General features: G+C 47.2%; 1 protein-coding gene and 1 long non-coding RNA gene across 2 annotated transcripts; one reads left to right on the top strand and one right to left on the bottom strand.

Moving 5' to 3' along the window:
* Positions 1-32,932: 32,932 nt before the first annotated feature.
* Positions 32,933-35,725, bottom strand: LOC111775393 (uncharacterized). The gene is made up of 2 exons (XR_002811072.2): positions 35,267-35,725; positions 32,933-33,660 (listed from the first exon to the last, which is right to left on the bottom strand). It is a non-coding gene; the product is annotated as an uncharacterized lncRNA (long non-coding RNA).
* Positions 35,726-37,736: 2,011 nt separating this feature from the next.
* On the top strand, positions 37,737-57,935 carry IFNGR1 (interferon gamma receptor 1). Its single transcript, XM_023651186.2, has 7 exons — positions 37,737-38,299; positions 47,294-47,408; positions 48,091-48,251; positions 51,056-51,231; positions 52,964-53,153; positions 55,069-55,199; positions 56,836-57,935. The coding sequence occupies exons 1-7, from the start codon at positions 38,209-38,211 to the stop codon at positions 57,388-57,390; spliced, it is 1,419 nt and encodes a 472-aa protein (XP_023506954.1). The 5' UTR covers positions 37,737-38,208; the 3' UTR covers positions 57,391-57,935.
* The last annotated feature ends 13,199 nt before the right edge of the window (positions 57,936-71,134 follow it).

Raw genomic sequence — 71,134 nt, 5'->3', positions numbered from 1 at the left:
TTCCAGGAACTTGTTATATATATGTTATTTTTAGTTATTTCTTTCAAGCTTTTAATTTTTTCAGTCATGATTTCCTTTTCTTTATATATTTTCTCTGTCTCTTAAGATTTAAAAACAAAATCTCCCAGTTAACTGATTTGGGTTTCAACAGGGACCATCTTATCTTTTAATTTTTTAGTTAAAAATGTTTTAGTTCCTGGAAGTTTTGGATGGGGGGTGTGTTTTATGGCTGAATCTTCGTGTTCCTCTTATTATCATTTTAAAATAACAATTTTACTGAGACACAATTCATACAACATAAAATCCATTCTGTTGAAATGAAAACCTCTGTGGTCTTCAGTAGATTTAGAGTTACGCAACCGTCTAATTCCGGAACATCTAACTTCAGAACATTTTCATAATCACCAAAAGAAAGTCCAGGTCCGTTAGCTCTTGACACTTTCTTGACAACACTCCTGCTGGCCGACTTCTCCTTTCTCACTGTAGTAAAACCACCACTTTGCCTCCAGCTATTTGCTTATTCAAAGCCAAGTGTATTCAGGCTGGTGTTCTGATTCACCTTGTCTCTAGAGAAATCTTAAAAACACTTTCAGGGAAGTGGCCAATTATTTACATAGAATTGAAAAGGCTTTGCTTCCCGTCACTTGAAGACTTTCCTTCCTTTCAAGATTACACAGGCTGCATTGCCAGCCTAGACAGTGAGTGGCTCCATATCTGAGCATTTAAACTCCACCAAGTGTTTGGAAAAGAAACAATCTGACTTCCTGGTCTTGTGTTCTTTTTGCCTGTCTCTTCCTCTTACTGAGAATTGCATTAATAAATGATTTCCAAGAGTATTGTGAGAAAAATTACAAAAGTAATTTAAGCAAAGTGTACCGGTACTCGGTTCTGTATCCACAATGAGTAAGCCTCTTGCGCACCTTGTTTGAAAACACTACTCTGAACTCGGCTTAGATGCTTCCTGAGTTACGTCAGTGGAAGCCTTGGCAAGGACAAACAAAGCGACAAGTCCAAACCTGGAGAATGTCCCACTCTCTATTTTCAAAACCATCAGAAGAGCTTTGGACCTCTTCATCACACGAGTCTTGGAGTTAGGCAGACCTGGGTTAGAATTCGACCAAGCAGCTGTGTTGTCTTAAACCACACAGACAAATGGACTGCAGTCTGCACCTCAGCGTCCTCATCCACACTTGTGGCCTGATTTCATCCAGGCCTCATCAGCTGGACACCCACATGAAGTAACAATCATGACACGTGCTTCCTTGTCCGCTGTCCCATCCGGGTCCTGCAGGACTTCTGTTCCCTGTAGAGTTCATCTTCCCCACCTGCCTCCTGGTGTGTTTCTCATGCACTTACTTGCAAACATATCGTTCCACTTGCGCCGTTGAGGGCACCGTGATCCTCCCGTGCCCCGAGACCCAGAGCGGGCCCTGCTGCTGCCTGTCCAGCGAACTCAGGAGTGCCTGTCAGGTTGAGGATTGCCAGGTCCCCGAAATGATTCTCAGAATCTCTACCCTGAACCAAGTTACTACCGGTTCTAAGGACAGGAAGTCTATGCAAACCGTCTCTGGAGATGTGGGTTTCTAGCCTAGGGTGCACAGGAATCACCTGGAGAGTTGTTGAACATGCAGACTCCTGAGCCCCACTGGGTCTCTCAATTGCATCTCTGGTGTGGAAGGTGCACAGACCCCTGGAAACACCTCTCTGGTGTATGGCTGCTTTGGATAGTCAGCCTGTCTGAGGCGTCCTCTGCTGCCCTCCGAGTCATTTCTGCACCTTCCCTCTTGCAGCACAGTGCTGGACACAGTCCATCTCAGCCTGTGAAGGGTCCGTCTGTAACCAGCAGCCCACTTGGCCTGGGCTTGCAGTTTAGCAGCTATGACAAAAATTCAGTCAGGTAGCGAGCAGTCCAAGGTCTAAATGGACCGGGTCCTTGGTTATCATCACTTTAGTTCTCTTGACGTTTTCTCTTCCCGTGTTGCTTCTCTCTCCCATAGCAGAACCCTGGCGTGATCCTAAACTCTTTTCTCTTGTTCCCAGCGCACAGTCGCTCACTAAGCCCTGTCTGGTCTCCCTCCTGGGTCTCCCTTAACTCTGCCCCTGCTCCCCACTGCCGCTGCTGCACCGTCTCTTGTCCACACTATAAAGACCGACTCTTCAACTCTATTCCCCACCTCCAGTCCCTTCTTACCGTCAGGATCCAACCTCTAGCCAGAGCAACCTCTGAGAAATGCAAATCTGCCATCCCCTTTTGCACTGTCCACTAAGGCAGCCACTTCCCCTAAGCACTGCACAAAAACCCCGCTGTATCAACCTCAGGGAACTGGAGCTGCTCAGCTGAAGGAGACTCACGCGACGGGGGTCTGGAAAGAGGAGGAACAGAGCTCAACGCACCCCTCGCCTCCCTGGATCTCCCCACATCGACCGCCAGCCCAGACAGCAGCCTTGAGGAAGCCCCGGAGATCCACTGTCTCCGTGAACATGATTTGAAAACCACATCTCTGAAAGATAAACTCATAATCCTCTGCGTAGAACAAAGGCCCCCCGTAATCTAACCGCCACTCACCTCTCCAGCTTCGTCCCCTCAGAGATACCCCACGCTCTGTGGCTGTGCTGACGATAGGGTCGTCACTAGTAACATGCAACTATTTAAATTTAAGTTAATTAAAATTAAATAAAATTTAAAACCCAGTCCCGCTGTCAGCCGGGCACGTCTCAAGTGCTCAAGAGCCACCTGTGGCCGGCACCGCGGTGATGGACATCACAGACACAGGGCATTTCCTCCAGGGCAGACGTGTCTGTTGCACAGCGCCGATCTGGAGACAACAAGCTAAAGCAGATCCCCAGGCCCCACACCCTTTCTCATAGTCTGGAGCCTTGGTCCCCGCTGTCCTCTCTGTCTAGTGTCTTCTCCTTTCTGTTGCCTATTTGCTAAATTCCACACATTCTTCACGATTCTGCCTGGAGAGCCGCCCTTGGAGTCTTCCCCTAACTTTCCAGCTTCCTGACTCATGCTTCCTGACTCATTCAGGGGCTGCTCGAGCGCTCCTGCTCTCTCATCGCTTTGTGCCCAGAAATTCTTTTAATGCAGCACTTCTCACGTGGCTCTGCGATGTTTGCTTGGCTGTGTACATTTTATATTAGACTGTGAGCAGAGACATCTGAACTCACCTTTTAACCAAAGCAATCACTAAACATCTATTAAGTTAATGAATTCATTGATAAAGGATGGAGAATAAAAAGACTGCTGTGTGCATCTGGGTGATACAAATGGTGGCCGTGTTTGACAGCGTAACGGCCCCCCTCAAAGATAGCCACGTCCTAGTGCTCAGAACCTTACATGGCGAAAGGGACTTTGCGGCTGCTGATAAAGTGAAGGACCTTGGGACAGGGAGATTATTGTGGATTATCAATCAGTTAGCAAGTGAGCCAACGTAATCACAATGTAATCCTTAAAAGCGCAAGAGGGAGGCAGAAGATCAGAGTAATGCCATGTGAGAAGGACGTAACTCGCAGCTGCGGGCTTTGAGGAGGAGGAAGAAGTCCAGGAGCCGAGGAACGCAGTGACCTCTAGAAGCAGGAAGGGCTAGAACAGATTCACCCCTGGAGCCTCTGGAAGGAACACAGCCCTGCCCACTCCTTGTTTTTAACCCATGGAGACCCATTTCAGACTGCTGACCTCCAGAGCTGGAAGAAAATAAACTTGTGCTGTTGGCAACTACTAAGTTTGTGGTAGTTTGTTTGAGCACCAAAAGGAAACGAGTACAGTGCAGGCAAGGAAGGGGAGGGTGTTGTACAGAAAGAAAATATGTTTAACCGGGAACTTCTCAGTCTTGGGTCCCTCGGGTCCCACAGAAGGACAAGGGCCCACTGCAGCCGAGCAAGGCCGTCATCACCGACCCGAAGGCAGGGAGGCTGTGTCCTGAGCTCTGGCATCAGTCTGAGGAGCAGAGCAGGTGTGAGGAGGGTGTCCCAGGACCCTGCAGCTGGGATTTTGGTACAGGCAGGAAGACAAGTTCCCTGGACAGGCCCAACGGTGCTAACATCTAGTCTCGACTCTACCCTCTGAGAGCACAGAAAAAGACCAAATACTTTCTAAAAGCCCACCAGCGTCTAGCCCATCGCATGAATTGGACAAATATTTACAGTGTGACACAGAAGAGACACTCACAGCTTCCCAGTGCAGATTCTATCTTGTTGAGTATAAACAGAATAAATCACGTTGTAACACTGTCCTGCATCGCTTAACGACGGCACAGGTTCTGAGAAACGAGTCCTTAGGTGATGTCATCGTTGTGCGAGCATCACCGGGTGTACTCACAGAAACCTAGATGGTGTGGCCTACTACACACCGAGGCTCTATGGTACCAATCTTACGGGAGCACCGTGGTATACGCCGTCCATCATTGACCAAACTGTCACTATGCAATGTGTGACTATATATGTATCTATACAGGCAAAGGAGAACCTTCCATTCAGAGAAACTATAAATATTGACTGTCCATTTCTCAATCAGAGTTTCAATATGAATTGAACAGTTTCCAGTTATTTTATTTTATTTTACTTTTTAATTTCTTTTTTTTAAGATTGGCACCTGAGCTAGCATCTGTTGCCAATCTTTTTGTTTTCTTCTTCTTCTCCTTCTCCCCAAAGCTCTCCCAGTACATCATTGTATATTCGAGTTGCAGGTCCTTCTGGCTGTGCTATGTGGGACGCCACCTCAGCATGGCCTGATGAGTGGTGCCATGTCCATGCCCAGCATCCAAATTGGCAAAACCCTGGGCCGCTGACACGGAGCACTCAAACTTAACCACTGGGCCAGGGGTACAGCCTCTGATTTTATTTTTTTGAAAAAGCAGTTATCTAACAAATATCTTTTGTTCTGGGAATCATTCCTTTGGACGCAGAGATGAAAAACCTGGTCACAGTCCAGCGGTGAGGACAGAGCTGTAAAGCGTTAGCAGAAGGGTTGAGAGCATGATGATCACCATGGTCCTGCCGACTCCCGGGGCAAAGTTCACAAGAGGAGGTGCTAATACACCCATGTCTTGAAGGATAACTGGGCCTCTGACAGGGGAAGAGGCAGGGGAGCGGTGGCTCTGGGAAGGTAAAGGAGGAGGGTAGCACTGCGGGCAGAGAGTGGCCTGAGCCAGGAATCTGGGCGTGGCTGATTCCCGAACCTGCTGTCACTCCACTCTGCAGGGTCTGAGTGTAAACGAAGGGAGGAGGGCGGTGAGGGAGGCAAGTCCTCTGGGACTTTCAGGTGACTGGCAGCACAGTCATTCATTGAAACGTCCAGACGCCAGCATAGTTACAGCTGTCATTTGCAATCCAAAGGCAGATGGGGGCTTTGAGTGCTTAGTGAGGGCATTTCCCAACAGGGAGGTCCAGGAAATGATGCTTCGAGAGCTGGGGTCTGAAGGCAGGACGAGGACGGGGCTTCACCAAGTGAGGGGAGCAGGAAGGATAAAGGAGCAGAAGGAGCAGCACACACAGCCCTGAGCACAGCCTGGAAGGGAAGCAGGAAGGACTGACACCCTCTCCTGGAGCAGCGGTCAGGGTCTTGCTGCTCCTCGCTCCCCGCCCCACGGCCCCGCTCCTCTACACTGTCAGTATCAGGATTAGGTGGCAAGTGTCCGTACGTTAAAACAGCGTCCAAAGTTTGGATTTTTCAAAACACTTATTTAAAAATTTTCATTCACAGTGCAAGAATTTTAAGTAGCAGATTTGTATGGAGAAACAATCAGTGGCCCAAGAATCAAAAGATCTAGGTTCTATCTACTGTGTGATCTTGATTACCCACTTACCTTCTCCGGGTCTAGATTTCTTGAATTTTAAAATTAGGAGGTAGACCACAGGACGGCCATAGAAGTTCCTCCCTGCTCTACACCTTCTGTGTTACGTGGATTTAGGTATTTAAGGCTTGAAGGGGCCCTGGCACGGTATGATTAAAAAAATACAGCAAATTATGACATGGTTCACATCCCAGATGTGCTACTTTACAGCTGTGTTACCTTGGGCAAATGACTTAACCCTTCTGATCCACAGTTTCTCAATATCATAATATCCACCCAGCAGAGTTACAAGGAAAATACATATGAAGCACTGACTCGAAGAAGTTGTTATTACAACTGAAGTACACTCTTTTAATATTGCGAGGGATCAGAATTAGCCACCCAAAAATGTGTCTCTTTGCCTTGCCTTGATTACTTTTAAGAACAAAATACTCTGAAAGAAACTTTGACCTCCCCCCAACTGCCTAAATGAAATTTAAGACAAAGGTCTTTCCCAGGACAGGCCATCACCATAGCTGACTCTGGGTGTCTGTAGACTGTGAGGATCCTTGCTAAGCCCAATTTTATCAAAATTCTGTCTACCAAACACTTGCTTTTCCACTTCCATGTGAATGACCTCCGTCCCCTTTGAAGTCCCAAGCCCCCCCCCTCAACACCCTCCTTCGTCTTAGGCTGAAGACGGTATTTAAGAAAAGAGCCTCTGCCATTTTGGCGAGTTGCTCAGTTTTCCTGGGTCTGTCCCATGTACACATGTTATAAAGCTTTGTTTGATTTTCGCCTGTTATTCTGTCTCATGTGAATTTAATTCATTCTCTGGCCAGAAGGACCCAGAGGGTAGAGGAATTGTCTTCCTTCCCTACAATACCCTAATGGGTTCTATGACCTCTTTTTAAAGGAAATTGTAAAACAAGACATAATAGTCTCAGGAAAAATAACTCTGTAGAGTTTCCCCAAAGAGAATAATAGTTTATCCTCCACAGATGCAGGGTGTTATTATTTGTTAGTTTCACTAACTTAGACACAGACAGCAAGGAGGAAAATTATATTTACTAAGCATTTGCCCTTTTGCTGAAAAAACCATTGAACTTGAGAACTCGGGAGGCCTTTTTCTTATCAAGTAAGGGGTGAAAGGAGAAAATAAAATCACTATCAATACAGAATTTACATTGACAAATAGAAATGGCAAGCAATAAGATATATTGGAGCATATGAGGAAGCCATTTGGTTAAACCTAATTCGGCATGACCTTCTTTTTCCAAAAGGGCCTGACGTGGCCGTTGAGCACGCCTTGTACATCTGCTTTCAGCATTTGCTGTGTCCTGAAGATAAGAACAAATGGCCTTAAGATAAAGGTGCAACTTCCCCCACACTGCCATTTCCTTAAGGAAAAGCATCTCTCCCTAGGTTAGGAAGTGATTGCTGCGCTCACCTTTGACCACCCAGCTCATCTGTGACCACCCAGCCCAAGGCAACAGACCTGCCACCCTGCTGTGCCCACCGAGACAGCAGACCTACTACCTGCTGTGTCCATCAAGCACTGTGCTGACAGAGCAGTCTCGTGACTACTGTAAAAGGGACATTTCAATCATATGTGAAACATCCTCTTTGGGGGTACATAACCACTCTGTACACCCCACTTCTTTGGTGCCCTTCCTTCCCTGGGGAAGGAAGACCCCAGGCTAAGCTCGTCCTCAGATCCGGCTCAGAATGAACTCACCCCAATTTTTGTTTATAGATTGGCTACAGATTACTTACATTGATGACATCTACAATCTAACAATTTTTGTTTGTTTCAGCTTCCATTCTATTCTTAGAATGAGAGATTTAGGGAACAAAATGTGGGAAGTGAACCTATCGATATGACAAGATATGGGAATGGTCACCTCAGAGAATTCTGCTATTAATTCAGTGCAGTTTAGAAAAATCGTATGAGAGAAATAATTTTCCCTGACGTTTTCCCCACAGAAGCCCTGGCTCTGAAATCCCATGCAGGTATAAACCCTCTCTCTTTTCTGAATAACTGACATGAACAGGGCTAACTGCTTCTAACTAAGAGAGATAAAATTAGATTTTTGAAGACACGTTCTTCATTCCACTACAAAAAATGGTTAAAATTATTTCAAATTTTTAAACCAAAATTTTTTATTTCTTTCATTTCATTGCTTTTACTAAAGTTTTCAAAATGTCACATTATTTATTCCACTTCCATTTTTTGGCCAAATGGCTCATTGCCTATTGTAAGGGGGGGAAAGTAATTGTCCCTCTACCCTGTTAGGTTCTTGGCTGAGACCCCCTGTAATAAAAGACAGATTAACAGGAGAAAAACAAACAGAAGTTTGCTTACATGTATACCTCCTGTACACGTTGGGGAGAACCAGGAAAACTGAGTAACCCCTGAAACGGCCCAAGCTACCACATTAAATACCATCTCCAACTAAAGACGAAAGAAGATGTTATGGTGGGGAGCCAGTTATGGGCACAGTAAACAAGGGCATGGTTGTTATGCACATTTAGGTCCATGCCTTCTCCACTGATGAGGGTTTCTAGAGTTTTAGTCATCCTCCCATTCCTGGTACCGAGAGGGAGACACACTTTCAAATGGAGATTTCCTTATAAATGTAAATGTCTCTTAGAAAAGGGTAACTTCTACTTGGTTTTTCAGAGCTTCTCCTATGTCTGCTGTTTCTTAAAAATAACCAGCTAAGGAGAATCTTTATGCCAAAGAGGCATATTTTGGGGTGGTGTATTCTGCTCCCATTCACTATATAGAAAAACCCTCCCAGTGCAAAACACTTACATTAAAATATCTTTTTGAATGCATGGATGAACTTGTGGGACAGAAAGGCAAGTCCTTAGAAGACCCAAACAACAGAGCTAAGGTGGTATTTATGCTGTGTGAAAGCAGATAAAGGAAACCTTATTTAAAACAGAGCTGGGTGGACCACAGAAGCCGGAGCTGTCATGCACCATCAATAGCATTGTTTGTGGACTCCACTGGAAGAACCTTCATTACCCACCTCAGCAAAGAGGAGAGAGATTCTCTCCTCACCTAGCAACAGCCCAGCCAATGAGAAACACTGCAGCTCAGCCAATGAGAATTGAAGTTATCACTCTCCTCCAATGGACTCTCTTCGAGCCGCCCCTCCTGCTCCCTCCTCCTGCACCCTCCTCCCATGCTAAGGCAGGCCCTCTCCTGCATGCTCAACTTGCCTATGACTCCAGAGCTTGCTTGTCCCCAGCAGAAACTATTCTCTGCTGTCCCAAATAAGTCATTTTGCTAGGAAAATGACTGCCAAATGTTATGTTGTTTCTCAGTTTGACAGCTGAGAGCATATCCCAATCCTAGTGGCCCAGGGCATGTCGTCTGGGGTTCAGATCAGTCAGCTTGAAGCCCCCTGACTGAAGCAGAAAGGGAGGATAACAGGGGAAATAACTCATAACTCATTCTGCAGAGGTAGGTTCTCGGGCCGGTGGTCAATAGTAGCCTTGGAGCAAGAAGAGGAAGGAAGGAAGAGAGAGAGAGGTTAAAGATACAGATAAAGAGAGAGAATGTAGGGAGACAAGGAGAAGAAAAGGGAGAGGGGAAGGGAAGGGAAAGAGGATAGAGTGTCTTCAGAGAATTCCTACCATAAACTGATACTTACGTGATTTTGAGAATCAAAATTCACATAATCTGTTCCCAGCAACCCAAGATGAAAATTTCATTTACAGTCTCTAGGTTGGTGGTATACTAGGGTGCTTAGCAGAACTAAGTATAACTAAGCAATAAGAGACTGCAGTTTAAATCCAGACTTCAAGGAATTCCCCAAAAAACTTTCCAAAGAGCGTGGTTTGACAGTCATGACCTCAAGCCATCAAGATGCCATGAGAAGAGTCAGCAGCAATAACAAACTGCAGAGTGAGACCCAAAATGTCTCCTAATAATGGGATTATTAGATACAGGCTATCAGATAGATATGTTTACTATGTTCTAAAGAAAGAATAGAAGGAATTGAAAATAAGATGAAGAACTAAGAGGCCATCAAAAGTGACCAAGATAATTTGAAAATAACTGAACAGAAAATGTCAAATGAAAAAGGTAATATTTGAAGTTAGAAACTCAGTGAATGATTGAACAGCAGATTAGACACAACTGAAGAGAAGATTACCCCAACGCAGCCAGAGAAGGATGAGATGGAAATTAGGAAAGAGAGGTTGAGAGTTTCAGGTCACAGAATGAGAAAATGTAAAGTATATCTAATTAGTTTTCCAGAACGAGCCAATAGAACAAGAGAGAAAAGTTTTGTAGAGATTGTGGTTAAAAATTTTTTAGGATTGGCGGAGAATAACAATTCCCAGATTCAATGAGTCCACACTACCTCGAGCAGCATAAATAAAAAGAGATCTATCCTGTAGAAAGTGTGTTGAAACAAAAGAACACCAAAGAGCCCCAAAAGTAGCCCAAAAAAAAGATATTTACCTCCAAAGGATCAACAATTAGACTAACAGCTGCCTTCTCAACAGCAGGAGTGGAAGGGAAAATCCTGTGTTAGATCATCTTCAAAGGGTCGAGAGAATTGTAGACGCAGTGAAACAAGTTCTCAAGAACAAGGGTAAAATGAAGACATTTGCAGAAAAACAAAGACAGAGTTCACAGGCAAGAGACCCTCACTGAAGAATTTCTAAGTATGTTCTCCCAGAAGAAGGGAAATGATCCCAGATGAAAGTCTCAGACACAAGACGGGGTGGTGAGGGAGGAAAACGACAAACATTGGCTCAACCCGAAGACTCATTGATTACATAAAATAATAACATCAACCTGGACGACTTTTTTGCAAGTACAAAAATAAGGCAGAACCAAGATACTGGATAAAACTGGCACTGACGTTGAGAAAAGGGTAATCAAGCAATGCCTTCTAAGGGGCTGGTGTCGAAAAGGAACTTAGAGGTTGGATTGAGTTGAGACATGTTAAGTTAAATATGAACATTGAAATTTCTAGAATAGCTACTCAATATATAGAAATAGAACATATAATTTCCAAATTAGCAGAAAGAAGAAATGGAACATGGCAGAGGGAGACCTTAAATCAATGCATTTCCAAAGTCAAAAAAGGCAAAACCAAACAATATATGTTTCCACATACATTTATGGTGAAATTATAGTTTTGAACCAGCAAGGGCATGGTTAGCACAAAGTGTAGACTGGTACTTACCTCTCCAGGAGAACGGGGTCTCCCTGGGGAGCTGGTGCAGTTCTCAAAAGAAACAGATGGCTCCCGCAAACTAATCTGAGGGGAAGTCACTCAAGGGATTACTTACAAAGATGGGGGCAGCTGTAGAGAAATAAGTTAATGCGGTGCCCTATTGGTCAAAGTCAACGGAAGCCGAAGGCAAGGAGGCTGTAGGTGGAGACCACACAGGTCAGCTCCCCGGAGCACAAAGCATGCCGGGTGGAGTGGAGCAAGGGGGTCCAGGTGAACAACAAACCACAGACACACACGAGGGGGCTCGTTGCCGCCTCCTTTTCAATCAGTTCCTCTCTGTTCTTTATACCAGTCTGTATGTGCAGTATAATTTACAGCTCAAAAATGGAAAAAAACACAACAAAAATCATGTGGCTTTTTTCCCCTCATTGAAAGATTATTTTAAAGATGTTTCAAAAGTAAAAATAAGGGGCAAGGAAAGCAAGAAATATTAAAATGACTAGTAACAGGCATTATTTTTCCTTTGCTGTCGGCCAACTCCTTCACTTCTATTTTCCCTCGTTTGCAGGGAAGACAGCAAAATATTGTAAGTTGTCACAATCTCGTTTACCAGGTCATCTAGCCAAGAAATAAAGGCCATCAGCACATCCCTCCCCGGGAGGAGTGCGGGTAACTCTTGTCCTTTTACGGAAGGCAGTTGGCTAGGTCCCAAGTGGCAGACTGGGAGTGAATTAGATCCCACTTACTGTGAAATGATATACAATATAAATAAAAATTAAATGAACAGTAAAAGGTAGTTTAAACACAAAAAATTTCAGCGATCGTAGAGAAAGTGATTTCCATTTTTTTCAGGTTCAGAGTCTTGATTGTAATGAAATTATGTACAAAAGCACCACGAGGTGACAGTAGTAACCAACAACGACTGAGTGCTTACTCCCTGTCATTTACCCATCACTGAAAACCCACACAGTAGGCTTATTAGTACCGTTCACAGATGCGGACGCCGAGGCACATAGCGAATCACTGCCGTGGAGTTGGGCTCACGTTCTCTACCTCTGTCCCAGGAGACTCTCTGGCTGAGGGATGGGGATGCTGGCCAGACTTCCATCCCTTCCCTCTTCTCCCCCGGCAGTGGGGCACCCTGAGAGGGCCTGTGGACCCTGAACACAGGTTGAAACCTACCGACTTAGAGAGTGGGAAGCACACAAGGATATTTGGGGGAATATTAGAATTGAGTATTTCTTTTGATACTAGGTTTCCTTAAATCAAGAAAACTGGGACATAACAGGGAGTTCTTAACCTGTGGTTCACGTGTCACCTACATGTCCAGACATCCTCGCCTGTGGAAGCAACTGTCAGGAGCAGTCCAAGTCCCAGCACGCCTCGTTGACCAAAGTTCCGTCTTGTTCTAGCTTCCTGGCAAAAGGAATCGGGGACTCCCAGGAGGGCTTACGTGGGCTGCAGGTCCTCTGGTTGGGGCTTGCCACATCAACCAGACTTCTGGCTCCCGGGTGTAGCTCTTCCCTTCTGCAGGTCGCCTCTGACATTTTATAAGAATGATTGATCACTGGAAACTGGGTCCTAGGCAGATTTGATATCATAATAACATTGCAAAACATTGGTTAAGGAAACACGCCTGGGTTTGAAGCTTGTGTCAAGCACTTACTAGCTGCAGATGAGTTGTTTGAATTGGCCTCCGGTTGCTCATGCATAAAGGGAGGATCGTAATATCCACTGAGCAGGGTTCTAGTGAGAGCCAAATTCAGTAAAGCACGTGCCTGGAATGTACAGTGTGCTCTCTGAAGGGTAGCTCTTGCTAGGTTATTAATCTTTGCAACAGAGGCTTCTAAAAAGGTGCAGAAATCTCAGTTCCACGGGACTATTTCTTACAGCAACATTCAAGCATGCCAAAGACGGCAATATTACGTTACAATAATATCTTTACATTATTAAAATTTTGCCTTTATGTTAGCAAAGGCAATTTTACAAAGAGTTTCACAGATTCAGACCAGATAGTTCAATTTATGGTGATCTAATTTGATAAAAGGCTAGAACTGAAATCTTGCAAAGGATGAATGGCTGGTATTTTACTTAAACTGTGGTCAAACATCAGTTACCTCAATGGCACTTTTTGCTTGAGTTATTTCGGTCAACTCAAAACTGAGCTTTTTGGTGAGTTCATAGGATACAAATATTCTGTGCTCTTCACTAAGACTGGATCCACAGATTTAAGGCACTAAACACGTGCACGGCAAACTTCACTCCTTATTTGGAAATTAGGAAGTATGTTTTGCTCACCACATAATTGGGGGACTTGTTCCATTCCTGCAAGGAGGTGGAAGACAGGGGTGGAGAAAATTCGCTCCCAGAGAGCACTTCTCCTTTTTGGTCCAAGATCACCCAGAAGAGCATGTAAATTTTCTTTAACACCAGATGAGTTTTTGTCTCACCATCAAAACTTCTGCATTCAATTTTGCAAAGCTCGCTCACAAACAATTGATGGTATTTTGGTCAAAATTGAGAAGTTAAACTATTTTTGAAATGACAAATCCCAAACTGCAACTAAATGTGCTAAAGGATTTGGTCAAAACTGAACTGAGCTGAACTAAATGATCTTTTCTTCTCTCTGAACGAGGCACCGCAGCCGTGGTGGTAGGAAATGGAGCTGTGACAGTGGCACACAGCCTGCTCTGATGGCTCATCCACATTAGGGTTTGTTTAGTCATTTACTAGGTGGTATTACTACGTGCTGAGGCCTACTGACTTAAGTGCAGAGTATTATATCTTGGTTTTATATTTTTCAAACATAGTTGTTCCTTATGATGAACTTGGGAGGTAGCTGACATAGTTCAGGTCAATGTTGCTACAGCCGTGCCTTCAGCATCTACTCTCTGTAAGGAAGTGGGTTCCAGCTCCTCACATGATGGTGAACTGGTGTTGAACGCCAGCACTCCACCCCAAACCAGCCCAAAGAGGCCACAGTGAAAAGAAAGTGGGCAGATCAGGACAGAAAGGCTCTGGGACACCCCAGGTGAGACACAAGGGGCTGGATGCTGGCATTGGAGCCAAAGAGACCAAGTTCCACAGAGACCAAGTTCCACAGAGCAGGGACCAGCGCTGAGAGCTTTCCTGTGGTGCTGTTCTCTGACCCTCGTTCCTGGGATGGCCGTTGCCAGTCAGAGTCCATAGCGCTCGTCAGGGGCTGTGGTGTCACATCAGGACAGCTGAGGAACCAGTGGTGTGGGGACCATGGCAGCAGGCACAGGAGGACCCGCTGCCTCCTGATCCATGTCCCTCAGCCCAGCCAGGCCACCCCTGGGGGACAGGGGAGCACAGCCCAGGGGGCAGCTTTTGTGAAAGGGCAGGGCTGGGCTGAGGTTCAAGGAGGTCCCCTGAGAGATGGGGTGATAGGAGCTGGGGACCTCATATCAGAACTCCCCATGCTGAGGGGGCCCCCTCCACTCACGCCTCGAATGCGCTGGGAAGGGCAAGAGCTAGGCTGAGCTCTGTCCCCTCCACGTGCACACAGCCAGCCAAGGGCAAACAAACTGGACGGCTGGTGAGCCCGAGCACTTCTCCAGAATTGGCCTTTGTTCTCTTACCTGTCTTGATGCAAATGGATCGAGGCATGTAGCTGCTCTGTCTGCTTGCTCAAACATTCCTTTTCCCTCGTGTAATGGCCGTTAGGATCTTCTCTGCCTTAAATTCTGCCTTAACCTAAAATTGCTGCCCAGCGTCCTTTGGGCCCACCTTTGCCTGGAATGTTCTTTCCATTTCTGCCTGTCAATTTTTCCAACTGTCCTTTTCTTCCACAAAATCTGTGGGTTTTGATCAGTAAGTTTGAGCCTTTTTAGTGTATTGTAATCACTGTTGTATTGACTTGTTCTCTGTTGTAATTCATATTTTCTAGTAGCTACACTTTCTGTTTCTTTTTTTTCTTTTTTACTTTTCACGCTTAATGCAAACAGATTAGACCCTCTTATCAAAAGATAGACTATCTCAAATTCAAGAAGCCGGGGAAGACAAGTGAGTTCAAATGAATAAATGGAAGAAAAAAGAATAAAGGAAACAATAAAGACACATATAGAAATTAATGAAATAGAGCAAAAAAAAAGAAATATTAAAATTAAAAAGTGATGTTTTTGAATAAATGCATCCCATAGACAACATCTTAGAAAGACTTTGGGAAACCTCCCACCCAGGGGTCCAGGGGCCTGCGCAGCATGTGCCGTGCAGCCCTGCTCGTGGTGTCAGGGGCTGAGGCAGCACACGCGCCACGGCTGGTGGAACGGATGGATAAGACGTCCTGGGGATGTGTGTGACGGAAGGCTATGCAGCAGAGGCAAATGGGTGAAACTTAAACATTCAACATCTATTTATTATTTTTATTATTTTTTAAAACTCAGAAAACTAAGCATATAGAGAATTTCCTTAAGTGAAAAAAGATCATCTAGCAAAAACCTTTAACAAATATCCTACTTAATGGAGAAAATTTGGATGCTTTCCTTTTAGGATCAGGAGCAAAACCCCCTATCATAACTTCTGTTTGACTCAGGACTGAAGGCCTTGGCCAACATACAAAGGTGAGGGACAAAGGTCTAAGGATTGGAAGCAAGGAGGCAAGACTGTCATTATTTACCAGTGATATCATCTAATAAAAGCAGAAACTCACAGAATCAACAGATGAACTCAAGGAAATAACAAGAGGATTTAGTAAGGTTGCCAGAAATAAGGTCGACTTACATTCCTCTATTTCAGTAAGACCAAAGAGAAAGATAATTGAAAATAACAGAGCAATAAAAATAGCAAAGGAAGTTCTATTTGGAGAATTTTTTTTTTTAAACTGGTACCTGACCTACCATCTATTGCCAATCTTCTTTTCTTTTTCTTCTTCTTTTTCTCCCCAAAGCCCCCCAGTACATGGTTGAATATTATAGTTGTGGGTCCTGAATAAAAAAAGAAGATTGGCAACAGATGTTCGCTCAGGTGCCAATCTTTAAAAAAAAAATTGATAGATTAATTTACATTAAAACTAAGAATTTCTGCCCAGCAAAGAATACCACAGACAAGATAAACTCATTGGTGACAGGTTGGAGAAAGTACTTGTGATACCTAAAGTCTAAAAGGGATTTATGATTAGAATAGAGAAGGAATAGGTATAAACCAATCAAAGACTGGAAACACAACAGAAAAACCGACGAAGGAGATGATGTGATTTATAAAAGACTAACGAGTGCGCAAATAGTTGCTCAGCTGTACTATGAATTGGAGAAAACCAAACTAAACAAGATTCAACTTTAGGTAAATTTAGATAGATCAATTAAATGTCAGACACAAATTAGGTAATCAGAAAATGTTTTTAGTAAAAACAGAGAGAATGATTACACACTGCAGGTGGGAATGCGGTGTTTCAGCAATTCAAGAGAGCAAATGAGTAGGGCTCCGTTGGTTGCATAACGGGCAATCCTGCTCCAGACTCCACGGAGGTCAACTGACACGGGACCTGCACACACGCACATCTTTACGGAGCAGGAGGCGAAAGGCACTACAGTGTCCAATGCTGGAGGAGCAGAGGAGTGATGTCTGGTACGGGAATGTTATGCTGTAGTCCCACAACAATCTTAACAACAGAGTATTGAGTTTTAAATGTAAGGAAAAAAGATCACCAACAAAATGCTATTTAAATAAATTTAAAACATGTTTATACACAATCAGAAAGGTGTCTCTTGCAGGATATATGTATCTATGTATCTATATTTATGTGTTTAAAAACACTTTGGGACTTGTGAACAAGAACCTAACTTGAGCCACTACAATGAAGAGTCCTGACCTCTCCTCCGGCTCGCAGATCTGAGCCGGCTGTAGACACAGGCCCTTGAGTGAAGAGGTGACACAGTGCCCTTGGGGAAGGGCCTTTTGTCACCACCATAATTATGTGCTATAAATCTTCTTCCAAATCTTCAACAAGGAAACATGGTCTTTTAAGAGGGTCACTAAGCTCGAGGGAAAAGGAAGCCCCCAGACTTCGGGGATTTTTTAAAACTTTATTTAACGGCTTGCTAGATTCACCCTGAGCTGACATCTGTGCCAGTCCTCCTCTATTTTGTATGTGGGTCACCACCACAACATGGCCACCAATGAGTGGTGTAGGTCTGTGTCCAGGAACCGAACCCTAGTCACCCCTAGGGGTGGCTGTGAAGAGTATTCAATATGCATTAGGAGAACAATGAAGCTGGGGCTGAGGCGGAGAGAAGAGCAAGCCTTTCCTGATTGGGAAACAAGATCTCTAGGCTTTCCTCCGGGCAGCTGCAGGGCCAATGATGGGCAGACATAATCTCTCTTTTACTTCCCCATGGAAGGAAGAAAAAAAGAAATTTCAGTGAAAGGGAATGAGAACCCCTGAGAATTACCTTAAAATCAAGCCCTAAGAGAGGGCTGGAAAAATAGGCAAGAATTTTAATACTCCACTGTCAGAAAGTTGCGGGAAAATGTTAGGGGGTTTTGCCCCCTGAATTGGGAAGAATTCTTAAAGCCTGAAACTGAGCATAAAATGGGAGAGTCTGGGGCACTCTAGTGAGATCTGGAGAGAAATTAGAGGAGCATTTTTTCAGTGAAGAAATGAAGAAGCAGTATTTCTGAAACAGCAAAGAGAATGTTAATTATACTTAAGAGTTTATACTTCCTTGGTTCTTGTTCTAATTATATTTTTCAATCATAGTGACCAATAGTCATGCTCATGCTTAAAGCGTTATGATTTCCTTAGAAATGCGTCAGAGGAAACAGGCTGAGTTCTTCCCTGAATCTTCGCTCTAATTTGGTGACTCCTTTGGACCACGGGCCAGGGCGCAGCTGTTTCTGGCAAATCCTCGTTACAGCGTACACATAGACGCAGCACTGAGCTGGTAAATTCCAGCAAACGTAGAGTGACAGCAATGGTCACAGCCAGTCAGGACAACCCATCGGCAAAAAGAACTTAGAGGAAACCAGCACGGCTCTGTGGCCTGTTTCCTCAGTGTTGGCCTAGGGCCCACTCGACGCTGTAAGAGCAGCGCAGTCCCACACTGTCATCTCCAGCTGGATTCGCAGCTCCTGCATGGCCAGCCGGCTTCACCGCCAGCGGCTGCAGTTGGTGTCCCACATCCTGAGCAGCCACTTCTAATAGGAGCCAACTTCCACAGGTTCCTGAGAGAAAGGTGGAGTTACTGAACACCTTTTTTTTGCTTTTCAAAATTATGACCAGAAAAACAGCGCACATCCTAGGGGTGAGTCAAGAAGAAAGACTTCTTTAGCGGCTGACAGAACATTTGCTTGGGACATTTTCCCAAAATCTAAACCTCGTATTTTTTGGAATGAAAAAGTTAACGGAGTTTGGATAGGAGCATTTATAGCTTCTCTCTCGATAACTGTGGCTGATTTGAAAAAAAAAAAAAAAAGTTCTCCCTAAAGAGGTCTCTCTCTCAAATAATAGATAATAAAACCATCCTCCAGTTTTTGTAGAGGAAGGTCCAGTGTGAGGATGAGAGGCCTCACCTTCGAGACAGAGTACGGGACACAAACACTGCCACTTCTGGGCCCCGTGATCAGAAGATGCCAACGATCCAAAGCATTTCCCCTTTTATTCTGAACCGAAAGAACAGCTGAACGACAATTCAGAAACATGCTAGCTCTTCTCGAGGACCAGAAATCCCCGTTTTTAAACCACGCTTTAGGTTATTCAGAAGTGTTTGACTCCTTGTAACAGAGACATTTCTCCAGCACTCAGCACACACAAAACACGTTGTGCAACTTCCCCTCAGCAGACCACAAACAATCACACCATAAACAGTCACATCCTCAACAGAGAGCGGCTGAGCACCAGAGTCAGAGTGGGGACTGGCAGCAGGGGCAATGTTTTTGAAATGTAGCTTTATGTACTTCTGAGATAGAATACCTCATTCTGCAAGTTATAGAAACAGCAGACAACAGTTGATCAGTGCTCGCTCTGTGCAACACGCTCTACTGCTTTACCTGGGTTATTTCACTTGTTCTTCAAAAAGTTCAGTGAAAAAGATGTTATTATTATCATCCCCTTTTTGCAGGAGAGGAAAAGAAGGCTTTTGGAGTTGGTTGCATGACTAATAAATGAATAAGCCAAGATTCAAAACCAGAGCTGTCTGACTCCAGAATCAACGCTCCTATTTATTTCCTTTTTCAGCAAATTCTCTTTCCCCGGAACTATAGGTACTTTCAAAAGAATAGGTCCAAAGGCCTTTGCACTTTTCTCTGTATTTTCTTTCATTTGTTTTAACTATTGTCTTTAAAACCTTTCTCCTGAATGAGGCTCTTGGAAGGAGGACACGTCCCGTCTGCCAGACGTCATATTCTGTGAGGTTGGATGTCTCCCTGCTCCTCTGGGTCCTCGACTGCTCACTGGGGTTTCTGTTTTGAATGTCACTCTCAACTCATAACAGGTAGTTGTATAGATTTAGATGGCATTTAATTTCTTTTGTCCTCACTTTTTTTTTAAGATTGGTACCTGAGCTAACAGCTGTTGCCAATCTTTTTTTTTTTTTTTTCTGCTCTATCTCCCCAGACCCCCCGTACATAGTTGTATATCTTAGCTGTGGTCCTTCCAGTTGTGGAATGTGGGACGCCACCTCAACGTGGCCTGACGAGCAGTGCCATGTCAGTGCCCATGATCCGAACCCAGGGCCACCGCAGCGGAGCGCGCGAACTTAACCACTTGGCCACGGAGCCGGCCCCTGTCCTCACCTTTTTTCTTAATCCTGGAAATAAGTACATTTAAATGCTCCTAAAGTCTAAACAACACAATTCTATGACTGTACATCTAGGGCTAAACTCCCTCCCATCGTCTCCCGCTGCCCCTTTCCGGCTGGCCTGTGTCTGTGAATGGACGTTTGGGCAGAGGCCAGCAGGGAGGGGTGAAGGGAGCCGCTTGGGTCTCTAGGGAGGAGTGGGTCCAGCGGAGGAAACAGAGCCTGACTGGCAGGTTGAAGAAACACGAGGAAGCCAGGGCAGCTGGAGCTGAGTCAGCAAGACACAGGGTGAGAGAAGCCTGGTCAGAGGGCAGGCTCCTGGAGCTGCCGTCGCAGAGCCTGTGCTCGAGCCAGGCACTCTGTGGAATGCTCTGCAGTGGGCACCTTGGAATTACTAATAAGACGTTTAACTAGGGGCCCCGTGTTTTCATTTTGTAACAAGCCCTGCAAACCATGAGGCTGGTCCTGGGTCAGAGCGGAAGCAGCGTCGACGGCTGCAGAGTCTTCCAGACGCTGAGCCTTGGAAAGACTTCATCCCCGAAGGGATGAGAAGCCACTGAAGGGTTTTGAATGGAAGAATGACAAGATATGACTGTCTTTCTTTCAGATCACTCTGGCAACTGCTTCTAGGATAGATCTAAGAGGGGGAAGGTGAAACAGGGAGACCTGAATGGATCCAGTCACGAGATCCTGGTGGCTCGGCCCATGGTGGTGACAACAGAAGCAGGGGGAAACGGTCAGATTCCGGGCCTGTTTTGAAGGTAAAGCCAAAAGCATGTGCTGGTGGATATAATGTAGATGTGAGAGAAAGAGGAGTCAAGGCTGATTCAAGGGTTTGAGCCTGAGCATTTGGAAGAAGAGAGGAAAACTGCAGGAGACACAGGCTGGGGCTATGGGGACCAGGAAGTGGTTGTGGCATGTAGAGTCTGAGATGCTTAGGAGACCCCTGATGTCGAGTAAGGAGTTAAAGACACAAGTCTGAGGTTTAAGAAAAAGGGCGGGCTAGAGAGAGAAACATTCGGAGGTGGAGGAGATGCGGGGGAACGAACGAAGGAGAGAGAAGAAGGAGCCAGTGTTACAGAAGGAGACCCAAGAGGGAGTGGGACCCTCAGGTTAAGAGAAGCGAGAAGAGAGGTCCGGTGTGTCCATCGACCTGCGTCAATGCTGCTGACGAGCCAAGTAAAATGCAGCTGGGGATGTGCCGACCACTGGATTTAGCAAGATGAGGCTTCCGTAAAATGCCGTTTTACTTTACTATTGGGACTGTTCTCCTTGTCATTTAAATGTAAAACTTCAAGCATGTCAACTCCTCATTCACGCTCACCAATATTCAGCACTACTTTAGAACATCCTTTTGTCTTAGCCATTGTCATCGTCGTCTTCTTTTTTTAAATCATATCCAGGCTTTACCAGCACTACGACCCAGCCCAGCCCTGTCACCTCAGGATAACTGAGTGCCCTTCTGACCCACGTCCTGTCACCTCAGGATAACCGAGTGCCCTTCTGACCCACGTCCTGTCACCTCAGGATAACCGAGTGCCCTTCTGACCCACGTCCTGTCACCTCAGGATAACCGAGTGCCCTTCTGACCCACGTCCTGTCACCTCAGGATAACTGAGTGCCCTTCTGACCCACGTCCTGGTTTCTAGTCTCCTCACCAGGAACCCATTCTGATGAGTCATCCTGGAACAAAGATCTCACAGGGATTTCCCAGGCCTTTTGGCTTTCACCAGAAACATACTAATAAGAGGCTTCTCTCACCCACTTCCCCAGCCCAGTGCACGAACACCCCCTCCTGAGAGACGACACATGTACCCCAAGTACCTGTGAACAGCACAGGTCCGCCTGCACACCACAGAAAAGAGCCCACCATTGGAACCACTGGTCGGATGAGTGGCTCCTGCATTTGCCAAAATTTGATGGATTGATTCAGTCTCTCAAGGTACGAGCAAGTGTGGGAGACTGAAAAATACCAACACTGATAAAATTGGGCAGAGGACCGATGCTTTCCAATAAAATACAAGCACACACATTTATTAGAATGGTTAAAGTAAAATTAAAATAAAAACCCTTGGGGCTGGCTCCGTGGCCGAGTGGTTAAGTTTGTGCACTCCGCTGCGGCAGCCCAGGGTTCGGATCCTGGGCACGGACATGGCACAGCTCGTCAGGCCACGTTGAGGCGGCATCCCACATCCCACAACTGGACGGACCTGCAACTAGGATATACAACTGTGTATGGTGGGGGGAGGGTGGGCGGGGGTTGGGAAATAAAGCAGAAAAAAAAAAAAAAGATTGGCAACAGTTGTTAGCCCAGGTGCCAATCCTTAAAAAAAAAAACCCTTACAGCACCAAATACTGGCAAGGGTAAGGAGCAGCCGGAGCTCTCATTCACTGCAGGAGGGAACGCAAGACAGTTTGGCCACTTTGGAAAATAGTTGGCAGTTTCTCATGAAGTCAAACAAACCCTTAACATATGACCAACAGTCCCACTCCTAGTTCCTCACCCAAAGGAGGCCCAAACACACATCCACACAACAAAGTCTGTGAGTGAACGTTCGCAGCGGCTTTACTGACAATCACCCCAAGTGACCATCACATGGTGGACAGATAAACCAATCGTCGCACGTCCACGAGACGGGATCCTACTCAGGAATAGAAGGAACAAACTCCTGATGCTGCAACAGTGTGGATGCATCTCAAAAGCATCATGCTAAGTGGAAAAGCCAACACAAAAGGCAACACTCTGGGCCATTCCGTTTATGTGGCATCCAGGGAAAGCTCAACTCGAGAGACAGAACTCAGGACAGTGTTTGCCAGGGGCTGGAGGGAGAGGGCATGACCACAAAGGGGCCGAGGGAGCTTTTCTCAGTGACAGAAAATAGAGTATAGCTTGATCGTAGTGCCAGTTATAGGATTGTATACAGTTATGAAAGTCATAGAAGCATACACCTAAAAGCGAGGCATTTACTGCATGTAAATATACCTGATTAGGGGCTGCCCCACGGCCAAATGCTTAAATTCACGGGCTCTGTTTCACCCGGGGTCTTGTCAGTTCAGATCCTGGGTGCAGACATGGCATTGCTCATCAGGCCATGCTGAGGCGGTGTCTCACATAGCACAGCCAGAGCCACTCACAACTAGAATATACAACTACATACTGGGGGGCTTTGGGGAGAAGAAGAAGAAAATAAATTAAATACATAAATAAAACTTCAATAAAGCTGATTTCAGAAAGAAAGAAAGTTCCGTGAGGGCATGTGTTTTCTTTATTCACTGTGTTATCCCCACCCCCAGAACAGTCACTGGTACATAATAGATATTTATAGGAAGGAAGGAGGGAGGGAAGGAAGGAGGAAGGAAGAGAGGGAGGGAGGGAGGAAGGAAGAGAAAAGAGAGAAAGGGAAAGAAAAAAGGGACAGAAAGACACAGAGGGGGGAACAAGGGAGATCTCATTCTGGATTTTAGTTTGAACATTCTTTAGATTCTCTCATATCAAAATTCTGGAAGTAGTATGTAGCCCATCCTAAGAGGCCCAATTTATTAAATGTTTGATTTCAAATTTCTTTTATAATCTGGAGTGGAGAGTAAAGGTTTATGTCTTTGATTTTGTGGCCCATGTAGCCCTCTTTCCAATTTCTAAAACACGAACAAGTCTTAAGAAACCACACAGGGGTTGGCCCAGTAGCGTAGCGGTTAAGTTTGTGCACTCTGCTTCAGCAGCCACGGGTTTGGCGGCCTGGGTTTTGCGGGTTTGGATCTCTAGCATGGACCTACACACCGCTCATCAAGTCATCTGTGGTGACATCCTACATACAAAATAGAGGAAGATTGTCACAGATGTTAGCTCAGCAACAATCTTCCTTAAGTAAAAAGGGGAAGATTGGCAACAGATGTTAGCTCAGGGCCAATCTTCCTCACACACACACAAAAATCACAATACAATACATTTTTTAAATTGATTGGGAGTCTAAAAGAACACAGGACAAATTTACCTTTGCGTATAACTGTAGAATTTTCTGTTCAAATTGTTTAAGCCTGGAGTTCAAAATCAGTCATTTGAAGTGAGATTTTTCCTCACAGAATCAACAAAGCAAACATTAGAGAGCTCCAGGAGCAAGAAATAAAACCCTAAAGAGAGCTGGTTCGTTAATCAGTGGGCTACGTGTCCACTTTCTGCTCTACTGGGTTGCGCTGCAAAAGCAAGCTCTGCGTGGTCCCGAGCGTGCTGCACAGAGGATGCCTCAGTTAGCAACACGCTTAGAGAACGACCGCGGCCGAGCAGGACAGAGGTGAGAAAAAGAGCATCCACGAGGCGCTGGCAGCTTGGTATCTAGATATCAATAAACGAGCGCAGCTGTGGGACCGTCCAGGACGTGGAAGGTTTTGTCGTTATAGATTAAATCTTTGGTTAAGGTGGTGTTCACTTCCCTTGATTGACTTCTCTTGGGCCTCTTGGAATTTCTGAATGCCCAGTCTTGGAATTACTTATTATTATCAGCTTTTGCCTTTCAAGTCCGTGGTGGATTGTCACTAGGAAGTCTGGCCACATCCGTTCCCTGGAGTCCCTCATTGTCTCCTACGCCAGGCCCCTTCCCTCAGTCTTTGGGCGGAGACAGCAACCCCACCTTCTTGAGATGACGTCGTGAGAAATCGTACAAATGAATAAATCGTGGTCAGCCGACCGTACAATGGGACGAAGGAAATGAATTGATTTTGCAACAGAAAAAAGGACAAATGGCAAGTAAACGTGAGAAAATATTCAACCTCCCTTGGAGTGTGAGTGGATTCCCTTTATTCCCATTAAACCAGAAACGCTTTTTGGTGATGGAAGAAGGACAAGTACGGCTGCCACAGAAGGGGCGCGTTTATGTGCTGCTGCGGAGAATGTGACCAGGTACAACGGTCCTGAGAATATTTTTGGAAATATTTATCAAGTGCACCCGAAACATTCAGACACTCTGACAAGCAACTTTGCATCTAGATACCTACCTCGTAAATAACCAGAAGTGCAGGAAAAGACCTGTGTCTGAAATGTCAACCGCCGCATTACTTGTTTGTCAATGAACTGGAAACAATCTGCATGTTCACCCAAGGAGGATGAGTGAGTACGTGACGGTTCACTCACAGAGTGACAGTGAGGATTATCCAATTAAGGCCGCACCTGAAGACGAGCAGGCCCAGACGCTCGACAGCCACCTGGTGAAGCACCGGCATCAGCGCCTCCACAGAGGCAGGCGGTTAAGGACACGGTGTCGAAAGCAAACTACAACGCTGGAAGAGAGGCTCAAATAACTTTTAATCTATGAGCATTTTTAACAAAAAGTTGTTCAAATTAGTACGAAATGTGGCAGATGGGAACGGTAGTCCGAAGAATTTGTGTCAGCAGGGAGAATAAAGACATGGGCCTGTTTTCCTCCCTTCCTCCACTTATTTGTTTTTAACTTTGAGAAACTCTCCTCACCCTCCTGAAAAGTCCCCAAGATACAATCTTCGCTTCCTCAATCGTGAAACGATGACTCATCTGTTTAGCACAGCTGCCTCACCACTCTCCCCTTCCCACAGTCCAAAGTGCCTTCCAGAGAGAGCACACCAAGTTATTTGGCAACTTCCAAAGACAGGCTTTCTTTCAGGGGTCAGAGCCCAAGGGGTTTTCCTGAGGAAAGACCGGAGCAGGAAGCCGGCAAGACTGGAAAGCGTCCTGAACACCTGGTCAGGAGCCAGCCTGCAGGAGGAACCGACCGAGTCACCTGGCTTGGGACCTTGGGAAAGTCCATCAGCTGGTCTGCCCCTCTGTTGCCACATCTATAAAATTACGGTAACAATGTTGGCACTACTGCAGGGCAGGAAGACAATTCCTCTGCCCTTCTAGGTTCCTCTGGTTGGTCTAAGGATTAGATTGACCTGACAGAATAACAGGAGAAAATCAAAGTTTAATAACATGTACACAGGAGAGAAACCCAGGAAAACTGAGTAACTTGCCCAAATGGCCCAAGCCACCACCTTAAACACCATCTTCAGCTAAAGACAGAGGAGGAGGTTGGGAGTAATGGTTTGGGATTTCAAAGAGGAGGAAGGTAATTCACATGGAGATGGGAAAGCAAATGTTTGGTAAACAAATATTCCCATGCCATGCAGAGACAATGGGACACGGGGAGGACTTTGATCCAGTGGGCCCTGCTGGGTTCCTCCCTGTCTGACACACCTAGTATGTACTAGACTGTAGTTATCTATGGTGACAGCTTCCTCCTGTAACAGGCCTTCTTTCTTAAACTCTTTTAGGTGGTTAGAGGACAGGTCAAAGTTTCTTCCTGAGTCTTTTGCTCTTAAAAATAATCAAGCCAAATAGACACATTTTGGGGTGGCAAATTCTGCTCCCCTACACTGCTGACAGCTTACAGTTGTGGGAATCCCATAATATAATAGCTGTTTAAAAGGGCTTCCTAAACTGTAAAGCAAATGAGTGTTACTATTGCTATCCCAGGCAGGCAGTATGGAGAGACGGCCCGTGTGCTCAGGCCAACCACAACGTGAAAGACTAAAAGAAGTACGAGACAAGTCACTAGACCCTGACCCAAGCTGGACAGCGGCAGGTGTCATTCTCCACCTACAGCTGAAAGGGACTCATGGGTGAAAATCAGAAGCCATCCAGCGACCTCTTTAACCACATGTGCAGAACCAGAGAGACCATGAAAGGCCTCTCCTGAGCCTCCCACGGTGCTCTTGTCCCTGCTTCCTTTCCCACAGCCCAGGCCATGGAACCCCTAAGATGCCCCAGGATCCTCCAAGAATTCTATGTTTTGGACTAAAACAGTATATAATTTCAAAGTCTCATAATGACGGCAAGGAAGCTCAGGCAGAAGACTTGCAACCTTAAACTCAGGAGCGTGAGGTCGTTGTCTGTCTCAGGCACAGGTGACATCCTCACTTAGGGAGACTGACCAGCAAGCACTGATGATGGAGCGAGAGGGGACAAACGTGGTGGCAGATGGCAGAGGGCGGCAGTAACCAAGCAAAAGAGCCTGAGACCAACATGGTGACCACAGATAGGTAGAGAGAATGGCAGAAATGAGGGACATCCTTTTGTAGTGGAGCAGATTTTAACGTGAGCCACATGTGTAATTTAAAATTCTCTATAAATAAGTATAAAAAGGTACATAAACAGGTGAAATCAATTTTGATAATACAGTTTAGCCTAATATATTCAAAATATGATTATTCAACATGTAATCAATATTAGGAAAATATTAATGGTATGTTTTACTTTTTTCTTTTGTGCTAAGCCTTCCAGATCCGGTATATATTTCGCACTTACGGTGCGTCTCTATTTGGAATAGCCACATTAAAAGAGCTCAGTGGCCGCGTGTAGTGCTGGTGGCAAGTCTAGACTCTTAAATCATCTTCAGATGTCTCACTCTTTGCCATTTCCTAACCTCCGAACTGGACTGGGTTTATGGATCTGCAAATCCAAATCTTCATCTTTAAAAGTAGATCATATACCCAGTCAATTTTCTGCTTCGAACTCTTCCATTTAAAAGAGAAGAGTCCGCTCACAGAAATTGGGACTAAAGCAATGTTTACAGTGAGTGTTTTAGTTAAAAACTGCGATGCAGTTCAACAAACTCCCCAGCTCCTCTTCACTGCTGACACATTAACATACACACTTTAAACCACAGAGTTGAAAACGCAAATCTTTTGAAGTGATAATGAAGTGATGACTAGAATTTAGCACCTTCTAAAAAGGAAACTTATCACCTTAGCTGTTTAAACTTCTAGGCTCTAATTCAAAACCTCCTCAATTCCCCACCCCACCCCACCCCGAGAGAAAATGAGAACGTTTACCACCAAAAGATTATTATTTCTCTATTTTCATTCATTTTCCTAAAAGAAACATAAAAATAAATTTAATACAAGTATTTTACAATAACCATTTTATAGTGAAGCTACTAAGTTGCTGAAAATTTTAAGGCAATGACAAGAGAGAAACTCAGAATCTGTTTCCCATGAGGCTGAGCCAATAGCAGCCCAAGGATTGGGGTTTCTGTCTTCATCCTTACCATCAGGAACGGGGCCCAGGTCCTGCAAGGCAAGATCAGGATGCCATTCACCTCCCTAATTTCTCCTCTGCTCTGATTTCCAATTTTCCTGAGGTACCACGCCCAGAATGTGTGTGAAAACTGCAATGGACAGCACTTGTCTTCTTCCTGAAACAGGTCCTGCTAATTTGCCTTTTTCTGGATGTTTTGCTTCCCAGAGGTGGTTGGGGCCAGTTCAAGCCTGGGAATTTGGTTGTGCGCCAGTCCCTCCCTCCTTCCTCAGCTCGCTCAGACGCAAGGACCCCTGAACTGCAAGAGGAAGACCCAGTTTTGGCCGTATCATAAACCAGCACCCCAGCAGGTGGGAAGATCCATATGCCAGTGGATTATGTTGTCCCAAGAAAGTGCACAGACTCTTTTGTACTTAGGGTCTATCTTGACAAAAAAGGGCGTCTTTTTCACTTTTGCAGAACAAATGGAATAGTTGTGATGGTTAATTTTACGTGTCCGCTGGGTGGGATCCCAGGGTTCAGACAGTTGGTCGAACATTATTCTGGATGCTTCTGTGAGCGTGATTTTGGATGAGATTTACATTTAAACTGGTGGTCTTCGAGTAAAGCAAATTGCCCTGCATCCTGGAGGTGGGCCTCCAGTGAGGGGCGGGGTCCCTCCACCCAAAATGCATGACCGCAGTACCACAGGGGGGGCTGGGAGGCATGGTGCAAGAGACAGCCAAGATGTTCTGGGCTCACCCTTGCACTCTGCTATGCTGGGTCACAGAGAGCTGGAGGCACGGTCAATTAAATCACCAACTGAACTTTGAAACACTAAGCGTGATTGTGTAAGTCAGGATTGTCCAGGGAAGCAGAACCAATAGGGTGTGTGTGAGTGTGTGTCTGTGTGTGTAGAGGGGGGATTTATTTTAAGGAATCGGCTCACGTGATCTTGGAGCCTGGCAAGTCTAAAATACAGGAGGCTGGAGGCCCAGAGAAGAGCCTCCAGATCTGAGAGTTCACAGGGGAGGGCTGTCCGCTGGCAGAATTCCTCCTTGTGGGGGAGGTCAGGCATTGCTCCTGTAAGACTTCCACTGAGGGAATCAGGTCCTCTCTAATGGCCGGCCCTGCTGCCCGTCACAGGCCCCTGCCAGGCTCCTCGCTTCTGGTGACTTTCTCTCAGGCATGTTGCTCCCTCTTGCAGCCCTCCTGATGGCTGCGTGCTCCTGAGTCCCAAACGCAGGCAGGGTTCCAGGCCATCTCAAGGGGTTCTCAGTCCTTTCGCAATCAGAGGCCGTGGCTCAGCCCCTGTCTGAAGCTCTTGAACGTTTTGTGATAGTGAGTGTGTCCCCAGCATTCAGTGACCCTCCTAGGCTTGCTTGTTCCTCGAGATCTGAGGGGTTGTGTCAGGTGTGGTCTCACCTAACACCACCAGCCAGAGTCACAGCGTCAGCCCCACCAGATAGGAAGTTGACATCAGGAATGTCAAAGTGGAGTGGGCTTGCATATGGAGTGTGCTGGGAGGAGAGAAGACGAGCCTGTGACCAGGTGATGCTGAGAAAAGAGAAACGCTGGCCATGATTTCTCAAGCACTCTCTCTGTGCCGGGCACTGACCACACTCTTCCATGCAGTCCCCGGATCCTCACATCCACCCTGTTGAGGCGAGTGTGACTGCGATCCCCACTTCACAGATGAGGAAAGTGAGGTACACAGAGGTACAGCCCACGGTTACCAAGCTGTGAAATGAGGGGCTGGGATCTGAGCCCAGGCGGGCTGCGTTGCCACCCTCTTCATTAATTCCTGGCACATTCTCTGGCACAGGGACTGGATATGTACATCCTCAGGAAAGGACATCCTCTCTCTCTGGGACTCTGCTGGGGACACTGAACAATTTTGCCTCCCTGAATTCCACGTTTTTTCTGTTTCCATTTGATTATAACCATCTTCTTCTTTTAATGCAGTTTTTAAAAAAATATGCTAATATCTCCACTGAGGTTATGATTCAATTTTTCCTCCTTCTTTTGGCCCAAGGGATAGTGTTGGCTTTATTGTATCTTGATTTTAACAAGCAAGCTCCTTCATAGATACAAAGAACAGATTGGCAGTTGCCAAAGGCAAGACATGGGGGGCTGGTGAGATGGGTGAGGGGGTCAAAAGGTACAAACTTCCGTTGTAAAATAAATAAGTCCCAGGGATGTACTGTAATGTGGTGACTATAGTTAATCACATGGTGTTGCATATTTGAAAGTTGCTAAGGGGGTAGATCTTAAAAGTTCTTATCACAGGAAAAAAATGTTTTAACTATGTGTGGTAACCATGTTAACTAGACTTGTGGTGGTGCCCATTTCACAATGTATACAAATACTGAATCATTACGTTGTATACCTGAAACTAATATAATGTTACATGTCTATTACACCTCAATAAACAAAAAAAAGCAAGCTCTTACATGGTTTCCCACCAGACTGCTGATGTACTTAAACCGGACACAAATGACTGAGGAATGGGGCGCTGTGGAGGCGCAGGGTTGGTGGGTCTGCGAGTGCAGAAGTTTGAAAAGACAAAACGGGAAATGCAAGCTGACGACGCTTACAGGTTTGTTACGTGCCCTGAAATCTAAGGGAGGGAGCGTTCCTCGTCAGGGACACAGTCATTTCTTGTTGGTCTTTAGGAAAATCTCATACTGTTAAAATTTCTATTTTGTTTTCTCCACCACTATTTGGTGGTTGCTAGGAGCCCAAGGTGAGAGCAGAAACCGGTTTCAAGATTTAGTCCAAAGGTCCCCTCCTCTCTAAGGAACTTCCGGATTCCTCACCAGCCTGGAGGAGAACTGACCACTCCCTGCTGTGTCCGCACCAGAGTGGCACCAGCTTCTCTTACAAGACAAATAAAGCTACGAGGCTATTTTTAGTGCAACTGTCTCTCTCTCTCTCTCATAGAATAAGTTCCTTCAGAGAAGGAATTATAACTTATTCTTCCTTAAATCACTGGGTGTGGGGGAAGTATCTTGCAGATAACACACAGCTCACGTACATCTACTCACCTGTCCGCATGTTCACGTCACGTCCTTTGGGCTTCCCAATGATCCTGTGTGGTGTGCCTTATTCTGTCTCCACTTCACAGGCAATGAAAGTGAGGCTCAGAGAAGTCAAGTAACTTGCCCAAGATCACAGGCTCGTCAAGGGTGGTGGACGCATTGGACCCAGGTGGTCCAGCTTGAGAGGCCGTCACTGTACCCAACTGTCCCTCGTGTAATGTCTGAGGACAGACTGACCAAAGAAAAGACGGTGTTGCTTGCTCCTAACCAGCAGCTAAGATTCTGTGACAAGATTAACACACTTTTCTACGTGATAAATTGCCATGTAGATAAAATTGTTTTCTACATAATTTGGAATAGTGTCTTGGTCTGTTTAGACTGCTATAACAGAATACCAGAGAGTGGGCGGCTTATAAACAACAGAAATTTGTTTCTCACAGTTCTGGAGGCTGGAAGTCCAATATCAAGGCGCCAGCAGATTTGGTGTCTGGCGAGGGCCGGCTGCTTGGTTGCAGACTAGCATCTTCTTGTGTGTCCTCACATGGTGGAAGGGGCCGGAGAGCCCTCTGAAGTCTCTTTTTAATAAGGGCACTAATCCCATTCATGAGGGCTCCACCCTCATGACCTAATCACCTCCTAACACCATCCCGTGGGGAGTTAGGATTTAACAGACAGATTCTGGGGGGACACAGACATGCAGCCTACGGCAAGTAGTAAGAAATTATCTTTTCATTTTGATTTGATTTCTAGTCCAAAAAATCATATTATAAATTCTTTATTCACACAAACCTAACCTATTTCAAGGCTCTTTTTAGAGGTCTGGGTGGTAGCGCCTTTATGTTCTTTAGTCTAAGTATTGATTACGATGGCTTGGTGGCTGCGAGCTATCACTGAAGGTTAATTTAAATTAACGAGAGACATGGGGAGAGGGGTCAGACCCAAACGCCTGGAGGAACCAGGAAGGTAACAGGAACCCAGCAGAGTGCAACACGATGGAGGCAAGGGTCTGCGGGTGACAGAAAATTTCGGTTTCTGTACAGTTAGGGTTTTCTGAACAAATTTTACTGACATTTGGGATCTGGGCTAAAAGAAGAAGGCTGGAAGTGAACGAACCAGTGGTGACAATGAGAATTCCAGAGAGCTCTACCCCCCTGAGCTACGTGTTTTTTATGTCGTGGGAGGTAAAGCTGGAGGCTTGTCTTACCTTCCCTGCGGAGAAACTGATTGCTCCCCGAAAGGGGAGAGCCCAGGATCCCTCTCCTTTGTGCCCCAAGGAGAATTTGTTTACCGTAGGGAGCAAAGGACTTCTCTTCACCTCTCAGAAGGGGGGGCATGTACACTGTTCTCTGTAGGACGACACAGCTGGTTTCATCGCATGGCCCCAGGGGAAGAACTGAGACAAAGGCAAGATGGGGTGATTATTTGCTGTAAGCAGATAATAATCTGCTCTTCTCTAGAAACCCAGCGTTGACATACAGGATAAAACTAATAAATGCAGACACTAAAAACCTAAAAGGAACATGTACTCTGCCCAGAAACAATGAAAAGAAAATTCTCTCAGCCAACCAAACCAAACTTGTGTTCCGGCTGAGTCAGTCCGTGAGCCGCTCGTGTGCAGCAGCTAGTGTCACGGGTGCTCTCCTTTGGAACATGGGCTGTCATATCATAAATTGAAAGGTACCCCAAAAGTCCTTTCTCCCAGAACAAAATATCTGACTCTCTATGCTCTTGTCAAGACCTTCAATGTCCCTATTGCAAATCCATGGTTTGGTTCCTTTGAAGCTGTTATAACACTAAAATATCTAGGGGTGCTAACTCTAAAGTGGTTCTCAAACGCTGATGTCTATAAATTAATCTGTTTATCCATCTTTGCCCAGAGCCAGCTAAGAGCATCCACCTGCCTAACTCTTGACGGAAGAGCAAGGTGGAGAGGAGCTTGGGCTGCAACCTTGTGACCCGGGGCAGCTGGGGATCTTCCCAGAGTGGGAGGACCCTCAGCATCTGAAAAGCTGCACCGGCGGGGTGAGGGTGAGAGAGAGCACCGACCCAGAGAGGGAGCAGCCCTGAAGGAGGGAGGCGAGGCCCTGAGGACGAATTTTGATTTGATTTGATTTGATTTCTAGTCCAAAAAATCATATTATAAATTCTTTATTTATTTATGCCATGTTGAGACACGTTTTCCAGAAGAACGGAGGAGCTGTCCTCGGCAAGACTGACCTGCATGGCTAGACATTATGTTAGGTGGGCTCTGTGAGGTGCAAGGGGCAGAGACACTCAGATTACCTTTAGCGACAAGGGATTTGGTGAGGCCATGTGGGAAAGTCAGAAGAGGAAACATCACCAGTGAGCTGGTCCTTGGAAGCACAGGAGGGAGCCCTGTACGGTACACAGCAGTGCTCCCAAGCCTTTGGTGGCAGCTGCAGCCCCAAGACCTGGGCCTCCTGTTCTCCCTTCCACAAGGATCTTCTTTGCTTACTGCTCTAGCGTTCTACTTTCTGTCCTCAACTTTGTTGCCTTCATTTTCTCTCCTCCCTTCCCCCCAGCCACCCTCCATTCTGTTTTGGTTTACATTCCAGCTCTCTGAAAGAGAATTTATTTAGGCTGGCCTGAGACAAAATTTCAGCTCAATTAACAGAAAACCAAACTGGAAGCGGCTTACATCCATAAGGCTTTACTTTTTCTCCTGTAACAAGAGTCCAGAGGCAGGTGGTTGCAGTCATTGGTTCAGCAGCTCAATGTTGACATCCACAACTGAGGTTTTCTGTCCTTCTATTTTCCCATCTTTAGCTGTTGGTTTTTCATCTTCAATTGTGTTGCCTCATGGTTGCAAGATGGCTGCTGCAGATCCAGGCATCACTGTGTCTACATTTAAGGCAGGAAGATTAGAGCAGGGTCAAGGCCAGCAAGCTCTCCTGTTGAATTTGTCACATACACAGACTTCTGCTTATGTGTCATTGACCAGAACTGTGTCACGGTGACTATACTTGGCTGCCATGAAGGTCAGGAAAGTGAGTATTGAGCTTTTATAGCCTCGATTGTGGGAAGGCAGCAAGGCAGAAGGATGTTGAGAAACGCTACTGGCAGCCAGCTAATGAACAATGTCTGCCACAGTCGCCGTCTCACATGTGGCCTCTGTCTTATGCAGTGCTCCCAAACAAGCCACCCGCTGGAGGACTCTGCAGTCCCTGGGCAACCGCCTTTGAGTCAGGGGTTGATGTGATCCAAACAGATGTCAACAGGACAGCTTTCCTGGGAAGGGGGTTACATGCAGGGCGAGAACGGACGGTACCTTAGTACCAGGGAGCTATCCAAACATGACCGTCCTCATCATGACCCAACTGCAGCTTAATTATCGTGGATTTAACTAGAGTGCCGCCACCCACACCCATGTGCAAGCTTGTTTGCTCACTCATGTATTGATTCAATAAATACAAACGAGATGAGAGGCACTTGTCCAGGTGCAGAGAGTACAGAAGTGAAGGAGTCAAGGAGCTGACTGTCTAGTGCAAGAGAGAGAACTGAAAACAATTATGTGCCTAAACGTAAATATACATATATTTATGTGTGCAAGCACACACACATATATAAAGAATTTCCTTAAATCTTAGAACAAGTCAAGTCCCTGTTTACGCTCCTAGAGTCTTGTTGCTCTCCTTGGTGATGATTACCGCAATGTCAGTTCTCAGATATTTGTGGACATATCATATGTACATCTCCACATGGTAAAAAGTGCCATGGGAAAAACAAAGGGAAGTAAGGGACAGTGTGGAGGCACGGGTAGACGTGAGAGGGTAGGGCGTATTGACTATAATTTATAGAACAAGCAGGATTCAGAACTATGTGCTTCAGCCACACACGTTTCAATCTGCCTTCCTTACAGGGAACTTGGTAGACATCTCTGCTCTAGAGAAAAGGGAAGACGACGCACAAGAGCCGGGTGCAGAGTTGGCTGCACACCCAGACTCTCTTCTCATTTGGTCATGCTTCCAATTTCTTAAATTATTTTCTTTGGTCTATCAACTTCCTCCAGGCCGTGTTGAGTGTGGCCTTCAAAATACAGCCTTGCTCCCAATCAGACTTCAGTTTACCCTTCGCCTTGACCTTACCCACCCCTCGTCCCACACTGGTTTTCTTGGTTTTAAAAATTCACAGAGGATGTAGTGAGGACCAACATTCACTTGGATATTCTCCAGCCATTAGGCATTGGATTTTTACCAAGGAAACTGGAGCTGCTCACTGGCCTTCTGTGTGGCTGTTACGATTTACATGGGATTCCTTCTATTCTCTCACTAGCCTGTGACCCTCCTTCCCCTCCCAACCCCCAGCTTTACCCAGGCCAACTCCCCTTTACTCTTCAGGTCATAACATAATTGTAACCGCCTTAAGAAAGAATTTCCTTAAAACTTAGACTAGGCTAAGTCCCTGTTTGTGCTGCTGTAAATCCATCGCTCTCCTTGATAACACTTACCACAATTTCCGTACTTATTTTCGTAATAGCTTGATTAATGCCTGTTTAGTTCCTCATAGACTGTAAGCCCCACGAGCGCAGGGATCACATCTGTCTTGCTCAGGTCTACACCATTGTACCTAGCAGTGTTGGACGCACACAGCAGCACGTAATAATATTTAGCGAATTAATAAATATTTTTAGTCTCCAAGTGACTCAGAAGGGTAGGTACCGTGGTGGACACTGATGGTGCCCAGATCCCCCTTCAGGAACGGAAGCTCAGTCCACTCCCTTCCGGCTGCTGGTGGTGCTGCTGGCAGAAACCCTCAGCTGTCAACACGCTCTGAAGCACGTCTCAGTTAAAGAAAGGACAGCCCCAAATCACGTCCCCTTCCAGGAGTGGTTTGCACCCATGACTAACAGATGCTGGGAGCTGAAGGCCCAGCCACTCATACCAACTCAAGACGCCTCTAAAAAGTCATCCCAGCTCCAAGGGGTGGGCTAAAGCCTTTGTTGTGATGGCGTCACAGACCAACTTCCCCCTCTACTCAATCCTGTGTCCTTCACTCCTCACACGGGCCGATCACAAGAGAACAGGGCAAGTCTTTCACACTAATCTCCCCTCAGAGTCTACTTCCTGGTAACCCAACCTGTGATGGCTACTACAAAGATGTTTACAGAACAAACTGAATATCATATTCTGTCCTACTCCATCGACTCCTAAACAGCAGAGACCAGTTCTTACTTATCCTTGCTTGACTAGAAGGTGCCTTTCCTGTAGTGAGTGCTATGGCCTGAAAGTTTGTGTCCCCCCTAAGTTCATATGTTGAAATTCTATGTCCCAAAGGTGATGGTATTAGGAGGTGGGGCCTTTGGGAAGTGCTTAAATCATGAAGGTGGAAGCCTCATGAATGAGATTAATGCCTTATAAAAGAAGCTCCAGAGAGATCCCTCCCTCTTCCATCACATGAGGGTACCCAGAAGTTGGTGACCCAGAAAAGACCCCTTAGCCAACAATGTGGTACCTGATCTTGGACTTCCAGCCTCCGGACTGTGAGAAATGAAATTCTGTTGTGTATAAGCTACTCAGTCTGCAGTATTTTGTTATAGCAGCAAGAACAGACTAAGACAGCGGGCATCATGAACACATCAAACAAAACATTCCCCAAAACTCAGTCTAGACTGAGCTAAAGCCTTCGTGTTGAAAGTGTGTTCTCAGAGCCAGAGGCATTGGCATTCCCTGTGCATTTTGTTACAAATGCAGAATCTGGAGCCCCAATCTGAATCCAATTCTGCATTTTAACAAAATCCCCAGGCAGTTCACATGTTCACCGAAGTTTAAGGAGTACTGAGCTCCAGGATTCATTAATATAAATAAAATGATCTGGCTAACAATTCCTCTCTAGTTTGTACAGTATCTTCACTAAGTTTTTCTCTCTAAAATTTTGCTTAATGCTACTGTAATCATGTAATCTTTCATTCAAGAAATACTAATTGAGTGCCAAAGAGCTCAGCCTTGTAGGCTTACATTCTGGAAGGGGGAGAAAATAAACATCTATATGCACAGTGTAGAGGGTGGGCGGACGTGCTAAGTGCCATGAAAAAATAGTAGGGTAGGGTAAGGAGGATGGGAAGATGGGCTGCAATTTTGTTTTTGCAGAAGGCCAGGACAAGCACAGACTTGCAGCAGGTGAGGTAGTTAGCCACACGCGTATCTAAGGACAAGCCTGGAGCGTTCAGGAGGGACAGAGGCCAGTGTGGCTGGAGTGGAACGGTAGAAGTGCAGAGTAACAGGAGATGTGGTCGGAGAGGAAAGAGGGCAGATCTCATGATGAGAGGCTGCTTAATAAGTCGCTATTTGATATTTAATTGCTGAAGGGGTAATGCAAATTGTTCTTCCTCTAAAAATAAACCAGTCCTGGGCCAAGCCGTTTCGACCTGGGCTATGGAAGTCTGCACAAGCCATTTCACCGGCGCAGCTTCAGCTTCCTCAAATACAAATGCAGGGCCCGGAGAAGGCATTTAGAGGCGCTTTCTCTTCGCAACTCTCAGGTTCGCCGACGCCTCCACGGCGAGTTTAATAGGCTAAAGGGAGGACGGTAGCTGGGCTGTGGCCTGGGCGAAGTTCTGCAACTCCGAACACCGCAAAACCAGGAAGGCCCGCGGAAGGCGGCGGGGGCAGAACGGACATAACCTCCGGACCCCAGTTCCTCACCGACCGAGGCCGGGCCGCGACCACAAGCCGCCGAGCCACAACGCCGTGCTTCCTCGGCGCCGGCCTTTCCGGGCCCGGTCCGAGCGCCGCCTCCCGCCACGCGGGTCCCCTGGCCGCACCTGCCGCCCCGCATGGCCCCGCCCCCCGCTCTGGCCCCGCCCCGCATGGCCCACCGCCCCATCCGCGCCCGGCCTCCCGGCCTTAGCCCCGCCTCTCCGCACTGGCCCCGCCCACAACAGGGCCACGCCCCCGCACTGGCCCCGCCTCCCCGCTCACGCCCGGTCCCCGTCCAAGTCCTGCCTCCCTGCCCTGGCCCCGCCTCCCCCCCTTGGCCACGCCCCCGCTATGGCCCCGGTCCCCGCCTGGGCCCTCTTCCCCATCCACGCCCGGCCTCCTGGGCTTAGTCCCGCCTCCTAGCCCTGGCCCCACCTCTCCTCTCTGGCCCCGCCTCCCCACCCACACCCTGTTCCCGTCCAAGGCCTGCCTCCCCGCCCTGGCCCCGCCTCCCCCTTGGCCCCGCCCCTCGCTATGGCCCCGACCCCCGCCTGGGCCCTCTTCCCCATCCACGCCCGGCCTCCCGGGCTTAGTCCCGCCTCCTAGCCCTGGCCCCACCTCTCCTCTCTGGCCCCGCCTCCCGCTGGCCCCGCCCCGCCCTGGCCCCGCCTCCCGTTGCGCGTCGGCCAGCGGCGGCGGAAGTGACGCTATCCAGGCCCCCAGTGCCGGCGGCCGCCGCGTCGGGCCGGGCGTCATGGCTCCGCTGCTGGTTCTCCTCCTCGTCGTCCTCCAGCGGGCCGGGAGCCGGGCGGAGATGGGCGCCGCGGATCTGGAGCCGCCCTTGGGTACTGTCGCTTGGCGGGCGCGGCCGGGCGGGACGAGGGAGGGAGCCGCCCGCCAGGAGGCCGGGCCCGCGCCCCCTGACCCCGACCCTCGACCACGACCCCCGACCCCGACCCCGCGTTCCGGGCGCCCAGGCCCCGGCGAGGGCGGGGCGGGCGGTCGTGGCTGCAGCTCCCCTTCCGTCCGCTCCCGTCGTTGCCGCGGCTCGGGCTTCGCTGTTTTGGGGACCGCTGCGCGGCCTCGCCCGCCGCCCGGGGCGGCTCCTGGCGGGAGCGGGTCCTCCGCCGGGCGGGCGCGCGGGCCCCGGTGGCCTCGGGATCGCGTGTCTGCAGACGGACGGGCCTGGCTGAGCGGAGCCAGCCGCCTGCGGGGGTCGGGAGGCCCGGCCGCCCCCACCCTCGCGCGCTCTGCGTCCCGGCCCCCGCCTCGGACCTCCTGGGGAGCTGCTGGCTGGCGTGCTCCCTTCGCCCGGCTCGGCTTTGCTTGCTTTGAAGTGGGGCCGACAAGGACTTAGTCACTCCCCGGGACAGACCTCGCGCCCGGGGTGGGCAGCACAGATGCGAGGCGTGCGGGTCCTGCGCCGAGATCGTGATTCTGTAGCCCGCGGTTGTTGAGTGCGAGGCACTGTTGGGAGCTCTCATCGCATCTCCTTTTCACAGCAGCCCTGTGCAGCAGGCAGTGCTGGTGTCTCCGTTTGTGCATGAGAAGTTGAGGCACAGAGCGATCTGCCCAGCTTGTACGGAGCCGCGTACAGGGGCGCTGCCGCTGACGGGGGAGCTCGTCACTTGGGCTCCAGGGTCCAAGTTCTTACCACGCAGCGAACTGCCTCTATTTGGGGCGAGTTAGTCATCCCGAAGGGCAGTTGTCACACACCGTGATAAGAGCTGGGACGTACGTGCCGACTCCTGGCAAGCAGCAGGAGGTGGGTGCCTGGCTGACCGGGGGGGTCAGGAAAGACTTCTCAGAGAAGATGACCCCAGTTGGAGCTGGAGGTGCAGAGAGACCTGTGTGCCCAGAGAACGAGGTGTGAAACAGCACGTCGAGTTAGTGAACTAGTAAGCGTTTTATCGTGGAATATGTGTGTGAGGATCCCAGGGGAGATGAGATAGGTGGAGAGGCAGGAGCCAGTTAGTGAAGTGCTTTATTGTGTGTAGCATCAGAGGATACAGACATCGCTTTGCCTAACTTAGGCAAAAAGAGGAATTTATTGGCTCAGAGAATCCAAGCAAGAGTTAAACAGAATGATAGAGATGCCATCAGGACCCCAGCTTCTCAAACTGCCCAGGCTCCATTTCTTATTACTACCTCTGTGTGTCGACGGCTTTCCCTACTTGGCAGGAGTCATGGATGTTGACAGCTTTTGGGTTTTGACTTCTTGCAGCTTCCTCCATCCTAGCAAAATCCCAAGGGAAGCCTCTGATTTGCCTAGCTTGTGTGGGAAGGACATTGTTGCAGGGAGTTGCAAAAAAAGAGAAAGGATATTCCTGACAGAAGTGCAGGTGCTAGGCCAGCAGAATCGTATGCTCACCATCCCTTGCACGAGTCAGTGGGCAGCCATTGGGTTATTTTAAGAAGAAAAAGGATTTTATGCACGATCAGATGTGCCGTTTAGAAAGACCATTCATCTTACAAAATAGTTTGGTGGTAGGCTCAAAGGAGGGAGGCCAGTCAGTCCGGCAGGAGTCGATGAGAAGTGGCAGTTTAAATGGAGAAGAGAGGACAGCTTGAAGAATGTTTAGAAGGCAGAGTCAGCAGGACTTGGTGACTGGCTGGATGTGGGAAGAGAGGAAGAAGATGACTCAGGTTCCTGGCCTGGGCAGAGCCTTAAACCAGTGCCAGGCCCTCCTTCTGAGCACTGGACCCTCCTGAGCGTGGGGCCCCTGTGACCACCCAATTTGCACATACTTGAAGCTGGCCCTGGGAGTAGATTTGCCTGCCTGCCCCCATAGGAAGATCTACAGTGGCCTCTGTACACCAGCATTTTGTACACACACGTGTCAGCGATCCCCTCCCCCTCATTTCCAGTGCATTTCCGGTACATTTGTCTAGAGTTTTCAGTGCATCTCTCTGATTTTGTTGTGTTCCCATGCTTTTAAAGTTAGTTTAAAATGCAGAATCCAGAGAGTGGGAGGAAAACCCACACGACAACCTGCTTCTGGCTCTTGGTCAGCTTCCCTGTCTCGCCAGTGCCTGGCACTTCCACGAGCAGTGCGTTAACCCTATCAGTGCTGGCTTTGACTGTGCTTTTCGAAGTTCGTCTTAGACAAGGGGACCTGATAGGAACAGGGAAGCAGGCAAGGGAATACACCCAGTCTCCAGGAAATCCAGGTGTTTGAGAATGTACTGTGTTACATTACGGGCTTCCATTAATATTTCTGAAGTGAATTGATGGGGAAAATAAATCCATGTGTGCTAACAGTCTGTAGTGGTTCACTTTTCATACACTTTTATATATGAAGATAGTATGTATTTTTTAAGTGACTCAGTGGCTGTCTGCTTCTGCTCTAGGTGTTATCTGAAGAGCAGACTATACTTTTGCTCAGACGTGGGGCTCTTAGCCCACCTTCTCACTTTCTCAGCGGTACTTTACTCATTCTCTGACTTTAGGATATTGCTCTGAGTATTGTGTACACTCTTCACAATTTTCTTTGGATTCTATTTTTATTTCACAGATTCGAAATACTTAAGACAATGCATTTTGATTATATTTACTGAACAGAGTATTAATAATAATTTTCTTTTTTATTTTATTCTGATTCATGGTTCATATTCACATTGAAAGGTCCGCATTTTGGTTCTAAGTAAAAGAAAACCTAAAGAATTGAAGAGAAAAATAACTCCTTTAAAGAGCTATCTTATAAAATCTGGCAGCACATAGCCATAGTGCATTGTTGTAGGAGCTAGATCAGTAATTAACTGTTCCATTTTAATTTGACAACGAATCAGAATGAGAGTTGAACCAGAATTAAGTGAATTCCTGACAGGAAGGGATCAATTTACTCGTAATTTTCTTATTAAGAGAGAGTCTTTATTTTAGATTATCCCAACACATAGTGATCAGAATGCTATGTCTCCATTTCAGCCGTGTCTGTTCGAGAGAATGGTTTGCTTTAATAGTGTTCCCATTCTGCAGCGGCCATACTGTGACTGTGATAGTATAACTAATCATGCGGAAGTCCTTGAGGATGCTCGTGAAGTCATCAGCAGTCATGTCCAGTTCCTATTTATATGTGGAGGTTATTTTCTCCTTATTTTATTAAACTGTCACAAAAATGATGCTTAAGCAGCTTTTCTTGGTTAAAACCGAGAAAACTTTACAGATTGTCAGGTCTTTTTTTTTTTTTTTAAAGATTGGCACCTGAGCTAACATCTGTTGCCAGTCGTCCTCCTCATTTTTTTTTCTTCTCCCTAAAGCCTCCAGGGCATAGTTGCATATTCTAGTTGTAGGTCCCTCTGGTTGTGCTATGTGGGACGCCACCTCAGCATGGCTTCATGAATGGTGCCATGTCTGCGCCCAGGATCTGAACCTGTGAACCCTGGGCTGCCCTAGCAGAGCACACGAACTTAACCATTGGGCCTGGGGCCAGCCCTCCAGATTGTCAAGTGTTCAAGTAGCTTCTCTGACCCTTTGTTCTCTTGTTGGTAAAAGAATGTATAATAGTGTTCCCTCCCTCCTGGAATGGCTGTGGGGCGCCACTGAAGGAGGCGAGGCGAAGCCTAGCCCCCAGGTCATCCTGTAGTGATGTTTTCAGCCTATGTTAGCGATGATCATTCATTACTGTGCGTCAGTATTTTAGTAAAGGCATTTTTAAGTATTGTTTATTGTGAGAAATTGTGTTGGCTTTTAAAAAGAACTCTTCCAGATCAGTACGAGGAGTTTAAAATAGGCTCAGCAGCTAGCTCATTCTTGTACCTTTTTCCTGTTTTTCAGATTGAAAAGCCTTCTAGTTTTTTCACTTCCTAAACTATTTCTCAACGTAGAGTGAATTAGTCCAAAAGGGAGTTAGTCTTGAGAAATGACTTCTCTCAGGGACGGGGTGGGTCTGATTCAGTTAGAAGTCATTGGCATGCCAAGCAAACCCAACTGGATGAAATGGAATAAACAGGAGCAAGAATAAAATCCTGCATTTCAAGTCAGAAAAGTGGCTGAGCAGATGTTTATTGGATAAGCCCTAACTTCTTGGTGGTTTGAGTGAAAGATCTGGGGCATTCTAGTTAATTACAAGTTTGGTATAAGCCACTGTTTGATAGGTCCATCTCTTTTAAAAAGAGGAAGAAGAGTATTTCATTCACAAGTGTTTTAGGGGAGAGAGAGTGATAGAACCCGAATAGGTCCCGAGACAGGCAGGAAGGGAAGACGGCAGGGTGCTCGGGGTCTTGACCAGCTCAGGAGCTATTAGGTGGAAGGTAAAATAGACCTGAAATATTTAGGTGTCCTCACCTGAGCCCTTAGTTCTGAAACTGCTTTTCTGAAGGTACAAGAAAATCATAAAAAGAAGTAGAAGGTGGACTGTTTTCCCATTAGTTTCAGAAAGTGATGGATTTGACTCCTTCCAAAGCCCAAAAATAGTGAAATGTGTCAATTAAAAACTTTTATGAACACTTGGAACATGACATGCAAGCATTCTCAAAACATCTTTGCTCATCTTAAATGTAGAGAATGCTGCTACTAAGAGAAAAACTTGGAAAGTATTAAGAAAAATAAGCCATTTTATCAGCACTATAAAACCATTCAGGAGGTAGGTTGTGATCAGAAGTATGTTCTGAAAAAAGTGCAAAATCTTGATTTGGTATTTTTCACTTTTTCGTCCGAATTTCTCAGTCTGCAGGCTAGGAAGAAACCTCTGTGAGAGCGCGCATGGCCCGGCATCTTTCCCATGGCGAAGGTTTGAGAGCCTTTTCTGAGAGTTGTTCATTCACAAGAGGGCTGGACGCTATACTTTGGAGCATTTCCTTTTCATTTGTAGTGTCAGATGCCTTGGAATCCCCTAAAACGATTTAATCTTTGCCCCCTTTATCCTACTGTCTGCTTCTCAGTTTGTCCTTCCTGGAGAGAGGTGGGTGAGCAGGTTGTGGAGTGCTGTCTGCAGAGTGGAGCTCAGTTCTGCCGTGGACGTGCACTTCTTTCATACAGTCTGTGTGCTGTTGTGTTAAAATCGGGAAGGACTCCTGTGCCTGTCCCTCGTTCTAGAGGCACAGATGCTTTTGGTGGTCCTGGATGGAGCACAGGTGGCAGTTGGCGCTCCTGTCGCCATGCGTGCAGATGGATCTGGAGGCGTCTGTAGCGGTTTTCTTCCCCCTCCACCACCTTCCTGGCAATTCTTGCAGAGCTGTTCTGGCTGCTGTTACTTGATGGTTTGTGGTGTCCCCGCTGCCCTGTCGAGGCGCGCTGCTTCATGTGTTGCTGATCTTCATTGGTGGTTCCTGTCCCCTCCCTTGCTCTTTTTCATATCCTGTCTTTGCTAGTTTATCATGAGGAAATAGTTGGTTGTAACCAGAAGTCTCCTTTTTTCTCATTGTAATGACAGTGTTAGGAAAAATGCGTGCTTCTCCCCTGTGCTTTCGTTAAATCCTCAGCTGCTGGTTGCAGAGGGATTCTGGGAAGCACATCTTCAGACAGCTGAAGTTTAGTCTGGGCGCCGTGCAGGCATCACGAACCAAACGCCTGAATCTGTCTCCAGAAGCAACGTGCGTTACAGAAAACTGCCCACCTGGGCACTTTTAAGAGAGGGGGAAATCGGTAAGATTATTTAGTGCATGGATGCTCTAGGAGCTTTCCTTACACTCCGCAGCTAATACTCTCTTGCTGTTTCTGCCCCTATTTTATTGACATATGCAGTAAATTTATTGTGAATAGAAGTTTGCTGAAAGCATTAATTATTTTAATCTGAATATATAACAACTTAAACTGTAGGTTACAAAATTCTGAAACTTAGAAAACTGCTCATGTCTATTTATCGTGTGATTTTGGCAGAGATGAAAAAGGCAAATCTCATAACCACATGGTTTCTCTTTGGCAGCATTCAAACCACAGGTCACATCCTTTGGTGTAAATATTGAAATGTTCTCCTTTAATCTGGTAGTGATTTCTGCTGGCTGTAATCCGTTGAAACCTCTCACTCCTACCACCCGTCTGTCGTGATTGCTTTGAAAGCTATGATTGAAGTCGTCGTCCTAGTCTGGCCATGTCAAGCTTTTCCTTACATCGTGGGAAACATCATTTGATTCATATTAAACACTCGTCTGATGCTGCACAAGGCTACTGTTTGTGGTTTTATATGTATGTATATGTGGTTGATATGTATGATTCAGTAACCTCTTCTTAAATGTAAATGCATTTTATTTGATATTCTAATATATGGATTGACTTCTACCTACCTCTTCCTCAAATACTGGAACTTCAGATTGCGTATACAGAGTTAAAAAGTCATTTCTATTGAGAATAATTTTTTAAAAGAGGCTTAAAAGGAAGTGAAGAACTTGTCATTCTTGGAAACTGGAGGAAGGAGGATCCTTGTCAGTATTAGTAGCATAGTGGCGTGGCGCTTAGCAACACTGTTGCCTTCAGTATCTCGGAAAGTAGAAAACGTGCCTGGTGAGCCGCGTGACCTGGCCAGGAGGTTCCCAAGCCAAGTGTCAAAGGTGCCACGTGGTTTCTTCTCGCTTCTTAGAGTAGAACGCAGGGCTAGAGACAGTAATCAAGGGAAGGACTGTGGAACAAAAAGAAACCAGACCTGATGGTTTGAAAGTTCCCAGCCTTTGGAGAGGACAGATGATGCTAAAATTAAGAAACGGCTTTTGAGGGAAGTTCAGATTCATTATGAGTTTTCTTAGCATCAGGTACCTGTCTTATCTAGTTGCAAAATTGTGTGATTATTATTTGATGTTAATGTTGAATTAAACCTGGGGGAGGGCATGTGCCTTTTATTTCTGCCTCAGCTGTAGATGGTAAGCCATTTGAGACTAGGCTGTTTGATGAAGTTGAGGTGCAGCCATACCCTAGAAAAAGGAGTCCTGATGAGGAAGCCTCAGTTCCCCTGCTGTGCAAGGCCGTGGCGCTCCACCAGAACCGAGAGAAGAGCCAGGCGCCGTCTGGCGGGACCATGCTTCCTGGCTCCCCTGCGAGGAGGCTGCTCAGAGAACCAAAGGCGCCAGCAGCCCCCAGCAGTGCGTCAGAGGAGGGGGCAGAACAGTTGTAGGGGTCTGATCACTGGCTGTGGACAGAGCATGTTTTCAGTGCAGAGTGTTTGAATCTGACACATCCTTCCAGCTTCATGATCTCAAGCTTTTGGTGAATAATATGGAAGTTAGACATTCTGGCAGTAATAAAAGCTATTCATTGAGGGGGAAGCCATGAAATATATTGGTTTATCAAAAACTATTCTGTTTTTAAATTAGTTTTTCCTCCTAAGTAAAAAAGAAATCCTAAAATTATGAGCTTGTAAAGCAGGTTTCTCGACCTTGGACTGCCGAAACGCGGAGAGCTGCCCCGTGCTTTGCAGTCTGTCTAGCAGTGTCCTGGCCTGCAGAGCCCACCACTGCCACTCAGTCCTGAGAACTAAGCATCGTTCCAGACAGTGCCAGATGTCCCCTGGGGGCCAGAAGCACCTCCTGGAGAACCACCTGTATAAATACTCGAGAAGGGCGGAAAATGGCAGTAGAAGCTTGATTGCCCATAAGTCCATATTTTTTACCCAATAACTCTTGATCCATGTTCTGCTTTGAAAGGATAAGTGTTAAATAATTGTAAATTAAAGCAATGTCCTAGTTTGGGTTTGAATATTGGAATTTTGTTTTGGGAAAAATGTAGGTGTTTCCTTCAACAGTAAGCAAACGTTGCATATGTGGAATTCCCACCTCCCCTGACAGAGGGCTCTCTGAACTAGCTGTCTGGTGGCCTGGCCGGGGAGGGACCCAGACTGCCTGGCATCCACCCAGTGTCCTTCTCAGCGGAGCGGTCCCCGTGATCTCACCATGCGGGGTGCTGTAAAAATGTAAGCGTTCGCCTCAGGGTTTCTCAGGATGAGGCTTGTTTCCGCTGAACGCCACGGCTCCTGACCACGCTGCCGCTCACGCCTTTGTTCCGATTGTCCCAAGTCGTCGTGTCTGATGCGGTGGTCCAGATAGGTAGGCTGGAATAACCTTGAGTTTGGGGTCATGTTGCTGACTCTGCCCCTTCGTGTTCATGAAGAAGGGAAGGAAGGGAGGGAGGGAAAGGAAAGGAGGAGGGGGGCGCATGTGTTAGTTTCCCAGGTGGATGACAACCTTCCCCCCATCAGAGCCAGATGGCTCCTTAAAGTAGCTGGGTCATGGCAGGGTCTGAGTGCAGGCTGCTCAAGGGCCTCCTCTGCTCCCTCGTGGGACTCGCGTCTTATCAACAGATGTCTTCTGATGCGGCTTAAAGGAGGGCAGGCAGAGGCAGTGCTGGCGTGTTTTATAAGAAGCGCTGCCCTCCGCAGAGCCGCTCTTGAGGAGGCTGGAGCGATCCAGGGCTCCTGCAGCAGGCATCAGGCTTCAGGCGTCGAGTCCTGGGCACGGAAAGCTGGGAAACACATCAGGTGCAGGCTGAGAGCCGGGGCATTTAGACCGCAGTGGGCTGTCCCAGGCATAGCCACTTCTTCTCTCGACATTGAGTGCAATCTGCGGGATCACATGCAGAAAATTCTAGTGATTAAATGAGTTGAGGATTATTATTACAGTGGGCAGTGCACTTATTTATAAAAAATCCTAAAACGTTTGAGGAATTTATTGCCTCATACTTTGTTTTCCCTTAAGTCACAGTGTTGTTTCAGTAATTTAAAATGAATCAGGACTCTTCTATACATTTTTGAGTAAAATGAATTTTTTAGAAATCTCTTAATTTAAATAATTTTGTTTTCTATTCTAGTGAGTTCTACTTTGCTTCACAATGCATATTTGGCTAACATGGCTTCTTAGAATACTGTTCTTCATGTCCATTTCTTACTCTTGTCCATTGTACCTTTTGAATCCGACAGTGCCGCCGCCCACCCGTGTCAGGATCGAGGCCTACAACGTGAACACCATCTTGTCCTGGGACTACCCGACCGTGCCGCAGGCCCCCGTCTTTACCGCCCAGGTGAAGACCTACGGGTGAGTTCCTCTCTGATCCTCTCCACTCTGCCTCATCCAGGTGCTTGCACCTTCCGTAACTCTGCCTTTCTGTCCGTCGTCCCTCCTTCCCGTGTGGCACAGCTTCCTGAACTGCTTGTGGACTTCCAGAAAGCCAAGGATGCCAATTAGTTCTTTTCAGAATACCTCCTGCCTCTTAGTTCCTCCTGTCAAAGTTGACGCAGAGGGGTGTCACTGACTTCCAGGATTTTAAGGCATGACAAAGACACTTACAGTTCTGTATTAAAAGTCACGTCACCTTACCTTCTGTGGCATATGTGTCATTGCGTAGACAGATTAAAATGTCAAAGAACTTTTTGACGAGGGTTAGGAGTCTTTGTAATGTGTTGGATTCTGTAGTTAAGTAATGATTATCTATGTTAATAGAATCTAGAGTTGTTTAAAGAGCAGATTTTTAAAACTTATGTGTGGAGTGTGGTTCCTACAGGTCTTACATTTTTAATTACGCCTCCTCCTAGCGATGGAATCTGTGGTGCCTCTGCCCAAGGAGGGAGGGCCTCCTGCTGTGTCTGTCTCCCCATCCTGCTCTCATGCGGCTTTTCCCAGCTCTGTGCTGTGCGTGAAGAGCACAGACAGCGATGGCTCAGCTTTGTATGTTAATAATAAACGTATCTTTGTGGTGCTTTATTCCTCTTCATTGTAGGAATGCATGGATTGATGCCTGCAATACCTCTTATCATCGTTGTAACATTTCTTCCAAAATTAATGACCCAACCCGTCCTCTCTGGGCCAGAGTTAAAGCGAGGCTTGGACAAGAAGAATCGGCCTATGCAGACTCAAAAGAGTTTATCCTCTGCCAGCACGGTGAGTAGAACGTATGCACGTCTGCATTTTAAATTTGTAAATACTTACACGTCTTTTATATATATCTGCTTTTATCAGCAGTTGCTAACCATGATCACAATGCCCAAGACGCATTTGGGTGACTTTAGGAGTCCCTGCCCCCTCCGCTCCCCAGCCCGCAGAACAGGGCTGAGCGGCGCCCTCGCTTTGCCCCTCTGAGCCATCCCATTTCCCCTCCGTGTAGGTGGGGTCAGTGCCGTCCCCTCCCCGTCTTCTCTGTCGTTCCTTTCTAAGTCACATTCACGGAGGACTCAGGCGACTGCTCTCGTTCTTCCTCTCTCCTTGAGTCCTCGAGGCCTGTGGGAGTTGTAATGCCCACTGAATACGTTAAAAAACTAGAGTTCTGTCATCTCTTCCTGCCCAGTGAGTTTTGGCTCTTCGCTCTCCCAGCATCTTGTTCCTATGGAATGCCTGGTCTGTTGTCACCTCAGGCTCCAGAACATCAGTGCCAGCTCCTCTCCCCTGACCAGCGCCTCCCTCGTGGCTGTCACCCTCACTCCACTGGGTGGGAGAAGCGCCTCCCTCGTGGCTGTCACCCCTCATCCGCTGGGTGGGAGAAGCGCCTCCCTCGTGGCTGTCACCCCTCGTTCCACTGGGTGGGAGAAGCGCCTCCCTCGTGGCTGTCACCCCTCGTTCCACTGGGTGGGAGAAGCGCCTCCCTCGTGGCTGTCACCCTCACTCCACTGGGTGGGAGAAGCGCCTCCCTCGTGGCTGTCACCCCTCGTTCCACTGGGTGGGAGAAGCGCCTCCCTCGTGGCTGTCACCCTCACTCCACTGGGTGGGAGAAGCGCCTCCCTCGTGGCTGTCACCCCTCGTTCCACTGGGTGGGAGAAGCGCCTCCCTCGTGGCTGTCACCCCTCGTTCCACTGGGTGGGAGAAGCGCCTCCCTCGTGGCTGTCACCCCTCGTTCCACTGGGTGGGAGAAGCGCCTCCCTCGTGGCTGTCACCCTCACTCCACTGGGTGGGAGAAGCGCCTCCCTCGTGGCTGTCGCCCCTCGTTCCGCTGGGTGGGAGAAGCGCCTCCCTCGTGGCTGTCGCCCCTCGTTCCGCTGGGTGGGAGAAGCGCCTCCCTCGTGGCTGTCGCCCCTCGTTCCGCTGGGTGGGAGAAGCGCCTCCCTCGTGGCTGTCACCCCTCGTTCCACTGGGTGGGAGAAGCGCCTCCCTCGTGGCTGTCACCCCTCATCCACTGGGTGGGAGAAGCGCCTCCCTCGTGGCTGTCACCCCTCGTTCCACTGGGTGGGAGAAGCGCCTCCCTCGTGGCTGTCACCCCTCGTTCCACTGGGTGGGAGAAGCGCCTCCCTCGTGGCTGTCACCCCTCATCCACTGGGTGGGAGAAGCGCCTCCCTCGTGGCTGTCGCCCCTCGTTCCGCTGGGTGGGAGAAGCGCCTCCCTCGTGGCTGTCACCCCTCGTTCCGCTGGGTGGGAGAAGCGCCTCCCTCGTGGCTGTCGCCCCTCACCCACTGGGTGGGAGAAGCGCCTCCCTCGTGGCTGTCACCCCTCGTTCCGCTGGGTGGGAGAAGCGCCTCCCTCGTGGCTGTCGCCCCTCGTTCCGCTGGGTGGGAGAAGCGCCTCCCTCGTGGCTGTCGCCCCTCGTTCCGCTGGGTGGGAGAAGCGCCTCCCTCGTGGCTGTCGCCCCTCGTTCCGCTGGGTGGGAGAAGCGCCTCCCTCGTGGCTGTCGCCCCTCGTTCCGCTGGGTGGGAGAAGCGCCTCCCTCGTGGCTGTCGCCCCTCGTTCCGCTGGGTGGGAGAAGCGCCTCCCTCGTGGCTGTCGCCCCTCGTTCCGCTGGGTGGGAGAAGCGCCTCCCTCGTGGCTGTCACCCTCATCCACTGGGTGGGAGAAGCCTTGGCTCGTGCAGCGCCTCCCTCGCTCGCCCTCTGGCTCCGTGCACTCTGCTCGGCCCGTGCTCCATGCCGCCACTGCTGTGGGTCTACTCCTGCTTTTTGGGTGCTGCCTGCTTGGTCTCTCTGCAGGCCCTTCCTCCACTTGCCCTTGAAATGGTTTTGTTCCCGAGAGTCCACGTCTCTGTCATCTCATGGCTGTACCATCCACATGTCAGCTTTTTCCCACACAGATTTATCAAGGGCATGCTGTGTGCCCAAAAGTGTGCTGGAACCTGAGGATACACTGCTGAGTAAAAACAGGTCTGCCTGGCACACAGTAGGTGTGACAAATAGATAAATGGTTCGCCAACAGTGTCTCAGACATCGAAGATACATAACAAATATTTGTCGAATGGATGACTATCTAGTTCTGATTTTAACAGTAAGAATTGAATGTATTTAGCAAACTTTTATAGCACCATCATGCCAGACATCCATCGATGTTGGAGATGCAGAGAGTTTTGGTGAGGGTTCAAAGATAACTAAAATGCCTTTTCTGAAATATTTTTTAGAAACCAGGTAGTTTAATCCACAGAACTAAAGATAAAGGAAAAATAATTTAATAGAGCTTCTATTATGTCAAGGTTTTTTACCAAAATTCAGACCAACTATGTTTCTTTAGGACTGGAAATGAATTTAAACTGTTAAGGAGGAGTTTAGATTAGGTAAGGATATGTGTTGCCTGAGATTTATTAAACATTTCTTTGTTAAGGACACTTAGAATATCTTCTAGTTCTTTGTGGAATGATTTAAATGTGGTCCCACTTTAGAACAACAATGACAACAAAAATAGGTTGGTTGATTGGTTTTGGTGGTTTTATGTATTGTCCTATAAATAAGGTTCCAGGGCCAGTATTAATTCTGCTGCTTATCTGTCCCCACCAGGGAAAATTGGACCACCTAAACTGGATATCAGAAAGAAAGACGACCAGATCATTATTGACATATCTCACCCTTTATTTGCTGTAAATGGATTTGACCTGGAAGCCATGTATGATGATGAAAATGCTTGTTACGAATTCGTGTACAAGGTGTATGTGAAAATAAACGGAAGTGGAGAGGTACGTGTTTCTCTTTCATCCTTGTCAAAATGGAAGTTTCTCTCTCGCTAGTGTAAGTTGTTCCTGTGTGCAGGGTAATGAAAGTAGAATGCTTATGTATGTTCAGCCAAGACTCACGGCTCGTAGGTTTTGGTAAGAAAAGAGGAAGACGTGAATGCCATCGAAGAGACGTGGTCCTGGAGCCAGTCACCAGCACTGGCCAGTAGACATGTGAAAGTTTTTTTGCCTCATTTAGCAGCATGGCCCTCATCTAGGATTTTAACCTGTGTATCTCCATTTCTCCACTGGTGAGTGGAGGATCATTTTAATCTTTTCTTCCTCATTGGTAGTGATAGAGAATAATGTGAAGCTGTAATCAGAATCATTGCCTTGGAAAGACGAAGCTAACAGTCCTCCCGTGGGGATGTGCTTACATTCTGGCGCTGCTGTGCAGACCACACTTTGATAGGACGTTCTGTCCATCGTCTCCACACCCTGCTGTGCTTTACCTGACATGTTCTTCAAGCATGGGCTCTGCCTCCCAGGCACCAGGAAGGAGCAGCTCCAGCGTCAGTGCCGTGGAGAGACCAAAGTGGGGCGGGGGGTCCCGACAGGCCTCGCTGGGCAGGTTTTGCTGGAGCAGGTCGGGAGGTGAGCTCCAGGGGGGTGTGGGGAGCGTGTCAGGTGAAGGACCTGGGGAGGGCTCACGCACGTGAAAGGCGGCAAGGCCTGGCAGAGTACGGGAGCAGATGAGGTCGATGAGGTCGGAGGGTCCCTCGGGCCACCTGTTGGGGCCTGGCAGGGACTGATTGTATTCTGAAGGAGATGGTGCACCTCTGGGAAGACTAGCCAAAGAGTGATGTCTGATTGAAGCTTTCAGACAGCCCTTAGGCTGCTTGCAGAGCTGTCTTTCTAAATGTGGATCTGCCCTCATTCTTTCACTGCCTGACACCCTGTAGCCGTCCCCCCTCAGCTGTGAGACAGCAGCTCAGTGCTCTTTCAGGGTGCGGCCCACCCGGCCCTGAGGATGTGGCCTCTCCGCATTCCCTCTAGCCTGCTTTAACCCCAGCCGGCCCTGCATGCACCGTGCTCTTTGACCCAAGGCCGTTCTCCACCCTCTGTGGTGGCCAGGTTCTCCTCGTTCTTCAGGCTCCGCTGGCATATCATCTCCCGTCTAGATTCCTTTCAGACGTAGTCGCTGTCCCTCCTTCATTCAGTAGGCCTCCTGCGGTACCCGTTACTCCTGCACTGCTTTCTCATCGTTCACGCTTTCCTGGTTGTTGAGGTCACACTGCCCTGCCTTTGTGTCAGGCCCTAGCACAGGTGACCCACACACTGCGGCTGGTTGAATGAACGATCAGCTCCTAGAGATGCTTCAGTCCCTTCCACGTGTTAGTACCAAGAGATCCTACAGCCTGCGTAAGACTGTTCCTGTTCTTCCTCTAAGATGCTTTTATCTCTCACCAGCTGAGCGTCTAGCACTATAGGAATCGGACTAATGAACAGCTTAGAGTGAACGTTCCTGCCGCTTGACGTGTGAACTTACAGCCCTTGTAAAGAGCGTTTTAGTGGAAACGTAGCGTCATGCTCTGTTGAAGTAACAGATGGACTTATTATTTGATCCCACTGCTATTTGCAGACTTGCTCAGCATCCATCACATACATGTTTTCTTCAGGTGTGTGACCAGGGTAGATAGGGTGATTTTTTTGCAGATTAGAAGGAGCCATGCATTTTCATTGTTCTCCCTTACAGAGCATGGAGAGAGTGTATGAATGCAGAGACGAGGACTGCAATGAGACCCACTGCCGCCTCGGCATCCCAGCGTCCTCCCTGAACTCTCAGTGCTGCGCTGCAGCAGAGGGAGTCTCGGAACGATGGGAGTTCACAACTGACAAGTCCGAAGAACTCTGCCTGACCGTTTTCGATGATGGCAGCCCAGAAGGTAAGTTCCTGCCGTTTTTTCCTAAAAGTAAGGAGTGAGAACTAAAATAGGGAAAGTGAAAAGAGGCAATTTCAATAAATCTCTGCTCTTTTAAAAATATTCAATGGTTCCATTCCTCAAAGAAGTTCAAAATTAAAAATAAGGCCATTTCTCAGGCATTTAAAGATACGAAACGACCAATGCAGAAAGCCATGCTGTGACCTTTTGACCCAGGAAGAAAGAAATATAACAAAACATGTAAAATTCTGTTCATAAATGTCTGCATTTTAGGGTTATGCATAATAATATGTCAGTTTATTACTTCAGCGTAGCGAGATGTTATGTAACCGTTAAAATGCTCTTTATGGGGACAGTAAGTTTAAAAACAGGTTAGCAGGAAAGTTCATTGACATGTGTGACATGCTCTGGAAATTAGCATCCAAAACTAAATACAGATTGGTTTAAATAATGGGTTATGTGTCATTTTTATAGCATTTTAAAATCATTATTTTTATTAGTTCATCTTTTTTTTCTGTGTGTGGGGGATACATATAATAGAACTTTAGAATTTCCATTCTCAAGTGACAGGTACCTTAATAAAAATTTGGGCCTTTCTTTGCAGTTATGAAATTTAAATGTTCCTTAAAGATAGTTCATAAAATATAAAGGCCAGAAGAAAACAAAAATTATCTGTAGTCTTACCATCCAAACAAGTACCCAGTTATAGTGTGGTGTTTTTTTTCCATCCTGTTTTTCTCTTTTTCTCCATAGCCATGATCATATTGTATAGTGTATATGATTTTGTGTATGTACAATCTTATATTAATCTTATAAATATTTTTCTATTTTACTTGACGTACTTTGTTGATAGTATTTTTTAATGTCTGTAGACTTATTTCGTCATGTAGATTATATTCTATTTAGTGTTCCCCAATTTTTGGACTTTCAGATTATTTATAGCTTTTCTCTATGGTAAGTCACCCTGTGTGTTTACAAATCTTTTCTGATAGGATGTTTTAAGAATATATTTCCTAGGTTAAAAAATGTACAGAAATATGACACATATGTGTTTTTGTAGAATGGAAATCTAGGCTTGTAAAGTCAGATGAAACACCTGACATTTAATAGTGATGACCTGCCGGCTGTTATGTGAGCGTTTCAGTAAGTGCCGTAAAGTCATGCACTGCGTTTGGTGCCAGCTTGCATTATGCTGTTTTGAAAAATAAAATCCTAGTTAATCCACAAAATTTCAAATAATGCAAATGCCCCAGATTTATTATTTTTGTTTTAGAAAGCCTAAATCATAAACCGGGCTGGTGTGGTGGCCACGTGGTACACCACTGTGCTGGCCACGGTCATGCTGCCCACCTGCACAGTGCTTCTGGACACAGCACTGGGTTAGTTATGTAGTGATTTCATCTTTTACTCTTGTCATCATTTAATTTTCTTCGCATCCTGTAACGGGGGATACGAGCATGCATTTAGTAGTAACTTCCAGAGTTACTGTACCAAAGAAGTAACTTTGGAGTAGAAATTAAAGGTAATAAAATGCCGTGAAAGAGACCAGACACCACCATGGTATGTAGAGTCCTGTTAATTTGGAAGAGAAGACTACTGAAAAAATACTGAAGGGGCCGGCCCCACGGCCGAGTAGTTCATGCACTCCGCTTCAGCGGCCCAGGGTTCCTGGGCGCAGACCTGCACACCACTCATCAGGCCACACTGAGGCGGCGTCCCGCATAGAGGAACTAGAAGGACATACAACTAGGATGTACAGCTACGTACTGGGGCTTTGAGGAGGAGAAGAGAAAGAAACTGACCACATGCAGGGCCTGGCGTGTCAGTTTACTGAAGCGTAGCACTCAGACTTTGTACTGTGTGATGGGTGTGCCACCGCTCCATCCGAATTCTGATTTGTTATTTCCCCCGTTTTTAGGTTCGGTTTGGATTCCAGTTGTTGCTGCTTTCCTACTCTTTCTAGTCATTCTGCTGGTTGCGTGTTGTTATTGTCGCATTAAGACGAAGAATCTGTTTAAGAGAAGAAACAACCCTTTACCCAGTTCCTTGGTAACGTATTTAAATATTTTTCTGTAATTATGTACACTAAAAGGTTAATTTGAACCTTTGTGAGCGTTTCCTGCATTTTTCTTTGTGAAGTAGAATGATGTTCAGCAGCATGTCACCTACCATAAATTACTCAGTCCATCACATCCAAAACCACATAATTCTTACGACACACCAGGTACTTTTTTATGCACGGGGTAAAAGCACAGTTAGAAGAGTCTGTTAAAGAGCCTGAAGTCTACTGGGAGAAATAGATAAGTGTTCCGTGAATGGCTGTGCAGCGTGATAAATTCAAAGATGGAGGTTAGGTACATACCAGTGGGACTTGTGCACCTTGCAGGTTGGGGTGGTTTGGCTTCACAGAGGCGGCGATGCTAGAGCAGTCCTGAGGTGCAGGCAGGGGTTGTCCAGGCCCTCAGGGACAGTCTGTGCTGAGGCCCAGCATCAAGAAAGCGTGGCTTCTGAAAACCTGCAAGTACAGACACACTTCCTTATGGTTGGAGTGTAGAAGGAAGGACAGCCAAGAGTGAGACTGAACTCCAAGTTTGAGGTTCTAGTGTCTGACATTGAAAAGCCTTTGTACGATGAAGAGAACTTTAAAGGTAACCGAATTAAAGGTAACTATTTGAACCAAATAGGACAGAAATAATATCAGTGATATGCAAAGGGCACATTTAAATTTGTTATGAAAACACTGCCTTTAAGGAAAGTGGACAAGAGCTATCAACAGTGGACAATTCACACATGGTATAATATTTATCATTCTGATAATTAAGCACAAAGCAACCTTGCAGTGTGCCACTTTACAGCCCCTGGAGGAGGGGGAGTCAGCCTGCATGTCCAGTGGGACCCGTGAGGGTGGAACTCTTACACCCCCTAGAGGAGGGGGAATCAGCCTGCATGTCCAGTGGGACCCGTGGGGGTCGAACTGGTAGATGCTGGTGAAAGTAATGGAGCCCAGGTGGAAGATAAGCATGCGGTGGGGTACAGTGTGGAGTGGGGTGCACTCTGGGGGGTGCCATGAACATTTCATACCGTTTGACTTAGTAATTCCACTCTTAGTAACTTATGCTAAAAATATAATTTCATAAGTAAAAAGATGTATAAAAAAATTCACTTCAGCATGTCCTGCAAATAGTAAAAATTGGAAACACTTTAACAGCTACTGTTAGAGAAGGTATTTAATCATCAGTATAAAGAAATTATCTGAGCCAATACAATTATAACAAAAATGATGATTTATGAAGATAAATGGTGAAAATATATAAAATAAGTAGGTGTCATCCCTTCACACATGTAACACGCAGACATGTGGAAGGTAATGCACGAATAGCAACGTTTATTTGTGAGATAGTGGGTAACTTTTTAAAAATCCTAAAAACTTGTTTTCATTCTTAACGTGGTATATTTTCTTGAAAGAAGGAGAAGGCCCACCAGGCTCTGTCGTAGAGCTGCCCTAACTCTGCCATTAGTGGTACATTTTCTTAGAAGCAGGAGAAGGCCCACCAGGCTCTGCTGCCCTAACTCTGCCATGAGTGGTGTGTCTAGTTGTCCATCACCCGTAGACCATTTGTTTTTGACGCTAAGTACTTCAGTTTAATAATTTATTGTTTTTATTCACTGGTTTCTTTTCCCTTAGCTGTCTGTGGTAAGAAGTGCCTCTTCAGAGCCAGACTCTGAATCAAAGCATATATCGCCTGTCACCTACCAGCCAATTGTCCCGGAGAACGATCACCTGTCTTCAGCAGCGGTGTCAGGGACGCAGGCTGAAGACAGTCCCAGAGGAGGACACAGAGCAGAGCTTTCCAGGGAGACAGACGTGCTGACCACTGAGGGGGCTCTTTCTGACGTGGCCCCAGGTAGGCCTCTGACCCCAGTAAGGAGAGAGAGCTCTGTCCACTCAGGCAGTAACCAGTCTGAACCCTGCAGTGTTCTCTTAAACTCCTATCACTCCAGAAATGGCTCTGACAGTGGCGTTGTGGAGTCAGACAGCTTCTTATCTGACTCAGAGTTCCCCCCAAACAATAAGACTGAAATAAAGACAGAAGGACCGGAGTCCACAACTCTGAGAAACACTGCCGTCTCCTTTGGTTACGATAAGCCGCACGTGTTGGTGGACCTGCTTGTGGACGAAGGTGGGAAGGAGTCCCTGATCGGCTACAGACTGACAGCTGACTCCCAGGAGTTCTCCTGAGCTCAGCCGAGGGGCCCGGCCCTGAAGGAAGGGCTCTGCCTGAGCAGTTCTTCCTGAACGGCTTTGAGTTTGTGAAAAGATCTGATTTCTGGAATTGTGTCAATATTAACCACATGGAATGTCTGGTTCAGATCAAAATGTGAACTGCCTGTTGAACTTGGTCGCATTTGGTCTGAAAACAGCAAACCAGTTTCAAAACCTGTCTTAGGAAAACAAGCGACATCAGCACCTGGGAGCCTTTCTCCCGGCACGGCCAGCTGTGACAGTGGCACTCCCTGCCACCCTCTTCCTGCGACAGCGGTGGCATCTGTGGCGGATGTTTCTTCTCTGCGCCTCCGTGTGGGATTTGGTTTGGAAGTTTGTGTAGATAGTACTTTTAAATACCTGCTTTTGGAAGAAATCCTGGAAGCTTTTCAAAACTGGCATTTAAAATCAGATTTGAGCCAGTGGAATTAATAGAGGGTGTAAATAGAGACGTGCATGTGTCTTCCAGGAGCATTGCACGTTGCCTGTAGAAAGTTTTAAATAAAACATTTTTAAAATTCGTTTCTGTATTAATTTATTCAAGCACTTAGGGAGTTAGTTAACTAAATATTTTTTATCCATTTGCTTGTTTCCATGCATTAGTGCTGTAGGGTTTCTTTTCTAATTATTCATGTCTGATCTTTAAAACGGTCCTAAAAATCTGAGTTTTGAAAGTGGCCCCTTTACGTCATATTTCAGTATTTAGCACCCAATGTGCAGAACACTGCTCCAGGCAGTTTGGGGCACGTTCATCTGTGGAGCGTGGGCTGGGGGGTCTCCAGCATAAGGATGGTGGTCACAGCCCCGGGAGTGGGTGAGGGGCCTGCAGTGCGTGGGTGAAGAGTTCGCATCCGTGTGACGCGAGGAGTTCTTGGGAGTCACTCAGAATAGGAATTCAAGACTCATGAGTTGATTGACCAAAAATATTTTTAAATACAACTTACGTGACTGAGTTAACCATGGAAAAATATTTCTACTCACTTCAAAGTGCAAATTAAAATGAGGTGTTATTTTATTGGTGGAAAAAAAATGTAGTAGTAAATCCTATCGCAATTTCAGTGAAACTAGAATACTCCACTTATTTGGGGGATAAAGTCTCATGAACTGCTTTTTCAGCTGATAAATGGCTACATAGCACATTCCATAAAAATACATATCCTTTACAGAATTTAATCTATATTGTAGGAAAATTATAAAAAGTCCTTAAGACAAATGAAAAATGCAGACATTAGAATGGGAAAAAGCAAAAATATGAAAATAATTTAGCCACGGTAGTAGTTGTTGCCATCATAAGGGGCTGGACTTATGTGTCCCGCCAAATGTGAGCCAAGCCCTGGCTTTGTGCATAACCCAGTTGATGCCAGCTGGTAGTAGCCTTCAACCTCTGCCAGGCTTCCGGGGAAAGCAGTTGAGTGCTTTCATTTGCATTTCTTTAACAATTAGTAAAGTTGAGCATATTTTATATATTGAGTATTTGTACTTCTGTGACTTGACTCATCTTGTCCTTTCTCCATTTCTTTCTGGGCTGTTTGTTTTACTGACTGTATCCTTTGTCTGCCACGAGTTATGTACTTATTTTATAATTTCTTTCCTTTTCACTAAGTCTCTTACCACAGATGCTTAAAATGTTTATAAAGTCAAATTTATTCATCATTTCCTTCCATTCTTAAAATCCCCTTCCCTTTCTTAAGAAGATATCAATTTTCACCCACTCTTTCTTCTACTATTTGGGGTCCTTGTTAGTTTCGTTTCCGCATCTAATCCTTGTGTCCACCTAGATGTTCTTGTAAAGGGAGCAAGGCATGGATGCAGCTTCACTGAGTCTTACGGCTACCGTCACACGTGACCGCAACCCTGGGTGGCTCACACAACGTCCGTTTATTCCCTCCGTTCAGAGGTGGCTAGGTTCCGTCTGGAGGCTTGTGGGGAGCCTCTCCTCCTCTTCCCAGTCTTGGGTGGTTATTGGCAGTTCCTGGCGTTCCTTGACTCCAGCTGCATGGTTCCAGTCTCTGCCTCTGTTGTCACATGGCCTCCTTCCTATGCGTCTCTGCGTCCACATCTGTCTATAAGGACGCTGGTCGTTGGCCTAGGGCCCACACTAATCCAGCATGACTCCATCATAATTTGGTTAGATCTGCAGACACTGTTTCCAAATAGGCCACGTTCCTAGGGACTAGGGGTTAGGACTGCAACGTGTCTTTCTGGGACAAGCTCAACCCAATTTATTTCTCCCTGATAAATTGGTCGGTTGCCCTGCTACTATTTAATAAATCATCCAACTGTTTTTCTCTGCTGATTCCAAATGTCAAATTCATCACATGCCAAATTCTCAGTACTCCTGGGATTGTTTCATTGTTCTGAATTTTCTTGTGTCCCTATCGCTGTTCTAATTACAGATGTTATTTGTTGTTCGTGACAAGGTGTCAATTCTGACTCCTAGCGCCCCTGTGGACAGCAGAGGGAACCCTGCCCCGTCTTTTCACACCATCCTCTCCCCTACTGGCGCTGTATTAGACCGTGCTGAGGCCAAGAACGGCGTGTTGCACATGGGAGTACATGTGAGGTTGGTGAGGATCAAGGCTGTCCCAGCAAAAGAAGTCCAAGGCGTCCTGCCATACATACCGATCCATGTCATCCTCCGGGAAGCATAGGACATACTGACCTGATCCGACCTGATTCCTATCCAAAGTTATAGGACCACCCAATAACCAGTCCCCACCTGTACTGATACCATTTTTAACGAATTTTTCATGATCTTTCTTTTGTCTTGTAAAGAGATAACTCCATACCTATGCCTTAAATTTAGCCCTCCCCTCAACCCATTGCAGCTCTTCCTGCCCATGGGTCCTGTCCCCATGCCTGCAGCTCTTCTTGGCCCATGAGTCCTGTCCCCATGCCTGTAGCTCTTACTGCCCATGGGTCCTGTCCCCATGCTCCAGCTCTTACTGCCCATGGGTCCTGTCCCCATGCCTGCAGCTCTTCTTGGCCCATGGGTCCTGTCCCCATGCCTGTAGCTCTTACTGCCCATGGGTCCTGTCCCCATGCCTGTAGCTCTTACTGCCCATGGGTCCTGTCCCCATGCTCCAGCTCTTACTACCCATGAGTCCTGTCCCCATGCCTGTAGCTCTTCCTGCCCATGGGTCCTGTCCCCATGCCTGTAGCTCTTCCTGCCCATGAGTCCTGTCCCCATGCCTGTAGCTCTTCACTGCCCATGAGTCCTGTCCCCATGCCTGTAGCTCTTCACTGCCCATGAGTCCTGTCCCCATGCCTGTAGCTCTTCCTGCCCATGAGTCCTGTCCCCATGCCTGTAGCTCTTCCTGCCCATGAGTCCTGTCCCCATGCCTGTAGCTCTTTTTTTTTTTTTTTTTTTAAAGATTTTATTTTTTCCTTTTTCTCCCCAAAGCCCCCCGGTACATAGTTGTGTATTCTTCGTTGTGGGTTCTTCTAGTTGCGGCATGTGGGACGCTGCCTCAGCGTGGTCTGATGAGCAGTGCCATGTCCGCGCCCAGGATTCGAACTAACGAAACACTGGGCCGCCTGCAGCAGAGCGCGCGAACTTAACCACTCGGCCACGGGGCCAGCCCCCCATGCCTGTAGCTCTTACTGCCCATGGGTCCTGTCCCCATGCTCCAGCTCTTCACTGCCCATGGGTCCTGTCCCCCTCCTATTCCATGCTATTCTCTGAATAAAAGAGCACTACTACCAGACTTTGAGGGTCCAAGAAATCTTTCTTTTGACTCCTCGGCTCACCGAGCCTGCATCAAGGTGAAGTGTGAGGGCCTGAGCGACAGGCCTCTGGTCCTAGCCCATTGGGGTTAGAAACCACGGCTGGAGAAGAGGTCCTCGAAACTCAAAGACTCAAAGGTGGGTCGGGTTCGAAGGGCGCTGTGGTCTAAGAAATCTCTTCTTTCAGTTCACGTTTGCCCAGCACCCGCTGAGGGCCAAGCACGCCCGCTGGTCCCCAGTCCCGAGTGCACGTCGGGCAGCGGCTGATTTAAGAGCCGGGGCTCGGAAGCCAGGGCTCTGGAGCTGGGAGCACACCTCGGCTACTCACCAAGGGATCTGGAGCAGCTTCCCTCACTGCTCTTCACTCTGGTTGCCGTGAAGCCAGGATAACAACGCAGTTAGCACACGTGTGGTTGTGAGAGACTCTCGCGGAGCCCTTTACACAGTGGCGGGCCGCGGGCGCACTTAAATGAACTGGCTACCATAAGAGTGGAAGGAAACAGCAATGAAGTCATCAAATTCCTAGTTACAAACAGGCTGAGCAGTGTGAGGCGAGAGAAGCACCGGGTGCCGCTGGAGCGGGCGGGACCCAGCTGAGACAGGTCCAGTCAGGCCCCAAGGAAGGGCGTTTACACGTAAACTGGGAGGTGTGCACAGGGAGAGTGAGTGGGGCAGAAACTGCCAGGCCTGAGGGACAACAAATGTAGGATCCAGATCTGCAAAATTTCTTATTTTTTTATAAATAAAATTATATATTTTCGTTATATTTATTATATACATGAGCAGAGTATTTTTAATTCAGCTCCCTTCTCTCTCATTTCAAACTGTCCTTCCGTCATGCCATCACGGTTTGGCAGTGCCATCAGGCAGAGTCTAGACTCACCCGGGAACCACTTAGAGGGAAAAGGTGAATGGCTTTGCTCTGCACTGGCCCCAACAAGGATCAACCCCCCCCCAGAGGTGGCAGAGCCCCGGCAGCTGATGTCCCCACCAACCACCTCAATGCTGACATTTTGTCATTACTCCAATTTCAGCTTCTCTCTGCTTAAAACCTTCCAGGGGTCCCCCTCCCCCAGAAGGCCCCAAAGACCTTGCCGTGGAGCTCCCAGCCTCCTGGCCCACACCGCCCCTGCTCCCTCCCTCCAGCCACAGAGCCTTTGCCCTTTCTTCAGGGCTTGCTTGTCCCCTCTGCCTCGACTGCACTTGCGCTTGCCCTGTCCACATGGCTCACTGCCCCGCCTGACTGGCCTCTGCTCACGGTGGCCCGGCCAGTGAGGCCCTCACTCCCCACTGTCTGCAGCAGCCTCTCCAGGCATCCTCTCCCCATGCCCTCCTTTACTGTCTCCATGGCACTGATGGTCACCTGACCAAGTGGTCACGTGTCTGCTCACTGTCTGCCTCCCACAGAGAAGCCGGGTCCTCAGCTCTGTGAGAAGACCTTGTCTGATCCACTGCAGTGTTGCCAGAATTCAGGGCGGAGCCTGGCACAGAGTGCGTGCTCAGTAAATATCTGTGGACTAAATGAAGTGCGTATGCAACCATCCCATTTGGTTTATCGTTAGGTCCATGTCCATCTTACTCCTTTTGCAGTAGTTTATACGTGTGTGAGAGAGAGAGAGAGAAAGAGAGAGGATATGTCTGTCTCCATGATTCCAGAAAATTTGAAAACTTCTGCAGAATTGCAGAAATTCTTGTAGGCCAGAACTTGCAGTCAATAAAATATACAGAATAAATGGAATAAGGGTGTGGGATTATAGTCAGATGACAAAAAAGCTAGATGAGTCGCAAAAAAAAAACCCAGCTCTTTCATTTTTTGAGAGTCCTAACGTCCGTGCCTGTGACAGCTTGCCGGATCTGGTGAGTTGATTCCCCCTCCACAGTTCTGCTGCATTGCACCGTCTGTGGAACTGTTTGTTGCCGTGTGCTCATGCAGGGCTAGCGAGGGACCAGACGTGGCTCGCTCTCCAGGCCTGTAGCGATGCTCCTCAACGCAGGACCCCTGCTCGATTCCTGCGTGAATGTGTGGGAAGTGCAGCCACGGCCAGCACAACCCCAAGCCTGGAGGGCGGGCTGATGTCCACCCAGCCTCTGCCTCAGGTGGGCGTTTGGCAGATTTCTCATGGACGCCCCCAGCTATCTGGTGAGACAGGTATTTACGTCTTTTCCAAGTGAGGAAACTGAGGCACAGGAAAGTCAGAAGTTGTTTTTAGCTAAACAGAAACCAAAGAGGTACAGCTGGGCTACAACAGAGCTGGAACTCAGAGTGCAGACAAAACCCTGAGGACGCAGGGTCTGGGCCTTGTGGGGCTGGGGAGCGAGTGGGCGCAGCTCAGAGGCTGAGGAGTCAGCCAAGGGCAGGACCAGGGCCTGGAGCCCTGCGTGGCCTGGGGCAGACGCCCTGTGGAGGCTGCGTCTGGGTGAGGGGAGGACATAGGGTGGGGAGCAGGTAGGCGCCCGCTGCAGTGTTCACGTGGAGCCCCCACTTTGCGGAATGTGGGATGTTTGAGTTCACGTAAAGAGTCCAGAGACCCCAGAAATGAAGGGAACCTCGTGCTCTGGGTTTGTCTGGGCGTCTGAGGGGATAATGAATGGCATCCTACAGGCCTTTGAGTCCCAGGATGGGGACCCCGCTGCAATGGGGCATGAAGCTGAGAGAAGCGTGTTTTGAGGGATTTGAACTCGAGGTTCACCTCCTCCAAAGTCCAGGTTGTTTCCACTGTGGTCTGAGGTCTCAAGTTCCTGCATAAAAAGGGACATGAAACCTCCCACTCGTCTTTGAACGCACGTCCTGCTTTAACTTTGACCAGCTGGCAGCAACCTCCTGAAGCAGCCTCGAGCGAAGCTGCAGACGCCCTCCAATGGGTCTCTTGCAGTGGTTACTCAGAAGGCTGCAGTAAAACAGTGAGAAAGCCATTAAGCTAAAATGCAGGAGGTGTTTTCCTCACTCTGAGGTTCATGAGGACTTTTTAATATTGTGAGAAGCTCGGTGTACATCTTGTTGGACTGACATACACCTAAGCAATTATCTGGCCATATTTTATCTTTGCTCACAAATAATAAATTAATACTAATCCGTTCTCTGCCTTTCAACTCCCAGAAGGCAAGGCAATAAGAGAGGGGATTTCCAAATTGCTCAGTTGCGTAAGTCAGCATCTTTTTCTTCCCTGGAAATCGCGAAAAAGCAACAGTGAGAATTAAAGTTAAAAAACTTTCCCACTTGGAAATGTTTTTAATTCTCTCTTTAAAAACGCTTTGATCAGAAAAAGTAATCTAAGTTGCAGAATTGTTAGAGACAAAAATAAGGAAACTATTCGATTTCAGAAGCTTATGGGATACACTTCAGAGAAAATTCCTGGTGTAAACACTTGTACTGATAGAAAAGAAAGAATAAAACAAATGAAACAAACACATAACTCAAGGAGTTTTTCTTAAAAAAAAAGAACAAGAAATTAAATAGAAGACAAAAGAATTTTAAAAGATAAAAGGAGATATGAATGAGACATGAAATTTTTTAAAATTATTTTCTTGAGGTCATATTGCCCTATAGCATTGTGTAATTTCAAGTGTGCATTATTACATTTCAGTTTCTGTATAGGCTGCGTCGTGCTCACCACCAATAGTCTAGTTTTCTTCTGTCACCATACGTACGTGCCCCTTTACCCTTGAATTTTTTTTTCTTTTAAAGATTGGCACCTGAGCTAACAACTGTTGCCAATCTTCTTTGTTGTTTTTTTTTTCTGCTTTTCTCCCCAAATCCCCCCGGCACGTAGTTGTATATTCTAGTTGCAGGTCCTTCTAGTTGTGGCATGTGGGACGCCACCTAAGCATGGCCTGATAAGTGGTGCTATGTCCGCAGCCAGGATCCAAACCGGCAAAACCCTGGGCCGCTGAAGCAGAGCACGCAAACTCAACCACTCGGCCACGGGGCCGGCTCCCTGAAATTTTTTTAAAAAGTAGAATATATAACTAATTATAAAATCTGGTTCCTTGAAGAAAAGTTCAAAGATAAATAACTAGCTAACTTAACTAAAAATAAAATAAGAAAACAAGGGAGAAAATACCATTACTCAAAATAGGAAATTATAGCAGGGAAACCACACAAAGAGGGGAAACTGCATCCACCGTGAGGGAATCATTTGCTCAACTCTATGCAAATAAACTGAAAAGCATGAATGAAATGGACACTCTTCTAAAGAAAATTTAATTCGTACAAACTGAACCTGGAAGAGGGAGAAAAGATAGACTAATGATCATATGATTATGATTATTAGAAAATTGCCGGAGAATTGCCCCCCTACTCCCACCCCCGACACAGAAAAGCATCCAAACGCTTCCTCAGGGAGATCTCCCCAACCCTCAGAAGGAGAGGCTCCCAGGCACCCAGATGGACTTGTCCAGCCGAGCGGGCAGTGCTGCCACATGCTGTTGCTGTGTGTGTCTGACCTCAGGGGTCCAAGAACCACAGCCCTCCGCCACCAGACTCCACCCGAGACCACACAAGCAGCGAAGCCTCTCCCTGTTCTTCCAGCTCTGGTCTTCTAAGTCCTTGCCCACTGCTCGTCTCACGTCCCTTTGCACTGATTCACGAGGTGGGCACTAAGTGCCGACTCTGTGCCTGAGGCTCTTCTCAGTGAAGCCAGGACCAGACAGACACCGTCCCAACCTCACGGAGCCTGCATTCTAGCTGGCAGATAGACAGCAGGAACAGACTAGAACACAGCCCGTGAAATGGTGATGGGTGTTACGGAGAAAAATTAAGCAGATCAAGGGGTGGGGAGAAGTGCTGGCAGGCCGGGTGGTCCCGGAGGAATTCATGGCAAGATAACGTCTGAGCCGAGGCACCAGGAGGGGAGGGTGAGCCTGGTCCTCTCAGGAGGAGCACTGAAGCAGAGAGGGTGCCTGGGAGAAGGTCCTAGTGTGGGATGTGCCTGACGTATTTGAAAAGCAGCAAAAAGGCCTTCCGGCCAGAGCAGCCCGGTTAGGAGGAAAGCTGCAGGGATGAATTCAGAGGTAACAGGGCCAGACTGTGTAGAGCCTCGTAGGTGACTCTAAAAACTTCGACCTTCATTCTGAGAGGGATGGGAAGACATGGGAGGGTTCTGAGCCAAGCTCTGATCTGACATGTAAAGGGACACTCGGCCTCATGCCCAGGACGGCGGCAGAGGCAGAGAGAATGGAAAGGAGGCTGTGGTCACAACCCAGGCAAGAGATGATGGTGGTAGGTGATGCGGGGTCAGTGAGCCGAGAAGTCGAAAGAAAGATTTCTTAGACTCTTAAGATCTGGCAGTAGTGCTCTTTTATTTAGAGAATAGTGTAGCATGGGGACAGGGCCCACGGGCGGTCAGAGCTCCTGCTGCTGCCCCGAGTTGAGGGTTAGGGCTAAATTTAAGGCATAGGTGTGTGAGTCATCTCTTTACGAAGACAAAGGAAAGAACATGGAAAAAAAGTTAAAATGGTATCAGTGCAGGTGGGGTCTGGTCATTGGGTGATCCCATGACTTTTAGACAAGAATCAAATCGGATTAAGTAACGTCAGAAGCCACCACCCTAAATCAGTTACATGAGATTGCCAGACAGCAACCAACTTAAGTTCTTGCCTTCCCCATTAAGAATTTCTAGGGATAAGGTCATCTCTCTTCTTCTTCCTGGTACAGAGAGGGAGGCACCTTTTACAGATAGAGATTTACCTTACAAATGTAAATGTGTCCCAACAAGGGCAAGTTCCATTCCTCAGAGCCTCCTTCCCTGTCCCAGTTTATCAAAAGCAATCAGCCCAAAACAATCCTGATGCCAAAGAGACATATCCTGGGGTGGCCAATTTCAGGTCCCTACAAGGTCATCCCCCCTTCCTTCACAAGTGCAAATGTCTCTCAAAAGGGCAAGCAAAATTCCAGTCCTCGGAGCCTGCTTCTCATCTGCAGTTTTAAAAGTAACCAGCCTAAAAATCCTCATCATAAACCATTTTAAAATTAAGCAGCCTAAAAATCCTCATCAGTAGGGACCCCAGTGGCTGTAGCGGAGGGGATGACAAACTGGTTGGATTCTGGTTATGTCGTGAAAATCTTTCCAGAGTCGAAACAATGTAGAGGCATATGCTGGGGCGTGGGCATGATGCTGGATAACACCCAGTAGGATTTTCAAGGTCAGTGAAAGACCTTGGTCAAGAACAGTCAAAGCAAAATCAATAGCATCTTTGATCCAGAACAATATGAGTGAAGAGCAGAAAAGTTATCCTAATGGATTGCGAAGTCCGATGAATGGAGAATTTAAATAATGCGTTAGTGTCCCTAGTCCAAAAATTAATCACAGTTAAACTGGATCAGACTGGTCGTTGTGCTTATTGCCCGTATTTGAACAATGGAGTTCCTTTTTTTTTTTTGTGAATTGAAGCCCATAAACTATTTTGAAATGCATGTCAATTATTTCCAGAATGCGGAACTCCTTAAGGGTCATGGGTGTCACTCGGCAGAGTCATTGAGGGTCCCTCACATGAGAAGGAACAAATAGTTTCCTAGCTATTGGTAGGACAGGCATACGGTTCTCTGTAGGTCTGAGGGGGAGAAGGCTGATGTTCCTGTTATCATTCATTATGGAGCCTTAAAAAGACACCTGCTGCTTACACATCACCGAATGGGGGAGGGGGCCTGGAGCAGAAACCTAGCCCATGTGACTCCGGGAACAAACCCCCTGGAGCAGTCCAGAACACCAGCTTTCAAACACTTTTCTGAAGGAGAATAGGGAGCATGTGGCCCTTCACTACCAAGACCCACTGGAGAGAAAGATGTTGACCGGTGAGGACTGGCCCTGTGGTCTGGTCCATCCCTGCCCGCCTCGCAGGGAGCCTGGTACCATCTGAGTGAATAAACAGGTAAAGGACTGAATGGCTGGATCTTCTCTGACCTCATTCTGTCCCTTTAGAGAACCAATATTACAAACGTAGAACAGTGCACAATGATTTTATAATCGACCTGGCCCTGAGGTCCGCCAGAGCTGAAGTCACCCCTCACTTTGTCCCTACCTGCGACAGAGTGCCGTCAGGTCCTCTCAGTGTCTCTGTGCCTCAGTTTCTCATCTGTAATATCAGGATAATAATGCCGACCTTCTGGGCTTTTTGTGAGCATTAACTAAGATAATGTGTGGGAAGAATTTAACATGGTGTCCCATAATGATTAGATCTTGTTATCAACACTAAAATGACATTAAAATTACCAAAAGGAGTTTTATAAAGATGGCATCTTGTAGATAAACTTTTAAAATCTTTTTTGTTAGGAAAAATTTGGGGGCTGGCCCTGTGGTGCAGAGGTTAAGTTCTCACGTTCCGATCCTTGGCGGCCCAGGGTTCACCGGTTTGGATCCCAGGTGCAGACATGGCACCTCTTGGCAAGCCATGCTGGTATAAAGTAGAGAAGATGGGCATGGATATTAGCTCGGGGCCAGGCTTCCTCAGCAAAAAAGAGAAGGATTGGCAGTAGTTTGCTCAGGGCTGATATTCCTCAAAAAAAAAAAAAAGGAAAAATTTTAAATATATACAAAAGTAGAGAGTACAATGAACCTGTGTGTACCCCATACTTAGCTTCAACAATTATCAACTCATGGCTAGTCGTGCCCTTCCTCAACCCCTGGGATTATTTTGAAGCAAATCCCAGACATCATGTCATGTCATCTGTAATACTTCAATGTGTATCTCTAAAAATAATAGCCAAAATCTCATATCACACTTAAAAATAATTAATAAGGATTCGTTAATTAGATGAGCTGTTGGTCTGCTGGAAACCACAAGGAGAAAGGAAGAAGAGAATCAAGAGAATCTGCCAGCCCAAGGCTGAGGCTTAGACAAATTCTCTGCAGACCCAACACGATGGAGGCATCTGTTGTCCCTACCAAGGTGGGCGGGTGGGAGGACAGTGGAAGGCAGGGAATGAGTTTGAAGGCAGCATCCCATGCCTGAGCGAGGTAAAGCAGGGGTCTCTATTGTCTGTAATTTTCTTACTTCCCAAAGCAAATGTTTCGTTTGAAACAATTCCGCACAAATTCTTCTTCTTCCAGATTGGCAGGATTTGAGGATTGAACTTTACCTTTTCACCTACCTCGAGGCGCTGCTGCAGTGTGCGCTTTATGCAGGTAGGACATCACACGATTGGAGAGCTCATCGAAGGGGCACGGGACAGTTTGGTTTCGGAAACTTACAGCACGAAAGCTCACACTCCTCTGAGAGAACTCAGCTCTTAGTTTATTCCGCACTCATCTCCCTTCCCCCCAGTCTACAAAGCCAGTAACCCAGCGGACACCCCGATTTCATTCTCTGCTGCTCTACTTATTAAACTTGCAATTAAAACATTTTCATTTTTTTCTCAGCCGGAATTTGGAGGTATTTTGTTGCTTCCGAATAAGAGCTATTTGTGTTGAAGATCCTGAACATCAATAGCTCAAACCCAGACTATCACCCCCCATCTAGAGACCAAGGCGATGCAAAGTCTAGAGTTCAGTGGGCGACACAGCAAGTAAGTGAAGGCTGCTGAGAAGGCGCGGGGACAAGGAGCACCTGGGTGTGCAGAGGGCGCTACCGTAGGCTGCACACTGCTTCTTTGAAAGCCGCAGTTAGCTTATGAGCAATGGAAGCTTCGCCTGGAGGAAATAAGGAGTCTGGATTCCAAAGTCTGACAGAGCACAGAAGTGCTGGAAAACCTGGCATCGTCTTCGCAAACCCTCCTCACAGCTCCGGGAGTGGGTCCGCCTCCCCCTTTAGAGACGGGTGGCGGGAAGGCAGAGGTGATGTCCTCCGTTTGCTGCTACATCCTTGCTGCCGAGAACACTGCCCAGCACACAGTAGGCAGCAAATGTTTGTTAAATGTTGAATGAATGAATGAACGAATGAGTGCATGCGTACTGCTCAGCAGCCAACTCACCAGAGACTGTTCTACCAAGAACTTGAACGCTCCTCGAGAGCAGACAGCAGAATATGTTTCCTCTTTGGACCCAAAGAGCGTCTTTAAAAAAACTTTATGATTTTCTTATGCTTTAATGTATACTTTTCGTGCCTCTAAAAACAAGTGGTAAAAAAAAAAAAATTGGTGAAAAAATGGTATAATGACTCACGGGCAAAGAACAGATGACCTAGTTCGATCAGATGTCAAAGAAGATGCGAAAAAGATCTAACGTAGCTCAAAGTGATTCATCCTTTAAGGGACACATTTGGTTTGACGGCTCAGAATCTTATCAGATTGCTGGAAACTGAGGGTGGGAATGGGAAAGGAAGAAGCACTGGTGGAGTGGGGCCCAGGCCCACGTGGACAAGAAGGGGACACAGCAGGGAGCCCTTCGGGGAGCCAGGGGCACAGAGGGTGAGGTCTCCCGGGAGCAGGGGGTGGGTGTCAGGGAGCCTCTGAGAAGGGAGGAGAAGGGAGAGCGGACTGGGGACCTCACCTGTCAGAACCACCGCCAGGGGCCCCAAGAGCTGCAACTTCCGAGGGCGGATCAGTCAAATTCACCCTGTCGCCAAGTCCTGGCTGCCAGCCGCTCCCTGCCTCCCGGGCCAGGTTCCCTGGAGGCTTCTCAGGTGGTTCACTCCCTCTTGCGAGTGCCCTGCAGGGTTCCTCGCCCTCCCTGCCGGCCAGGTGTCTGCCAGTCCTCAGTGTTTTGCCTTTTCACAGCTAAAGGAGCTCGAGTCCCGTTCATGAAAAGATGCTCATCATCACTGATCATCAGGGAAATGCAAATCAAAACCATACTGAGATACTACCTCACACCCGTCAGAATGGCCGTAATCGCCAGGACAAAAAATAACCAATGCTGGAGAGGGTGTGAAAAGAAAAGGGAGAAAAGGGAACCCTTATCCACTGCTGGTAGGAATGCAAACTGGTGCAGCCACCATGGAAAACAGTATGGAGATTTCTCAAAAAGTTCAAAATAGAAATACCATATGACCCAGCTATTCTGCTACTGGGTATTTATCCAAAGAACTTGAAATCAACAATACAAAGAGACTTATACACCCC

Source organism: Equus caballus, chromosome 10, assembly GCF_041296265.1.
Source record: "Equus caballus isolate H_3958 breed thoroughbred chromosome 10, TB-T2T, whole genome shotgun sequence".
NCBI lineage: Eukaryota > Metazoa > Chordata > Mammalia > Perissodactyla > Equidae > Equus > Equus caballus.
The sequence above is the reverse complement of the archived record's forward strand: the minus strand, read 5'-3'. Positions and strand labels throughout refer to the sequence as shown.

Coding starts and splice junctions, on each gene's coding strand:
- IFNGR1 (XM_023651186.2), top strand. CDS start 38,209: ATGGCTCCGCTGCTGGTTCTCCTCCTCGTCGTCCTCCAGCGGGCCGGG. Junction 51,232..52,963: donor AAATAAACGGAAGTGGAGAG/GTACGTGTTTCT, acceptor TCTCCCTTACAG/AGCATGGAGAGAGTGTATGA. Junction 55,200..56,835: donor ACCCTTTACCCAGTTCCTTG/GTAACGTATTTA, acceptor CTTTTCCCTTAG/CTGTCTGTGGTAAGAAGTGC.